Raw genomic sequence first — 72,089 nt, 5'->3', positions numbered from 1 at the left:
CATAGAGCGAAATCCACATATATCCACATCCTAAAGACTAACAGTAATACTGTTGTTTTTACATGTGGATGAATAAAATAGAGGAAGTAGACCACAACACAACACAACACAACAAAACAGAGTTATTTATAGAGTGAAATAAACCTTTACTTATTATGAGTGGAATGACTTTGACAAATGCTGCCATTGTCAGAGTGAGGTATACAGTGTGTGTGTGTGTGTGTATGGATATGTGTGTGCTTGTTTTACTATATTTGTGAGGTCCAGCACCTGGGTACTTACTTGTGGGGACCAACAACTTTGTGGAGACCACGATGATGGACCCCACAAGTTTGAAGGACTGTTTGAAAGTTAAGTTTTGGTTTCAGAGTTAGGGCTTGAATTAGATCAAGGCACTTAGTTGCAGAGATGGGAACAAGCAACTCTTTTTCCAGATCCTCCTGAAGGATCTCAAGGTGTTCCCAGGCCAGAAGCTATATACTAATACTCAGAAATGGGAAGTAAAAAAACAATAAAAGTAAAAAAGTACAAACACTTTGTTACTGTACTTGCCTACCTTTGAACACAAATGTCTGTACTTCCTCCTCCTTACATTTTCAAAACAGACTTGTTACTTTAGTTTAATGCATTTGAGGAGATTATTTTGTTTTGCCAATGCAAAAACAAACAACAAGATGAAAACAATGTAACAAGATGTAATGAAGTGAAAATTACCTAAAAAGATGGATCAGACAACAATGATGTAAAATACATAAGGTGAAAATGATGTAACAAGAAAAAATAACTTAACAGTACATAACAAGAAAAAGATTACATAAAAGACAACAAAAATAATATAATACAATGAAAAGCAAAGTAACAATGCATAAAGACAAAAATAGTGTAGCAGTTGCAACAAGATGAAAACGTATATACGATGTATAACACAACGAAAACAATGCAAAAGATATAACAAGACAAAACAGATAGAACTGAAAGATGTAACAAGGTGAAAATGCTGTAAAAAGATGTAAACAATATGAGAAAAGGTGAGGTTCATTTAGATTTGCACAGAAACAGTCAGAGGAAACTTTATACCTTTATACATCGAGTACATTTCAGAGTCTGTACATTTTCACTTTTACTTTTTAACGAAGTTGAATCAATACCTCTACTTTTACACAGGTATCTGTACTTCAACTTGAGTACATAATGTGTGTACTTTTGCCACCTCTGCTTAATTGTGATGGGTAGGGTTAGGGTAAAGGGCTAGGGAATGCATCAGGGTCCCCATGAATGAAGTAAAACAACAGTGTGTGTATGTGTGTGTGTTGCAAGTAATTTGCAAATTGCTTCCAATCGGGCAGATTGCAGGAAGCAGGTAGCCATCTGGAGGGGACCAGTTAACACAGAAACCCCCATCACTGTCACTGTGAGGAGACCTTTTGTCCACGAACGTATCACAACACACCAAACCCTCACTCAACGCTCCATCACCAAGGCAACCATCCTCCTGAAGAGCAAATGTAGGAGCTCATTACGCACCAGCCAATATCTTAACCTTGTGCGTGCAGATGTACGCATAAAAATAACAGCCTGTGTTAAAAAAAAAAAAAAACAGAGGCGCAGAGGCCCCAGACATCCAATCATCTACATGTTAGGGTCTCCCTGGTGTAAAGGTGTGGGTCTGGATGATGTGCAGGTGCAAGTGTTGAAGGCCAGTAAGCCAACGATGGTGCTTCCTCCTAAGAATAGCAGAGCGTAATGTAGGCAGCAGCAGAAGACCGTTTTAAAAAGAGTCCATATGCCTTTGAGGCTTGTCAGAAGAAGAAGGAAAGAAAGTGAGTAATGTGGAGGCACATAAAGTTGGTGATGCTGCTGTAGTATTTTTTTCTGTGTGTAAAGATGCATTTGAAATATACACAGGATTGGGAAGGTTATTTTAAAAAATGTATTCTGATACTAATTACCTGGTGTAATTTTTGTAAGAAACATGCCTAATTCAAACCCATTACAAGAAAGTTTACAAATACCTAAATGACAATATTTTAAATTTGGAGTAAATCAGATTTTTAATACTTTTTATATGCTTACTTTTATGTAAGTAACACCCTAAATCACACAGTTACAAGACTATAGTGGATTTTGGGTTTTTAAATAAATAATCTGAAAACGTCTTCCAGCACAGGTCAGTTTTGTTAATTATTTTCGTGACCTCCTGACCTTTCCTCTGACTCCACCATCAGACCAACATTTCCATCTGTTCACTTGAAAATATCAGAATCTGACATGCAGATTGCCATGAAATTTACTGTGCACATTAATGTTCCACAAATGAACCCCGTGGCCTTTCCCACAGCGCCAAACTCTGTATCTCTGCTGGTGAGTGTCTGTGAATGATAAAATCCTCAGTATGCTGTTTCTTTCCAGCGCTTTCTCTCGCTGTCTGCATGCTGTGTTGACAGCTGCACTTGTCTGCCCATGCAGCCGGACCAGTGGCTGAGTGAAGAATCAGCTACCAGTCCTCTGCACTGAATGCAAAATATGTATGCGTGTGTGTGTGTGTGTATGTGTGTCTGTTGTTCTTGTTCTGGAGGGTACAATGTGCATTTCACACAGGCAGTTGAATAAGAAGTCATATGAAGTCTGAGCTGAATTCGTCTGAGTCTCATTGTTTGTGGGATCATACATATGTTTTGTCACGCAGTTATAAAGTCCTGTCTATATGCATCTTTTAAGATGTGCAGTACATTTCTATGTGTGCATATCAGTGGATTTGTGTTTCAGAAAATCTCAGCTCCATCTCCTTTCATCTATAAGTCTGATCAAATAATCAATCTGAAGGGATGCAAATTATTTTGATTTATATCTTTGCATATTACTCAATATTTAATGCATTCCTCAACCAAGTTGTTTTAACACTAAAAGCATGTAATGTTAGTTTGCTTTTGTTTTAAAATCATGTTCATCACTACCACAAAAATGCACCACCATTCCCATTTTCTTTTGCTTGTCCGGGGTCAGGTTGCAGTGGCAGCAAAGTAAGCAGGGTATTTCAGACGTCCCTCTCACTTTCCAGATCCTCCTGGAGGATCTCGAGGCATTTCCAGGCCAGAAGATATATATAATACTCAGAGATGGGAAGTAAAAAATAAAAGTTAAAAGTAAAAATACTTAGTTACTATACTAATTAGATTTTTCAGATTTTCAGAATTTTCAACTTTTTACTTTTACTCTCTATATTTGAACACAAATATCCATACTTTATACTCCTTACAACTTTAAGACAGGCTTGTTACTTTGGTTTTAATGCAAGATGAAAACATTAAAAAAGACGTAACAAGATGAAAATGACATAAGACAAAAACTGCAAAAGACGTAACAACACTAAAATGTACATCATAGTGAACTAATGCTTAAATTGCTATAAAAGATGTAACAAGATATTAACTGCAAAAATGATACAACAAAATGTGAATGATTACACAATGTAACAAGACAAAAATTACATAAAAGACATGCCATGATGTAAATGACAGGACAAAAAAATACATAAGATGAAAATGATGTAAAAGGTGTAACAAGACAAAACAATATAAAAGATATAACAGGAAGTAACAAGCCAAATACTGTGGAGAAAAGATGAGGTTCAGTTTTTGAACAAGAATAGTTGGTAGATATGTTCTTCAGAGGGTGACTTTTTACTTGAATACTTTGAATGTATTTCAGAGCCTGTACTTTTTCACTTTTACTTGTGTAGAAGTGAAGAAGATGTTGAATCAGTACTTGTACTTTCACCAGAGTTGTTTTTTACAGAAGTATCTGCACTTGAGTGTAAAATGTGCGTGCTACATAAATAAAATTTCTCAAAAGCTTTAAATGCAGCTGAGTACAGAGGTTTTCAAAGTGAGACGTTGCAGGGAGGGCTCAGTGAATCGAAGTGGCAAAATATTATGTTATTACATTAGTTATCAGAATGAGATAATAAAGAATAGCCTAAATGTGTGTGACTGGTTATAGCAGGGATTTTTAAAGTCTGTGACTTTGGGCTGCTCAACCTTAATTTATTTGCTAAGCTTTGGCTTCGGCAATTCCTGAATATCTTGATCCCATATTGAGCCAAGACAGCCTAATATTTCTGTTTGACATAACTTCAGATTACACCAAACACTCAGAAAAAGGCCTGTCCAAAGCCATTTATTAGCTCTGAGAAAAACAGTACAATTTCCAAATACTGTATCTCTGAACTATCTCTTTATCCACATCACACACACTTAGACTTTTGCTTGTGATCTCCTTCTAATAACTTATGTAATCATTTTTTCATTTCCATTCACTGAGCCTCTGCAGAAACTGTTGGGAGCTCCTCTGTGGAGACAGGCCTCCCACTTTGAAAACCTCTGGGTTAAAGAGTTCAAAGATGCAGTAGTTTGGGGGAATTTTTACTGATTTTCCCAGAGTCAGACCTTTAGCGTGTATTTGGTGAAGTCTGAAGTTATTTCAAACGGCAATATTAGGCTATTTCAGTTCAACTGTTGAGTTTGTAAATAAAATATTCATGATCTCACAGGCATCCAGGAAAACTCCTCATAGTAACTTATTGATTTTTACTCATGCAGCACATAATTTTGTAGTTGCAGTTGTAGGCAAGCCAATTGTTATTTCAACACAGTGGTTGGTCATTATAAGTGAAAATTGATTCTAACTTTAGATTTGTGGTTGAATAGAGGTAGAACAAAATAAAATAAATAATTAATTTAATATTACTGAAACACTATTATAGGCCCACAATTTATTGGAGCTACACAATGTGGCTTTGCTATTCTAAATCAGACATGAGACTACTTTGCCTGAATATTTGGATTTTGTCTCATGAGTAATCCAGATCATGTAGCTATATTAAATATTCTTAAAACATTGCAAAGTAACAAATATTCCATTTAAATTTGTCTGCAGAAAAAGTAGCTATGTGATAGAGGACATGAAATTGGGCTGCTGACAGTTACACTGCGGTGAAGCTCGAGGCCCATTTGTCCCCACTTCATGTGCAAAAATAGATACGCCCGTTTCAAATGATGTAACCGTCACTGACAACATACTTCCATGCATCCTTTACATTAGCATGGATGATGAGCTGAACATCCACTAGAGGGCGCCACTCAGATTCAAAAGTTCAGAAGAAGAGGAAGAAGAAGCGTCAAATATTTCTGACACTAAAAATAGAGAGACTGGAGGAGTTTGCAATCATGTACGTTTTGACAAAGAGGCAAAAGTGGAGGCAGTGCTGTAGAATATATTGTGAATATAATGAATGTATTGTGTGTTGAACGAGAATTATTTTCACTAACCAATTTCCAGTACTTTTGGACTTCTGAATCTTTCAATCAATCAGCTGTCTGATTATCTACCTAGTGTTTTTTCTCTATTTCTTCTTCTTTGCTCCTCTCTTTCCACCTCCCCCACGTACAAACCCGCACATGCCAATATCAAACCAACAAAGTGACAAAAAAAAAAGTTGCTGAAGGGATTGTTCACCCACAAATGAAAATTCAGTCATTATCTGATGCCGATTGAAGGTTGGGTTTAGTTTTTCAGTCCACAGAACACTGCAGGAAAACAGCGTTGCAGAATCTCTAAAGCAATTGAAGTGAATGGTGACCAGTTTTCAAACAAACAAACAAACAAAACAGAAAAGAAAAGAAAAAAAATCTTTAAATGCCTCCATATTGCTTGTCTAATGTAATCCAAATCTCCTTCTTGTTCCTTTTCTGCCCCTTTTGTCCTTTGCTTCCTCTTGTCATGTCTCACTTGAACTACTGACTACACTCATACACTGCCCCCACAACTTCTGGTGGTACTGCCCTGTTTTATCTGTTTCTGTAAGCTTTCAGAAAATGTGCAAAAGTATGGATTTAATGAACACAGAGCACAGACAGAAGGCTCCATCTGTATCCTTATGCATATGCAGTTTAGCATAAATGAGCATTCCCCTTGGATTGCATCGACTCTGCCACCAAGCAGTTTTACCCAAATAAACACTGTATATTGTAATAATATTGTATTGGTGTGTTTTTGGGACATTAACCCTTATGTAGTATGTTCATATATTGCCAATAAAGGACAGGATAAAACAGAAAGAAAGGGAGCTACAGCAGGCAGCCAAGGGCAGCAACTCTCCTCTACTGTGCAATATGTATGTAACTTTGTTTTTTATAAATAATAATGAGGGGATTCCCTTTTTTTGCATAAGTGTTTGCCCGCCAAAATGCCACTCTAAATGCTTGCACCATCTTCACCACACCACTGATTCCTTCATCAAGGAGCTGGTCAAAAAGCTTGTCATTCCGTAGAAGAGGAGGCGCCCAGAAGACACGCTGCGGCTTCACAAGCACATCAAAGAGCCAGTGATAAGGAGTGGGCTGAAGTTTCAAAGCCCAGCCATGACCCAACCCCAGGAGAATGTCTCAGTGGGACAAGTTAAAAGGAAAAGGTGTCAGATGTGGCCACCTGTGAATGATCAAAAAGTCAGCAGTCGGTTCCCACAGTGCCAAAGACCAAGACAAACTGTCGCAATTTGTTCTGAGTGTATATGCACTGACAGAAAGCACAAAGGAGCGAAAGTGGATGTTGACACTTGAGTTTAGAGAGTTATTATCAGTATACTTCATACTTCATGCAGCGGACCCATGAGAAGGGATCATAGCAGTAAACACTCTGGTAACTGTTCTGATTATCCGTGATGAGAAAACAACAAGGGAATACAAGTGGATGTTGACACTGTCAAAGGTGTTTTTTTTAATTTTTTTTTTATCAAATTCAGTTAATATCTCCTCATGGTCTGTTACTGTAGCTCCCTGTTCTGTGTGTGCACAGAAAAAAACCTGATGTTTCCACACTGCCCTGGCTCTGTAAATGGGAATGTAAATGTAGTGGCCAATCAGCAACAGGTGACTTTTGTGCTTGTGCAATATTCATTTTGTGTTACTTGCATGAATGTTTTTATTCACCCCAAACAGGCAGCCACAGTCTGATTAGCGACATGCTAACAGATAACAAGCATTGGCTGGCAGGCACCAGCTGTGTGTGCATGTTTATTTGTGTGTCAGACTGACAACATTCACCAGAGAAGTTGGTTCTTTCTGTTTTGTTCCTCCTGTCTCTCTTCTTCCCCCCCGCCTTTTCTCTGTACATTCACGAAAGTACATAACTCCTCCAGGCAACGGTCAACACGGACAGAGAGACGAATTAGCATATTGGAAGCAGCTACAGTCGAGTGCAGTCGGTCCCTCAGTGAGTCACTGCTGCAGACAGTACGAGAAGCAGGAGTGAAGATAAATCCACTTTTTAATCCCAAAAGTTTAGAAAGCAAACCATGAGCTCTCCTGTTGCCTGTGAACAGGTTTGCGACTGCTTTGTGGGTCGGTGCTGCAGACAGGTTGAGAAGCAGAAGTGACGATAAATCTTGTTTTTTAATCTCAAAAGTTTGAAACATAAACTCTGAGATCTCCACTTGCCAGTCGGCGTCAGGTCTGTCCCGGGCTCTGAACACATGCTGGATTCCACCATGTTGCTCACTTGTTAATGTTGTTTCCTTGGCAACATGCATGCATGAATTTGTGAGGTGTTGCTTCTGTGGGAGCACTGATGGAACAGGTGTGTTCTTCGGCTGTTGTGTCCAAATAACAAGTGTCTTTCTCCAAAATGAGTCACCCCACCCTTAAGTTTCAAGTTTGTTTGTTTAATCAGTTAAGTTCACAGCAGTCGTAATTACAGGATACTGTATATCCAGATCAAAAACACTGTAATCTATTATGTGATGTGATATAGTGATGGTTATATTATTTATTATATGAAAAAATGATTATTTTAAAAAATTAATACATTTCAAGTATTATTTTTTATATAGTTAGAACTGCTGTAATAAATTTGACATGATTATGTTTTGTCTTCTTCGGAATAATATACTGTTGAATGTCATCCTGACACGCACATAGCCAGAAAAAGAAATTAATATAAAGACTTGTATTAATTAAAAAACCTTAAAAAATCCTGGACGGTGGCACAGTGTATTTAAAAATTATTCAACTATGTATCAAATAATAAGGGACACACGATAATATTGGCATATTACCGCTATCCGTCAGTAAAACTATTAAAATTAAATATTGTGTCAACAAGAAGTTAACAGTTTTGCCAATATAAAAAGCAGATAAGGTGGTGCTTTAATGGTGTGTGTGGTGTGTTTTTAAGTGTATGAAATGGATAGCATCAGCAGTAGTTTTCTTATCTTACCCAGTGAAAGTCTACATGTTGAAAAGCCCTGTAGTTTTTGTCTGCATCTGCCAGTGGACATGCTAGAGGAGTGATGAAAAAAGGATTATATAATCTGGAGCCTGTGATCTCAGCAGAAAAAAAAAAACTTTAGCTTCACTGACTCTGGAAAACCTTCATCAGATTCCAAATGTCATGTTGTAATTTTAATCATTAGTATTGGTGTTTGGTATTATCTTGAGTAATGCAGGCGTGCTCAGTGATCGTTACAGACAAAGACAGCGATCTAACATCTTATTTAAATGAGATCCAGGTGTCTCATAATGGTTTAAATGCCCTTTCAGAGGTCTTTCACTCCCTGAGAGGAATACAAGTCTGGAAAATACAAAACGCATGACGATGTTTTGGGGGAGAAAAAAAGTCATACATAGTCAGAGCACATGCAGAGGGAATATCTGTCTCACATTCATCAAGTGGACACAAACATGACTCAAAATGAATGCTAATGTGTCCAAATGTCTGCTGGATGTGTAAAGAGGCAACTGCTTTGTTGTGTTTACAGCTTGTTGCTTGTTGGGATTTAATTTGTGGCGTCGTGCGCTGCCTTCCAAACATGGTGAAAAACTTTGTAACAAGACCAAGAATGACGTAACAGGACAAAAAAGATGTAACAAGATGAAAAATATGAAGCAAGACAATATGATGAAAAAGTAAAAAGATGAAAAATTGTGTGAAAGACATAACAAGACGAAACAGACAGAGAGGGATCATGATCGTGCAGAAAAGGCGAGGCTCAGTTAGCTTTGCAACAGCCAGTAGGACGACTTTTTACTTTTATACTTTGAGTAAACTTTAGTGCCTGCACCTTTTCATTTTCACTTGAGTAAAGAAGTTGAATCAGTACTTCTACTTAAACCAGAGTCTATTTTCACTCAAGTATCTACACTTCTACTTGAGTAAAGAGTGTGGACTTGAAGTGAATGAATCTGGAACTCATTGAAAATCAAACTTTATATCAGATATCACAGTGATAAAAGGTCATACTTATGAGATAAAAACTCATAATTTTTATCTCATGACTTTATCTCATAATTTTGACTTTTTTGTATTTCAGAATCATGACTTTCTATCTCATAATTCAACTTATCTCATAATAATGACCTACCATGGGGATATTTTTTTCTTTCACTGGCAGAAATGGGCCTCCATACATGTTAGCTAGGCATCTCATAGATAACTATTTTTTAGGACAAGTTAGAATGATAATAATACCATCAAATGACACGTCTGTGGTACTACAGTACATGTGTTCAAATAAACTGACAACCAAATGTATATTGTGTGAAATGTCTGATACTATGAGCTCTGAGCTCACATAAATATTTATTTGCCTTCTTACTCAACATCCACCACATTCCTCTTCTCCTTTTTTCTGGTTATACACACATGTGATCAAATATCGATCACTGTTCTGTGGAGAACTTGAAAATACGTGAAATCTGTGTGTTCAGTGTTCTTTTGTTATGAAATATTTCTACCTCTAGCACTTTTCTGGGCTCAAAGGGAAGCTGTGTGGAACATGCAACACGGCTTCCTCTGTGCTTTAAAAGACACATTGAAGTAATGCTGTGGAAGAGATGTAAAAACACAGAAACACAGATGCTGCTCCAAAACTCGTACATAGTCCACACAGGAAAAATGTTTTACTGTGAACAGCGTCTTCAAGTGTGTTGAAGACGGGGTTTGGGGAGAATTTATGGGGGCTTGGATATCTGAATTGTTGCTGACTGATCAAATAGATTCATATATTCACTCACATCCTTCCCACGACACACTGATCCCTCCTGTCCAGGAATTTTCTTCCTTTCTTTCTTTAACTGTAACTGTGTTTGTTACCCATTACTGACAGTGGATAGATGGTTGATCTAGCATCTTATTACCACTCAACAGTGATGGAAGCAACTAAGTACAAACACTTTGTCACTGTACTAGATTAGAGTTATGAAGTACTTTACTTAAGTATTTCTTTTTCTGACAACTTTTTACTTTTACTCCCTACATTTGAACACAAATATCTGTACTTTATACTCCTTATATTTTTTTAAAAACAGGCTTGTTACTTTAGTTTTAAAACACATTTGAGGGCAATTATTGATAATGTGAAAAGAAGACATAATGAAACAACCTACCAAGACATAACGCAATGACAATGACATAACAACAAATAATAAGACAAAGATTAATGTCACACAATGAAAACAAGTACAACGGCGACAAGTAACAAGACTAAAAAATTGGCAATAGAAATGTCACGATGTAACAAAACCAAAAATGACGTAACAAGACAAAAAAGAGCTGAAACACAGAGAGGGAGAAAAGGTGAGGCTCAGTTCGCTTTGAAGAGAAACAGTCAGTAGAAATGAGTTCTTCTGTACTTCTATTTGAGTACAGAATGTGTGTTCTTTATTCTGAATATGGAGAATTTCACGTTTGATCAGAGTCCTGGCCTGAAGACATCTACATGCTAATCAGGGGTCACGGCCTTAGCACCACTTACTGGTAACAGGAAGTGACATCGAACTTTTTTCCTCTGGTGTCTAAAACATGTAAAAATTCAGATCTTCATCGACCGGTTACTGTATTTGTGATCTGTAATATCTTTATAATATATAGAAAATAACAGGACATTACTTATATCTGTATAAATACATTTGCAAGTTTTTGTATTATTTAATGTTTGCACTAAATGTTAAACCGAATGAGCTTTTAGCATCACACAGAATAGTTAATACCACACATAGTGATGTGTGACTGTTTGTATCTTACAGTATTGTTCAGTGTGTGTGGTCCTCATATGATAACGAGTACTGAGTCTGTGGTGCAGGAGGAGGATGTGACCCTCTGTGACCACGTGTCTGTTTTCATTTCTACGTTTTATAAAGTGGTGTACTCCCCGGTGACATTCCCTCCCCATGCCTCTCTACATGTCTGACCCTCTCACTGTCCTGTTCCTGTGCAAGTTAGTGTGTGTTTGTTGGAGAGAGAGTGTGTTTGTGTGCAACGCGGGACAAAGATGAGGGGAGGTACAAAAGAGCACCTAGGAGATCAAAGTAATTCATTTTGCAGAAACAGAGGACAAAGAGAGGGTGAAAGTGTGTGTGTGTGTAACTGGAATCTTGGCCCAACAAAAGTTTCTGGGGATTTCAGGGTGATGCATCAAAGGGACTGGGAAACATCAGAACCGCACGCAAACACACACACACACACGCACGTTTTTTGGCATTAACTAGGCTTGACTAAGCTCTGAAAACAATGTGTCATGGGAGCTGAGCTGGAGCATGCTTTTGCAGCATTCAGAAGTTGCATCAGTTCATCTGTGTGTGTGTGTGTGTGTGTGTGTGTGTGTGTGTGTGTGTGTGTGTGTCCAAGGGATATGAAGTCAAAAACCAACTAAGTTCACCCTTGTGTGTATGTGATTTATAGTATAAAGGCTTTCATATGTAACTCTGTAAATGAAAAAGAGGTGTGAGGATGTTACATTAATGGCAATCTGAAAAACTTTAATTTAAAGGACTAGTCTGTAGGATTAACTGGCTTCTAGCAATGAGCTTGCAGCTTGCATGTACAACCTATGGTGACTGTGAAACACACACAAAATGTGAAACGGCCTCTCTAAAGCCAGTGTTTGGTTTGTCCATTCTGGGCTACTGTAGAAGAGCAGTGCAAAACAAAAAATGTAAATGAAATAAATAAATGTCTGTTAAGTCACTATCTATAACCAAATGAGGTAACACAATGGTGACTGAGTCTAGGCCCACTGTTGCAAGTATTGCAATATTATACAACTAATAATCTTAGTTATATATAAATGAACAGTATGCATCTTGTAGTGTGATTCAGAGCTAATATTAGCAAGCTACGCTAACTATCTTTGGCTTTTAGATGGGAATACAAACATGGGTCCTCCTTAATGTATTCAATCACTGAAAGAAGAGCAAAGAACATCACTGAGGGCTTTTCTTGATGGAAAAGATGTTTTCGCTCTTCTCCCAATCAGCTGCAGCAAGAGTTTGTTCTGATTGGTTGAGACTGAAACAATTTCTAAAGACGACTTAACAGATGTTTCTGTGTAACAAACCATCTGGCATGTCAGGTTGGTCCTACCCTCTCTTTTGATCAGCACATTAAAGATGTCACTAAGATCATCTTTTTCCATCTACAGAATATATTTAGGTCTTTCCTTGATTCCTGCCTTTGTCTCATCCAGACTTGATTATTGTAATATACTGTTGTCTGGTCTGCCTCATGTTAGCACTAAAAGTCTGGTTCAAACAGCCAGAATCATCATTAGCAGGTTACACTACTGGCTCCCCATTCATGTCAGATCAGATTTTAAGGTGCCTCTGATGAAAAGTGTCTCTGCTCTCAGAGTACTGCACTCCTATGTATTCCCAGAGTCAAAACAAAGTCTGATGGCAAGGCTTTTCCCTTCCTCTGGAATAACTTCCCTGCTGACAGCAGCCAGTCAGACCCAGTTGAGGCCTTAAAACCCAAGCTTAACACTCATTTGTTGGTCCCAACTTTCAATTAGTGCCTTATTTCAGGCCTCGCGTCTGTTAACATTAGACTGTGGGGCAACAGGTACGAGTGAAACAAGTGAAAAACAGTTACTAAAGAGGCTTAGAATCAATTCAAGGAATAAATCTTCAGATTGAACGTAAGCTAGAGGCCAGACACTCGATACTGAAGTGGTGGCTGAGACAACTATGCAGCGAAGAGTGAAAAAAGGTGGCAAATGTTTTGTGTCGATGTTTGAAAGCTTAGTTCACAGTTGAGTTTTAAAATGTGAACAGTGTGTTGGAAGGACATTTGGGGATTTTGGGAATCCATGATGTTTTTTTTTTTCACACTTCCTCCGTCTCTGTTCAGGACATAAAATTATGAACAGTGACACCTCATAAAAACCTTTGACATTTTGTGACAAGTTTGAGACCTGACAGTCCAAATCCACTTTGGTGTTGCAGCACTGACAACATGGTGTGTCTCTCTCTGTGTGTGTGTGTGTGTGTGTGTGTGTGTGTGTGTGTGTGTGTGTGTGTGTGTGTGTGTGTGTGTGTGATTGGTCTGTGTGTTTGTTTATAGTCGACCTCAGAACATCACAGGCGACACCGCTGTCACTTGTCACTTGAAAGTCTCACATTACTTAACTTCTGCATGCTCGTTTGTGTGCGTGTCTGTGTGTGCGCTGTGGGCCAGCTTTACTCTCATGCTCCAGTACATTTTGGTTACATCATCACACATCAAAATGAAAGCATCTCAAAGAGGAGGAGGGAGAAAGAGTGAAGGAGCACACTTTTGATCAAGGGCGGCCTCAACTGTATGTCCTGGAGTTGAACTGTGTCTGTAGTCTGTAGTCTACATGTCTGGAGGCTTATCCACATGGACAAAAAACAAAAAACAGAAAGTTTTGTCCATGAAAGCTTTTTTACAATTCATTACTTTCACCCTCTTACTCACAGAGTTTGGCTATAAGCTATGATGTGTAGATTGGATATCAGATACTGAATCTCATTCAGTTTGTCACCTAAACTCTGTGTGGAAAGTTTGAAATGTGAACTTTGAGTTCTGTTCCAGAAGTTATTAAGCCTTCAAAATCCCACTGACGTTTGTAGTAACACAGGAGAAGTGGCAAAACGACGTGTTTCTTTACACAAAGTACTGATTCAACTTCTTTACTCAAGTGAAAGTGAAAAAGTACAGGCGCTGAAATGTACTCAAGGTATAAAAGTATAAAGTTACCCTATGAAGGACATTTCTACCAACTGTTTCTGTGAAAAACTAACCGAACCTGTCTACATGGTCGAGTCTCCCTCTCTGTCTGTTTCATCTTCATCTTGTCTTTTGGTCTTGTTACGTCTTTTTTGTTTTATGACATATTTTATGTCATTTTTCATCTGGTGACATTTTTTTTTGTCCTTTTAGGGTTCTTATGTGATTTATCATCTTGTTACATCTGTTTTACCTTGTTAGTGCTTGTCATTTTTTGTCTTGTCACATCATTTTTGGTCTTTTAATGTCTTTTTTTGCTTCTTCTCAAATTCTTATTTATATTACACCTAAGTGGTACATAGAAATATGTTTCTAAATACATCCAAGGTGAGAAATAGGTAATACAGTAACGGCGTCTTAATCAGCATTTGGTCAGCACTACCTAGTTTGACAGTTTGATCAGAGTTTTTGGAGCCTGAGTCGTTGTACTGAACGGATCTGCTGATTGGACACAACTGGATAGACCTACAACCAATAGGAGCAGTGAAATGTGACGTTTCTTCCTCCTCTGTCAGTGTGACTAGCCCGACTGCGTCCAGGGCTGGTGGAATTCTGTCTGAACTTGAAAAGTTGAAAAATGACATTGGAATAGAATTAAAGAAACAAAACTCTGAATTAACCATGCATTGGAATTTTTTATGTATGCTGATAAATAATTCATTCACTTTGTTAAAATTGCAGTTCCACCTTCTAATCACAAAGACTGAAAGCACTGCAGAATTAAAGGGGGCCTATAATGCTTTTCCCTTATTCATGTCATATATATGTATATATATAATATTACAGTGTTGTATGTTCATGTTAACCATGGTCAAATTTTCAAATGAGGTAAACCTATATAAAAATAATCTTTTTGCAACATCAACACGTTCCAGATTTCTACTTTGGCCATCTGCTCCAGGCAGAGCACGCAGCTTCCACCCACTCAGAATGTAATGCATAATTATTAGCTATGTGTCCTTATATTTTTCTGTTACAGTAATGAAGATGAGCCAAAACATAAGAGACAGCTTTTAATATAAAGCAGTCCAATTCAACACCTCCATAACTATCAAACTTGTGGATGATGTGTTCTCCTTATGTAGCCTATTGCTGAATGTCTATGGTTCATCTTCATATGGAAAGTCTAACATACCTACCATACATAGTATTACTTCAAAGAGTATTCGTATGTGTGGATGTGGGTACTTCAACACTGATACTGCAGCTGTCTCCCTCTAATGTGAAACTCTTGTTGACCCGTGTACAGGCTGTTTTCAGCGCAGCGTTTGGCCCAGCACTTGAATGCAGCACTTATGATTTCTGAAGTGGGTTCAAAGGCATAAAAATAAACAGAAGATCTGACTTTAACTCTGTATCTCTTTGCAACAAATCTCTTCTATCTTACCAGGTCTCATTCTGAGTATTTTTTTGCACTCCATCTTCCATGATTGTTTTGTGGTCAAAGAGATATTGAAAAGCCCCGGAGCTGATCTTCCCCCTATTGATTCTTTTTGTAATGTTGGCAATCTTGGAATTGACGCTTATTCTAAAGCCCACTGTATGGGCTAAAAGATGTCACTCAAACAGTAATAACAATGGGCCTTGACCTGATTTGAAGGATAAGAGAGTTCAATAAAAATATGAGGTCCTGCAACAGTGCACTTACACTGCTGCTGCCCTTTGCTGATGTTGTCTCAGCAGTGGAGTGGCAGCGATGCTGCAGGCTTGAAAGCTTGCAGAGTGTGGAGAAATGTCAGGGTTTTTTCTCTGTTCTGTACTGCAGAATTCCCTCTCATCTCTCTCAAGCCTTGACAACACTGATGTAGTGAGGAATTAAATCTTTGGTAAACCATCAGTATATGCAAAAATCCACTGTATACTATCATAAAGGAGCATTTTGTGGTTCTGTGTGGATTTGTATAGGTGAAAGAAAGCATTAATGTAAGTGTGAGTAAAGACGCTTGCAACCTGTAGTGTCCATGTACCCATCAGACCATGGAATTGACCGTGTACCAGCTTCCATGTATCCACATGTGTGTGTGTGTGTTTGGTAAGTAGCAGTAAAGTTGATATGTAAGCACAGCTAAGTAGGAGTCTGACCTAGATAGAGCTGAGCTGGACAGGATCACTCATGTGTGTCTGTGTATGTATATATATATATATATTTAATATATGTGTGTGCATGTGTGGTATGTGGTAATTGGTGAAGTAGCTGAAGTGTGGTGAGCAGTGCTGACCTAATACCTGACCTCTGTAAAACTGAGAAGTGTGAGAAAACCACACACACACACACACACACACACACACACACACACACACACACACACACACACACACACACACACACCTTAATAATAATACATTCAGCTAATATTTGTCTTTTACTGTTTCATATAGAATGATTACTGATAGATGTGACCAGAGGTAGCAAAAGTACCTAAGTGACAACCACTTTCAGCATTGCCATGTTTGTTGTCATAAACTTTTGACTCTTTTTGTTCTTCTTTGGGGTAACTTTTCACTTTGAGTGGAGGATGTATTACTCAACATCCGTATCAACATAAAGGATCCATGGAAGCATGCAGGCAGTGACAGTCACATTGTTGTAAATAGACATATTTATTTTTGTACATAAATGAGATGGGGGCATAAATGAGAATTTACTGGATTGTCTCTAGTGCCACCATGAGGTTTGTGATGAAATGTCTTGACAGCTTTTGGATGGATTGCCATTAAATTTGGTACAGACATTCATGTTCCTAACACGATAAACTTTTCATGTAGTGCCACGATAAAGGTAACCAAGTTTCCAGGGACCTATGTTCCCATGGTCATGGGTTCCCTGGTTCCTTTGTTACTGGCACCCTATGTTCCTTTTGTCCCCCAAGTCTATATAGCAAATAAGGAGTTAGGTTTAGAGCTTAGCATAGAGCATGGGTTAGGACCCTGGGAATTTGGGAACTTGATTTTTTTTATTATTCAAATTTGGCTGGGTGGTTAATAGCACATGTTTCTGGGGTGACAAACTCAGAACACACATTTATTGTTGCTTTACACAACCTTTAAACCTTGTTTTACTGTGCCAACACAAACTTTTTATTAGCTTATTGATGACATTAAGAAAACCACATAATAACACCAGCCTAACCTTTTAAAATGAAAGTTTGCTGCTGAAACACTATTTACCACTTGCGGGATTGGTCAAGGGTGCTGTGTGCAGTTTTACAAAGAAAGTAATAATACAGCTGAGGTACTGAAGATTCAGACAGATGATATAACAGATGGTGAAGTCTTATAGAACTGCTTATAGCATCTTCATAGTGTGATCTTATCACACTTTGTGGTATCATTATATTTTTATAGGACCTTAGCATTCTATGGTAGACATGTTTGATTTCCTTAAAGGATATTATAGAGCTATTACAGATATTATTTGTTTTTCGTGGCATGGTTTCATAAGGCTTTCTTGTGTCCCTGATTTGCCTCTCACTCTGTCTTGCACCATTTTTTCATCATTATATTTGTGTCCACCTCTTCCCACGCCCTCCTTTGTTTTCCTCTGTGACTGCAGCATTCCTTCTCTGTGTCTCTTCCTCCATCTCCCTCTCGGTCCCCCTGACAGTTTGTTTAAAGCGCACTTCAAACCAGACCCAGACTTTTGACCATGGCAGTTTGCACTTGCATGTGTGTGAGCAGAGGGAACGGCTCCTTTCATCTTTAAATAGGCAGGCCAATTTTCGGGTCCCTTCTGTCTTAGTTTCTAGTTGGATTCATGTCCAACTTTTTCTATGAGCATCTCTCACATCTCTGACTAATGTTCCTCTTTCTTCTCCCTATTTTCTTTTCTGTCTTTGCTGTGTTCTTGTCTTTGGGTTAGGGATTTTTGTGTCTTCTACACCCAAACCACCTTTCTCCTTTCCCTTGCCCCTTTATGTTTCTCATCCATCTCTCTTTAAATACTTTCCGCTTTCTGTTCACCTCTATTCATTTCAATTAGACTTTGATACAAACATCCCTCGATCAGTTTTTATTTCTGTCATGTCCCCCTTCAGTTTAACACCAGACAGCAGCTGCTTTCATATTAACAGGGATACTTGGTTGATTGACACACACACATCCACACACACATTTCCAGTGTTTCCTACCTGCAAGCCATCCAGCTGACCACTGCAGTGAATACTGATCAGCTGTTTCACTGGTTCATTTGATTGTCACGCAGCAAATCACAGACTTCTGATCAAGTAAGCTTAAAATAAAAGTAACTATAAATAATTTTGGAGAGCATTTTTTGAATTTGTGTCAGGTTGAATGTGAACAGCACTGACAAGATGGTGATGTGGTCGACATCTTCACATAAAAAGTTCAACATCTGAGAAACATTGTCCATCAACTGGGACTGAGTTTGAGCACCAGTCATCAAAGATGTAAAAACACAGAGTCCTTCTCCCCTCGTCGTACCAGACTCTTGTTTGTTGTTTCCTGTCAGTTTGTGGTGCAGTCCGCCCTGGCCGCAACAGCCTGATCCAGGATGCTGTTGAGCAGATCTCTGTGTGGGAAACAGTCTCTGAGGTCTCATTGTTTGGCCAGCTCAAGCCCCTTTGGTCTGTTTGAATTTCTCTGGTTGGGAGCAGCCTTAAGTCCCAGCTGTAACGTGACTATCTTCAGCTCACCTTGCTTCCTCCTGGGGAGGTCACCTACTGCAGTGGATCCAGCTGATCTGACCGCATGTAGGAAAGATGCTGACTGCATTTAATGATTGTATCAATAAAGTAATACACGCAAAAAATGAAATTTGAAACAAGAAAAGTACCAAAGTTTAACAGAACTACCAGCCACTGTACCTACATGTCCAGCGTTTGCCATAGCAATGTTGTGTTGACAATATTGAAAAGAAAAGAAAAATAGCTGCACACATCACTTCCCTCAACCTTCACAGTGAACACACTTGACTGCTCAGTGGAGTCACTTTGATGGGGGGCAGACACTCAAAAATTCCTATTTCTTTAATTTTTTTCAAAGTAATGATGTCAACTGTTGATCGGTGAAGACATAGCATGACTGTTTATCTGACTGCCCGCAGAATTTGGGCTCCTAATAGCTCAACAATGATGTGATTTTCCTCAGAATTTGTGTTGAACGACAATCAAATTAGAGCGGTTATTTTCACCCAAAAAGGGGCAGAAGCATGAGCAAGCAGGAGCAAAGTACCCAGATGGCTTCCTCTGTTCTATTGCTGTGGGTCAATATGTCTAACACCCAAATGGATCTAACTATAATTGCTATCAGATGTGCTCAAGTGCAGTGTCATAATAATAACAGGTGAAAAATGTGTTTTTTCAGGCTAGACAGAGTGTGAACTCTTTTTGACTGTGATAGCTCATTAATTGTTAGAGCTGCTAGCAGCTGCATGCTTTGTCTCTGTTTGGGCCCTTTTAGGTTGACTGTATTCTGGATTGGGTCTAATAACAGTGTTTAAACTGTATCTGACTGCCCTCGGGTCCCTTTTGGATCAGGTCTCTGATTTTGAATCTTAAATAATCCATGTTGGGTTTGGGTACCAGGTGGTATATTTCAGATCAGGGCCAACATTATGGTCCAACATTATGGACTTGAAGACCTCTGCTTTGGTGGTTGATTGTAATGCTGTCAAATCAGACTGAAGTTTGGCAGCTAAATAGCTTTCTGCTCAAAAGGGGTAACATATGTCTGGTTGAAAAGAGGTCAAAGATATTAAAGAAGTGATTGAAGAGTGATTCTTTCTCTTCTAAAATATAGCATGGTCCCATTTGAATATACAATATACACATGATGGAATCTTTCAACTGATTTATTTTGCTCAGGTGTGTCATATTATATTGCACCAAACCTTTTAATGAATATCTAACAGAGGAGGGAAAAGAGCCCCAGTAGTCAGTGTTTACAGCAGCAGTGCCAGATGCACCAGCTGAGCCAGACCCGTCCACACAGCCAGTCAGTTTGACAGGCAGTCCCCCGAGCAGGCCAGCAAAGACAGACAGGGCAGCAGATGCAGACAGACAGGCGTGAGCCCACACACAGCGGGCAACCGTGACTGTACGACAGGCAGCACTGAGATAATAGTCCTTTCAGCGCTAGTCTCCTTTTACTGAAGGAAGACTTTCCAGAGGCAACGAAGATGAGAACTCATCACTCATTGCAAACTTGCTCAGGTGCTCGGGTCTGGGCTTCAGAAGCAGAAGATGACAGGATTAACGAGGAGATGGGAAAGAGTTGCTTCCGGCATGCATTGTGAAATGACAGAGCACTTTCATACTCACAGGAGACAGGCCAGGGGTGGTTTGTATACAATGAAGGGACGGGGATGCTCCATCTGCCTTGTTGAAAACAGCTCGTCAACTAGATTAAGTAGGCTGAGAACAAACACTTTGACTAATTTAATAATCTTTGTAATTACATCAGATGCACATTGATTAAATCATCATTTTAAAAGAAACACTGTTGAGACCGGTTGTGCAGTCTGTCAGAGAAGTGAGAGACACTAGACTAGAATCCTCGGCACTAGTACAGTGAAAGTGAGCAGTGACAAAAACAACAGAAGATTAATCATTTTTGTCTGAGAGGAAATTTACTGTTGAAAGAAGTATGAAGAAAGCCAAATAATATTACAGCATATTAGTCTGTTCTGTTGTTGACAACATGGAAACCTCCATCCAGATAAGGGCTGAGCCAATGGACGACGCCGTTGTCCATTGCGAAGGCTGGCAGTCATCAACCACTGAGCCTGGCTGTCTCCCTGAAATCATCAGAAAAAGTATGTAAGCTAACTGAAAAAGGGAAACACGATTACATATGACCTATGTCATGCAACAAAACAGCTGCACCTATTGTTTACTGACCACAAACCAGCTGTGTCTTGCCAATGTCCTGTTTCCTGGCATCGACCTGCATCAACTCTCCAGGAAAACATTAATTTCATTCACATTCGCTCCGTGGTACATCCAGGCTATTGTGCCTCAACTACTTCTTCTGCCAGTACTGTGCCTCCGGTACGTACTACAGGCATTAAATGATGCAATGCAGCATGACATTGCCAATATGAAGGAGGTTGAACCCTTAAACAGGGCTTACATTTACAATGTTCATATAGTCAGGTATGATTGGGAGAACCAAATCAAGAAAAAGGATAATGATTGCTGAAGTCTGAGCTGACCTTGTTGGAAGTGTCTTGTCATAGTCTGTACTGAACATGCCATAGCTGCCTGAGTTCTGACAGAGCTATTGATGAGAAGAGGCTTCTCTAAAGGTTTTTTCTGTCCGCTGTAGGGTCCTGTCCTTGGTTTGGCAGAGGTGCTAAAGCAAGAATAGAAGTCCTTTGCCCGGACTGACTTGCGTGACAAACTCAGTGAAGGCTGTGAGCCAGAGTGCGACTGAGACACTGACAAGTCCAGCTCATTCATCACTGCCTCAGATCCCAATCCGCTCTCCTGACTTCCCAGTGAGTGGCAAGGCTGCAATGGAAACCAGTGGTCTCACAAGACCTCTGACTGAACATTCGCATCACATCACCTGTCTTCTTCAGTGAGTAGCCATGTCAAGTTCATGAATGATTAGATTTTTTTTGACAGCTCTTTCGTATGAATGAAGGGAACCGAGTCATACTTGGTTTTTTTGATTGTTGTCCCCAGATTTGACTAACCTGACTAAGTCTTCCTTGAAAATTTCTTGAAAAGGGCAAGCACTTTTGAAGATGAAGTATGGAAGCAAAGCCAGTTGGCAAATCAAATTTGCCAAAGAGTCAAAACATATTTTCTACTGAGAAAGCCTTCAGTTTAGTGTTGCATGACTTTCATTCAAGACTTGCAAACTTTATTTGCACATTTCATACATGTGTGAATAATTTGCAGGTTTAACAAATAATTTTGCTTGCTGATCCATACATTTAAAATGAAATTTTACTGATAGGATGGAAGTCTGAATCTGATCCAAATCTTACCTTATCATTATCCTAGTGATTATTTTGCAGATACACCTAGTATCCCAACCACCCCTTAAAAAAGAGAAAAAAAAGAATAGCTCTTGGAAAGGAACAGAGCCACAAAGTCTGGATTTTTTCAAAGAGTTGTAATTCCCATCACTATCAAGAGAGCACATGACAAGCTGACAATGGAGGAGAAACCTATTTTCTTTGCTCAGTGGATCAGTGAAGTGAGCTTGTAAGGTTGGTGGTGTTAGAGCCCCTCAATCTCCTGCATCATCAAATTTGCTCCAGTGTCCCACCCTGGGTGACGTGTTGGCAGATCACTTCATCCCTGCATCTGCTCTTTTGCTGGGAGAGGAAACTTTCCTGTTGAGGTGCAATATATAAATCAGATCTCCATACTTATGCTTAACAGAAACGTTATGATCCCACTATCCACAAAACTTGACAAAACCCTTTCTGGGTTTGAAAAAATCATGGCTATGAATAGAAAACTGCTCTACAAGTCACTGTGCTGTCTTTCCACTCTCAGATGTGGTTCAACATTACCAACTGCCCCATGAGGACTGGAGTGAACACCCTCAACTCCTCTGCTCTTCTTTAGTCCAGCCAAAGTTAGTCAGATAGTGAGGCCATGAACTTGTCTGTAATCTATTATAGATCAGTACGAAGTGTTAATGTTAAGACACTGAAAACTTTAAATGAAGAAAGAACGAATGCACCGTTGCAGGTCTACTTTTGCCAAGCAATAATCATTTACATAACTGTATTTCTCAAGCAATACTTTTTTTAAAATGTAAATAGTACATCAAATAATTTGGATTCAGTAATTCAAACATACAAGGACATTTATCAGTATGCATATGTAGCTCCTCAGTAATCACAGAATAAAACCCATCCATTACTTAAATTCAAAATATGATGAGGTGAACTCTCTCTGTAATAACAAAAATGTTATTTGAGTTGTAGAAAATAAGTCCAAACTTCATGTGAAGCACATGTGATATAATTTCTAATTATGTTTTTGAGCTTGCATGCTGTAAAGAGTATGCAACTCAGATAGTTTTGGTTTCATTCTAAGATTTCTTATATATTAACAAATCTCACATTCTGTTTTAGCACAGAAAATACCTTGTTGGTAAGGAATTTCAGATGCAGCCAGTGGCTGAGTGTTAGTCAAAACAAGTAAAAATGGTACGTTGACATTTAGTTTAGTTTAGCTTTTTTAAAGTATATTTATATCACTACGTAGTCCTCCGTCTTGTTTTTCTGCCCCTAGAGGTAAAAAATGGGATAATGCAGTTTTATGTAACTTTAAATTATTGCAATAAAGGGACATTATATTATTGAACACATAGTCCAGGAAGTCAGGGTTTTATCTTTATTTTACTAAAATTAATTTAGTTAATAAATAACTGTCTATGTATGTTGATATACATATTATGTATATGATATATTCCTGCCTTTTCTTTTCACAGTGTGATTTCACACCATCTCAATTCTCTTAGCTAAAGTTTCTTCCTCATCAGAAGTGCACACAGATACACACACACACACACACACACACACACACACACACGCTTTCAATTGTGTGTGTGTTTGTGAGTATGTGCAGCTGTATAGCAGTCCAGAACTATGCACTTACATAATCAGTTCAAAGCCTTCTACTTTCTCTCCATATATTTGTGCCAAGCAAGGCATTTCAGGCGGAAATGGGCTTCTTGCATTGCCAAGTCTGCCTGCAGGAGCGAAATGTGGGAGAGAGAAGTTACTTGGCTTGGAAATGATGCTAAAATGAAGGAGTATTGATGTGTGGAGCTGCCAGGTACTGCTGGAGGTGGGAGGAAAGGGCACACCAGATTCTCTGATTTACCAGCTGTTTTAGGATTTTTATTTACTCAACCTATTTGAAGGGGGTGCTTGCAAGGTGGGGGAAGCGGATACAGTGTTTAAGGTCATAATTTTCATTGCATAGAGATGTGCACTGCCAATGCAGTTGGCAGTGTGATGTTCATATATTGTGGGACAGTTCAAATTAAAACATGCCTGGGAGCATATTTTAATTCATAATCTCATATATGTATTGTGTCAACATTTCATTTCATGACCGCGGTCCTTCCCTAATTGTGACCTCAAAATCAGTGCTCAGACAGGCAGGCACATCTTTAGGTCACAGACAAAAATAGTTTGCTACTTGTTGCTATTTGACAATAATATGTCTGAACCTTGACCTGATGACGTATTGCTCAATGGCAAATGTTATCCACCACAGGAGAACACATGTAAGAATAATTCCCGTTCACTGCAACAGAGCGGACCCTAAAGCTATTTAAAGATAGCACTCTAACTAGAACTTTCTGAACTTTTAAGTTTAAAAAGTCAATTGCATCACTTTGCTGCCACAAACTTTAAAATCTGCATTACCTAAGGGAGGAGGAGAGCTTCAAAAGGATAAATCAGAATCACAGCTCTGATTAACGGTGAGGTCGTATTGGCTAACTTGTTCATTCTAGCAGTCATTTTAAGTGGAAAAGGTTACGAACTTTGATTATGGGCATCCAGTACCTGCTCTGTCTTTAAACACGCAATAAGTGATTTCTTGCAGGGTGGTGGAGACAAATTGTGGATACAACACTGGCATATTGTTGCCTTGTTGCAGGGCCCTTTCACACCTGCTGTTCAGACATTTCTTTTTGATCTGAAGTAAAAATTGCAGATGCGAAACTTCCCTTGGACCAAACAGCCAAACCTTGGTCAGGACATTCTGTCAGAATGAAAAAAAAAAGAGAAAAATTAAGTAACAAAACAAAATGGGCTGTGGAAGCACACTACACCGAATCGCTATATACCGAATTTGAGAGCAGCCATAAGCTATTATAATGATGTGCAGTGCATAGTTTGCTTCACATCAAGAGGGATTGGAGAGGAAGCGGGGAGTGACATTAGAAAAAAAACAGGAGAAAAAGCTTGAATTTGTTAACTGATTTAGTCTATAACGGAGACATTATTTTCTCTGAAGGATTATATCTGGTGGCAGTCAGAGATGCAGAGTAAAAGTGAAGCCTGTACAACTAAGGAACTAGTCTAAATGCAGAATGTGTCACAATTCTGTAGCCATTACAAAATTAAAACTTACTTCATAATGAGTTAAAGCAAAAAAGTTGTCTGTTTTGTCTTAGTTTAGTCCAGGAGTAGCTTGACTACCATGTAATGATTCCTTAATACCTTCTATGTGTCTCGGTCAAGACACAAGAAAGTGAAATATAGAAACTTCTTGAAGTAGGAAGGCGCGGCTGGGGATGCTTGGGGAGCCTCAGGCAAGAGTTTTATGGCAGCTTTTCATCTGCAAATGACTTCCAATGTTTTTCCTCCATGACAACAGCTTTCAAGGACCCGCCAAGAAGGGCCTTCAAAAAATGCTCTTTTGTCCCGGAGGATTTCTTGTGATGCTGCATTGTTTGAAGTGGGTACAAACAAACTAAAGTGGGACTCTTGACTGGCAACCTGTTTATTCATCCAGTCCTTCTGCATGATAATTCCACCAACGTACAATGTGTAACGATAAAAGACGCGTGTCGCTGTACTTCATAACTGTTGCATAAGGCACTGTGTGTGCAGAGAGCCTATAAAGTTTGAAGGTCCAAGTCAATCAGAGACCTTCTTTCAAACAGGAGAACTTTGAAGATTTTATGTTCTGGAAGACTCTCAGGGCCCTGTCTTTTGCCCAGCACAAGGTGGTGCACGTTGCAACGCAACCAATTATTAATTTCAATTGACATTTCAGGTGAGCACAGTCTAATTATGGTATTTGGACCACAGTTTTTCATCAGTTAAGTTTTGTCCAAGCAACTTAAAAAACAGCTGTAAAACATTTTTCATGGTTTACCTCAGGGTGTGTCAGTACCAGGGATGATTCTAGGAGTTGATCAGGTCTGGGGCTAAGCTCAGACCATCTAGCGCTAAGATCATTATGTAAATAGCATCATTAAAAGAAGTCAACAGTGACTTTTAGTTTCATCACATGAACCTTGATCTCCTGAGTGATCCATCCACCCCTCCTCCTCCACACACGGAGGCTCTTTACATTACGTCGCCTGACTTGCACTGTACATCAAAACATAACCCTTGACAGGCGCCTTCAAAATGATGCGAGAGTGTCATAGTTTGAATCAGCGGGGCGCTGACCATGCTGCCATATTGATGTGCTGGGAGTGACAACGGGCTGGCATACTTGCCAACCTTCCTGATTTTCTCAGGAGACTCCTGATTATCATTGCCCTTTCCTGCTGAACAACACAGCTACACAAAACCAGACTAAGGAGAATTCCTGTTCCTTAAGGAAAGGGGCATGCATTTTGTAAAATATGCCATGTCAATTTTCTTTTAGGGGCAAAGCAAACAATAAATGAATGAAATAAAACCAACGAGTATTAGTTCCTGTGAATTAAAAATATTTAATTTAAGTTTTTAGTTTCAAAATCCTTCCTATTTTTGAGGTCTCAAGTTGGCAAGTATGGAATAATTTTGTATCACATTAACCAATGCATTTTAACGCAACATTACTTATGCTAATCAGTTTGTGGGGGGAAAAATAAACGCAGCCTTGTGGGAAAAGTTCTTAAATGTAAAAACTGTTGGGTGAAAGAATAGTATTTGAAGACACAGTACAACTCCATCTTCAGGGTCTGCTTTTCAAGAATGTATTGCATGCATACATGAATAAATAATAACTGCTTCAATAGTGTTCTACTTTTGCAATGTATGTGCATTTATTAACACACATTACTGTACATACACACGCATGCACACTGATACTGTAATTATGTTATAACAATTGCGCATTTAAAAGCTGCTGCCTGCTTTGATGATATGCAGAAGATACGGCTGTGTGAGAAATCGTGGAAAACAGGTACAGTGTTCCAAAATCCTTTGAACATCTGCTGAAGCTGTTCCTCGCATTTTAAGTCAGATGTCAAATGTGTGTGGATGCGTATGTGTGTGTGAGAGAGAGAGGAAGTGGAAGAAACAAACGAAAATTACAGAAAATCCACTGCCTCATTTGCATACTGCATTTATATGCATGTTTATGCACAAAGGCCGGCCTCGCGGTGACTTTATCTTTCTATTTGTCTGTGTGATTTCTAAATTTGAAATTGAAATGTGTGCAATGATCGAACTTGTGAATACGTGTTCTCGTTTGCATGTTGCATGTGACCCCTGATTGCTCAGCAGGAGAAAGACATTTATATGGAAATGAATCGTATACAGTAATCAGCCTGGCATTTATGTAATTGTGACTTGGCTGGCAAAACATTTTTTACTTTCACTTGATGTCACAGCTGTCATCCATTCATGCATTTATTTTCCAACACCAATTTTGTGCCCATTTCGTATATAGAAAGCTCCATTTGTTTGGATTGAATTCCCTATGCACAGACCTTTCTAATTAAATCCACACCCTGCAGTGAATCTATAGTTTCCTCTAAGCAAAGTATTGTGATTGTTTTTCTCCATCCAGATGACAGTGAAAGAAGACAAACTTTAAACCTCAGGGTAATAAAAATGAGAACGTTTAAATTAGGGTGACCACATGTCCTGGTTTACAGTCCTGCTTTTAAATGGAGCATCCCAGTGTCCCGAGGAAACTGAAATATGTCAATATGTCCCGGTTTCAACTGTCTGTCTGTGCAAAATACAGACTCTTCAAAAGTCATAATATTTGTCATTTTCTCCATTCAGCCCAGCCCACACTTGACACACAGGCGCAGAAATCACCATAAAATAGTGTTTTTGTAAAGCTGTTTCCCTCTGCTTCGTAACCCTCTGGATAGAAAAACAAAATGACTCAAGTGAGAACCACAGTTCCCTGTTTCTTCCTCTTTTTGTATTCATTTCCCTCCATCTCAGTCTATCACACACTAAGAAACACAGAAAGTTTTGTTTTGTGTTTCTATTACATCTTCTTTTGCTTCTTTATTTCCAATTATTTTAAACTTTTTTCTTAAAGTTTGTGTAAAGAAACAATAAAGTACATAAAAGTAGTAACATCACACTGTACAAGTCTTCATGTTAGAATAAAATGAAAGTATTAAAAGTAAAAGTGCCCATTGCAGCTGGTAACAGTGGGACTAATTTTAACTATTTCATGTCCTGCTGGATGGTTTAATGCATACAAATAAATTATTATATATGAGTTGATTGTATTTTGTATTAACAATCTGACTCTGCAAAGTAACTAAAACTATCAAAATAAATGCAACGCAGTGAAAAGCACAATACACATATAAAAATGTAATGAAATAGATGTGTAAAGTAACAGAAAATGGAAAGAAACTTGTCAGTCAGCTGTCAATCTGGCAGTAAATGTACAGTTTAGGTTACAGTGTAAGAAGAAGAAGAAGTAGAGTCTAGTAAAGGCTAGTGTGAAAGTAGTGCTAACACTTGCATTTTACCTTTACCTGCACGTGGGCTCTTATGCACTCAGATCATTTTCAGAAGCTTTGTAATTAAGCCCTGAACTGCAGCATCTTTTTGGAGACGCAGTAAAATAAATCTGTGATGATAAATCCAGCGCCAAGTGTCTTCTGTGGTCATTTATTCATTTTTCCATCTTAACAGTTGCTAGCGTTGCGTTGTTAGCCGTCCACTGGCAATCCCAGGAATTTCCCTTTATTAAGTCTGTCGTTCAATCAGAGACTGTGTTCCTGACTTGTGATGACGGTAATGAGCTCTAACCATGACTATAAAACATTTGATTCAGAGCAAAAAAAGAGTGAAGGTGGCCTGATAGCTCAGTTGGTAGAGTGTTCAACTACTCATATCATAAACCACTGCAAATATTATAGCTTCTTAAATTGAGCTTTTATCATTATTATAGCATTACTGTTACTAACAGTATTGTAGTACTTCTCCATGGCTTCTACAGTGGGGTATACCATCATTTCACAGTCTCACAGCTCACGGTCAGTCTACCTTGGGTGGTTCAGAATGAATAATGACTAATAATCTATTCGTGCTAAATCCTGGACAGTCACTGTTGAAATCTATTGCTACCTCTTTCCCTTCTACTTCTCTTTCTTCGGTCTCCAGTGAAATGGCTTCAGGATTCAATGTTTTATTGCCATTTCAACATAGGAATCAAGTTTGGTGAGCTCAAAGAAGACAGATACAGCTGCCCACCTCACATACAGTGACCACCTTAGGACATAAAATGCACACAGCTTAATTTCCTTCCCACACCTTCTCCGCCCGTTGTTCCTTTGCTCCGACAAGCTAAATAAACAAACTAATGCATACAATTTGCATTTTGTTTACTGCTTTGGCAATATTGTAATGCCGGCAGTAAAGTCAGTGAATAGAATTTAAAGACAGAGATTAAATGAACAAGCCAATTCCAGAGAGAAAGACAAGGCTCGCCTGTTGATGCTGAAGCAACGTTTTTTCTTTGTTGTAGAGAAAGAGATGAAGAGAGAGAGAGAGAGAGAGAGAGAGAGAGAGAGAGAGAGAACAAAGAAAAGAAAGGAAAATTGACTGGAAAAACTGCCGTCATTATGTACCTGTGCATCATGGGCCTCGCTTTTGTTTATTGTACTTAACATCACAGTGTGGTGAGAGGTGCTCTCATCTTAATTCACAGTGGAGAGATAAAAAAAAGGAAGGAAGTAAAGATGAGCGGAAAAGATAAACAGGAAAGAAGGTGGGGAGATTAAAAAACAGTATGAGAGATCATTACCATGAAAAGGAAAAAAAAAGATGTATGACAAGAGGCGTTTATACAAATGATCCTTTCAGACTAAATCACAGCTTTGAGCAGAAAAATAAGACTATTTTATTTTACAGAGCTTGAAAATCAAGATACATAAAAGAGCATTCAAGGAATAACACAAACTTCATAAATGAAGTTTTTTTCACAAAAATCCTGTGCTTCAAACTAGAATTGCTTTTATTGTTGATTAATCTTTTAAAGATCGTGTGAAGCAACAATAAATTTGTGTTCTGAGTTTGTCACACCACAGAAACATGTTATTAACCACCCAGCAAAATATGAACAAAGAGTTGCTTCAATGGCTGCTTCTCACTGTCTTCACACCCAAAACCATGTCTGTAGTTGTCAGTAGTCCCTCCTAGGAAGCTGATTGGCTACACTGGTGCGGACACAAACAGATAAGTTGAAGCCTGGCAAGATGGATTCTCATGTGATTTTGCCTATTTCAAATTTTAATTATCATGAAACTGGTTTGAAAAACGTGTGGCAAAATTATCAGGAGTCTCTCAGACTCAGGCACAGTAGAAACGTGGGTTTGTTTTCTGTCAGTCAAAACTCTGACATCGCCGAGGAAATTCTGTCATTTCATGTGACAGGACATACCTACAATGAGACAACCTTGACATTCCATTACGAAGACTCAGAACCGCCCCTTTTCTTTCACAGGTCATCAAATGACGACGCTTTGTCAGGCCCCTCAGCGTCTCACACAGATGCACAAGGTACCAGTTAGCATCAGTATGAGACACACTGGGCAAGTCAGTTTAATATAAACCCATCTGCATCAGGTGATGTATGAGAGCGACAAAGTGCGTATGGAAGAGACATCCTGTTCTCATTTTAGAGTCACAAAAAACTGCCATTTTGTCATTGCCCTCTTCAACTCATACAGACACACAAGGTAGGTAGGTTAGTGCCTGTGTGCGCCATATCAAGCTTTCAAGTAACTTCAATGTAAATCCATCCATCAAGAGCAAGAAAGTTAGTGTCTGGAGGAGTTATTAAAAGGTTAGTGAACATTATTAAACGTTTTAAGGTACATAACTTAGTGTCAACTGTCACGTGACTTGTGTCATGAGACTTTCACCTTGCAACTTGTGTCTCTGTCGTCACGCAACACAAACTTAACGTAAAATGACATGCTTATTTTAAATAAAACACAATGTTTTCCTAAACCTCAACAAGTAGTTTTGCTGTTTAAACTTACCCAAACTGTGACTGTTTCACGTGTTAATGTTAAGAGACTTTTATTTTGAAATTTTATGTAGTCATTTTTGTCCCTAACCGTAACCAAACCGATGCCTAAACCTAACAAAAGTGTGACATGCTGTTTTTAGAGTCACTGGCAATCTGTCTACTCGGTCTTTTAGGAAGGAGGATGTGATTAATGTGTCTTTTTGGGGATTTGCTAAAATGACTGTAGCTGCCGTTGTTCTTGGGATGATAACCTCTATTATCTGCCCATTTTCTAATGAATTCCTTGCTCTAATACAGTGTTAAAATGGTTCAACAATATCCTGTATACTTCAATGAAAATATTTGTGAGATTTGACTATGCGTACAGTATTTTTCACTCAGATAAAACAAGCCAAAACAACACTGGTGGCAGTGTCTTGATGTGTTGAGAAAGCATAAGTTGAATATGTCAGACGCAGTGCAGTGAAGGTGCTGCATGCAAATACGACAGAATAATGCATCAGCAGCAGAATCTGTTATTTAAAATGTGTGAACCTCCACCAGCAAACGCCAAGTGTCATCCCAGCCTTATCAATAATGCAGAGCCCTGCTGTTTATGGAGGCATGGTTCTTTTTGGACAGACCATGCTCAGTGGGCCTGTTGAAAGCCACGCCGTGTCAGTCTGAATTGTTTACCCATGAGTAAGTACTTGAAGAGCTCCCACCATTCTGACAGTAAACACAACTTGTCACACATTCAAGTGCTTTAGTGTGGAAATCATAACAAAAAGGACAAACTGTGACCAAACCGTGTTGTTTTATTTTTCTGAGCTGTTTTGTTCTGCAGTGAAAGAATGATGAGCAGAAAATATGCGCTGCGAGGAATCATGTCGTACCACAAATGACAATGTGTGGCAACTCCTCTACTGGTCTCTGGCAGAAATCTGTCCGCTCCATCACCCTCGCAGTGTGTAAATGGCTTGACATCCATCTTTTACCCATAAAATTTGTGCATTCAGTACTTATATTATACCTCAGGGGTCCTAATTAGACTCAGCTGGTGTAAAGCTTTTTAGTAAATCAGACTTTAAACCTGCAATAACTGATGTTTTGGCTCTTTCGGGGCAATGGAAACAAGCTGTGAACAAAATATTGACATATCTTCACCTTTCAAGTTGGTACGGTGAACATATTAGCAAACAGCTGCTTATTTACACATCCAGCAGCTACAGAGCAACATTATCATTCTGGTGTTTCTGACCACCTGATGACTGTAATTAATTCACCTTCAGCTCTGTTTTTGGTTTCTACCAACTTCTGAGGGATTTTTGAGATTTTTGATGAAAACAGCTGCACAAAAACAGCATTTTGAGAGTGGCAGAAGTGACCCAATACAGTAAAGTTGCTAAACTAAACAATGAGCTGAAACTCACTATAGATGTCCATAAAGCTCAAAGCTGTAGATTAAAGTGACAACTGACCCTTCCTAAGTCCCGCCCCTTTTCACTTTGTGCTCCAACAACAGATAAGCAAGCTTGGTATTTTGATTAACTTCATCCTTTCCTATTTTCTGTTCTTAGATATGATATGTTTGGCTCATCTATGTTGAAAAGAAAACCAATGCAGGGGACCTGGAAAAGTATTTCAAGTTAGCTAATGTCAGCAAAATGCCAGCTAACTAGCTAGCTAATCTGTATCAATCACAGCTAACTAGTTAGCTAGTGTTTTGCTAAAATTTATGTCACGTTTTGTCACGTAACTCACACAAATCTCATGAAATTATGTGTATCTGTAACTTAAATTTTGAAGTAAGTCAACATCAAATGTTGGTTTCACACAGACACAAACAGTGTGAAAGACTTGCATTTGTTTGACCCATCCATCCACCCTCCATATGCTGCTCCATAGCATCTAAAGAGCCATATATATTCTTAGGAACTGGTGGTGACTAAAAACACAGCTGAAGGTATACTGAATATTGGGCTTGTATCCTTCATACGGGCACAAACATAACTTCAGATCACTTCTAATGCTGCCGTGTCTACTGGATGTGAAAATATGTATTTCTCTTAGTTAGTTTTTCTGCACATTTGCATTCTTTTTAAAAATGAAAATAATCACCAAATCTGCATTTCCCCTCAGCTGGTTGTTTTGTTTTTGCGGCCCATTACATTACTGTCTTGGTTCGGTTTTCCTTTCAGTTGATAAACTTATTGGCACATTTAGCTACTAGCTGCTGAACAAAATGGAGCATTAAGCATTTATAGGGACATATGTTTTTCTCAGGGGTTGGTGGAGATCAAGAGGATAGAAGAGGATAATGGACTTACAATCATCAGATGGGCACAAACATGACTTCAAATCAGTGCTAATGTTGCTCTGTGTCTTCTGAATGTCTCAGTAGGCAGCTGTTTACTAGCATGCTTCCCATATCAACTTAATATGTAACAGTATGTAAATGTTCGTAGCTTCATGTCTCCAAGTTGTAAAAAGAAAATGCAGCATTTAACTTATTACGTTAAATGATTACTAATAAAAATGAGTGACAGCTTTCACCACACTCAGCAGGATTCTACTCTTACACCTCCTGACGTCACATCACAAACACTTTCTAACTATTTCTTTTTGTTTTATTTCATTTTTTTTAAAGTAGTAGAAGAAGTAGTTGTAGCAGTAGATAGAGAGCCTAAAAAATGTTTGATTGTTGAGTCTCATTTCCAGGACGTGAGTTAGGTTTCGCTCTCTCTCCTGAGCCCCTCCGTGCATGCGTGCATGCAACAGTTTACAGGCAAATTGTGAGCAAGCACGGACCGACAGACATCAGCTGTGTGTAATAAAGCACCAACCCTCTCATCCAGAGCTCCCTGGCCCTGGGCAGCAAAAGCTCCACGCTAGATGTGATTGAACACAACCAAAAGTAAAGTCAAGAGTAACAGGGTGAGCTGACAAACTCCTGTGCTGAGCATGTTGCTCATTAGCTGATAATTCACAGTCTCACCTAAGGAACATGCAAGTGCAGCTGCACTAGTAGTAAAACCAATAGGAACGCCCAGTCGCTAGACAGCCTGTGATTGGTTTGAATCTGCTGTCATGGCCAGATTCCCTATAGGCTGAAAACAGAGTCAAAGGGAGGTGCAGAAGTATAGTTCTGTCTCAGACCACTTGATTTACAATATGCTCAAAGGTTATTAGGAAAATATTTCCCAGTGACAAAACAAAACAGAACAATGTTGCCTACCCTAGCTTTAAACAAACATACTGTATAGAAGAGATAGGCATGAAAAAAGGGGTGAAGGGCTAACGTCAACAAGGAAATAAAAGTCACTGTGAAAATGTGAGGAAATCTAACAGCTACCCTTGCTTAGTAATTTCAGTTGAATGATCTGTTGTCACCAGGCCGAGTGACACAAGCACACACACACACACACACACACACACACACACACACACACACACACACACACACACACACACACACACACTCTGCTGTGCTCTTGGATTCTCTACAATTTTCCAGTGTCACTTGAATTACTATGTAAGCAAATGGACTCTTCAACAGACTGACTCAGGTCTAATAATAGTTATCACGACCCAGTCACAAACACGTTTGTATATCTGTGCCTGTGTGTGTTCTGCTGCTGACGTGTGTATTTCCTCTTGTTTGTGACATTTGAAAGGGTCAGCATGTGTTTTTCTCTGTGAATGTATACGCATCCATGCTTCGCTGTGTTGACGTCGGTGTGTGTGTCCTGTCAGTCACGATCATGCTTGTGCAGCATGATGCTGGAAAAAACTCCCACCTATTACACCTGAAGGCAGCAGCAGAGCGATGCTTTAGAGTGTGTACATAGATATGTCTCATATTTTTCCTTATCAACAGTGTGGAGATTTATTCAGCTGCTGTTTCACTTATTGAGTTTTTTTTAAATATTAAATTATACTAAAATCCAATCCAAATATTGAAGAATTGTTAGGTTAATGACTGCTTGCCTATAACTGGGTCCAGACTCAGTATTCAGGATCTAATATTGTGAAATAATGGTGGTACAGGGACATGATATGTTGATCTGAAATAATGAAGTCTGTATTGTAGGCACAGTGACACAAATACACAGCTGCTAACACTGGTTCTCCTCCATAGTGTCAGTGATATAAGATTCAGGTACAATCTGAAATCAGTTCAGTTAGTACAGTTAAAGTATGTGTAAGTGAAAAGGGGAAAACATGAAAACACTGAGAACTATTTAGTACTTGTATCTATTTAGTAATTGTGGAGTTAAGAGTCCAGAGTGTTAAACTGTTGTTCACGAGTTCTATGTTCAGGATGTTTTGGGCAAACTTGAAACATGACTCGGTGACGTGCCGGAGCCATGGTTCCCCAACACTAAATAAGCATGAACTGAATGAACTGACACATAAACAACACCGCCTCCCTCTCCCCTCACCCTCCCTAACAGGCAGTTACGAATGTACCTTCAGCGACTCTATCAGCCCAGAAGTTCACTTCAGTTCCAACATCTCAACACAGAAGAAAAAAAAAATACCATCCTGTCACTGTCCTCTGGCTCTGGTGGCTCAAACATGTCTGGACATGTCCTGGTAGACAAAGCGTCAATGCTTCAGGTGATTTTCAGGTCGTAGTGGTGTTTGACACTCAGAAAAACCACGCTGTTTGAGCCATGAGTGAAGCATGACAGTGTGATTTCATGAGAATGTAGCTCATATGCTACATCACAACCAAAACCAAACACTGAAAGAACCATTAACTGAAGGCATGGTGGCCAAGTGGGAAGGCGTTGGTCTTGTAAACCAAAGATCATGGGTTCGATCCCCATCCATGCCTTTAAGATGTCTTCTAAACACCTACAGAAGATGTTCTGAGCAGTTGTAATTACACCTGGTCAATGGTTGTGTGATTTACTGATTTACTTCTCACAGATGATGTTGAGGGTGGCAAATGACAGTGAAATCCATATTCAGTTCAACAGCTGGATGTTCCTGCAATCAGTTCTGATATGACTCTGCAAAAAATCCAACCTGTAATTTAGGACCTCATATTATATGAAAGTGGTCCAAATCAGATATGAAAAGATCAGATTCCATGTGACCTGTGCAAGAAAAAGTTGATCTGAGTAACATATGACCAAAAAAAAAAAAAAAAAATATTTGGGCCACTGCGTGGACACAGAGTGGCCTTCAATTGTGATCAGTCCAAGGCATCTCTATATGCCATACCTGTCAGATGACCCTCCACGTGAGGGTAACGTGAGCGAGTTTCTGGGTGGGACAGAAGCACGGCAGGAGCAAAACAAAACTGGCCAGTGGCTGATACAACATTTTGTTGAAGACTTTAAGATTTTAGGATTGTTGAATGACAACAAGTTATTCAAACAATGGTTTTAAAAGATGAATACAACAGATAGAACCACTTCTTCTTCTTCTTCCAGCAGATTAGATGCTTCACAGCCGGTGGAACCACTTTGTGCATGTGAAAAAAGTTCTATTCTGATTATATGCTTTGTGTACATCTTATTGGATCACTGTATGAAACTTAAATTCTAATCTCTAATCAGAATGATTACAATTGGATCCAGAATTGCCCCACAATAAATCAATGAACAAATCACTCAGAGCCAAAGCAGTCAAGCAAGGCGTGGTGGCCAAGTGGCAAGGCGTTGGTCTCGTAAACCAAAGATCGTGGGTTCAATTCCCATCCATGCCTTTATGGGTGTCTGGTAATCTCTCAGAAAAAAGAGGTTATGTGTCCAGAATAAGTTACCATGGTGATTTAGACTGAGCCTCCTCTGTGACAAGTCCACAAGTCTGGATTCCTGCCATCAGCATGCTTTCTCAAAACTTTGTAATAAAACATTTAACACATTTTTGTATGACCAGTCTAAGTAACACCTGTGCCGTAATCCTACTGATTTATCAGCGTCTCTATTATCCTACATCTGTCAGGTGGATGGATTATCTTGGCAAAGGGGAAGTGTTATGAGTTACGAACAAAATTTGAGAGAAATATACCTTTCATGTGCATAGTAGCAGCCTTAGTGCTTTTACTTCAATGCAATGCGTTGCATTTTTATTTTTATTAAGTGTAAATTGATGGATCTTTAATAAAACTCAAACACTGGTAGTGTGCAACAAGGGGCTTACCTAAGAGGCAAAGTCATTGCTGCAGTTCATTACAAATGGACCATGAAAGATTCTGCTGAGCACTGTAAAGGCACAGATGAGGATTGAACTCATGATGTTTATAAGACCAACACTTTACTACTTGGCCAACATGCCTGTAGGTGCTTGTGTTTTTCATAGTGTCACTAGGAGGCAATAGTCAGAAATTTTCAAATACTACACAGAAGGTCTTTAAAGTGATAAAGAACGTTGGTTTCTTTAGTTATTTTTAGTTATTTCTTAATTGGGATAACTCAACAACTTGATTCAGTTGGCCCATAAGGACATTGGAAATGTGAGGACCGACCATCTCAGTACTGTGAACTTCACTAGATACCCGAAAGTCAAGGTCATCTTAAAGGCATGAATGGGAATTGATTGATTTTAGTTAGTGAGCAGCCTTTAGCACTTGGCCACCACGCTCTCTAGTTCAGATCCAGTTTACAATTTTGGTTTGCATATTTCTTTAGTTTTGTTGTCATCATTGATGTATTTGACTAATAGCATGCTTTTATCCCAAACAACACAAAATGGTTTTATACTTTAAACTGAATATAAGAGCCCAAGTTTGTCTTCTTAACAACAGCCACTTAAAGGGAAGATTGATTATGTTGGGTCTGAGCAAGTAAATTAAACCTACAACAATGACAGTGTGTCCAGAGAGGCAAAGTCATTATCAAGGATCATTACCAAATGGGCTCTGAAAGTCTCTGCTGATCCCATTAAAGGCATGGATGGGGGTCAAATCAACAATATTTGGATTACAAGACCAACATCTTATTGCTTGGCCACCACACCTCTACACTGTTGCACCCGTGTGTGTTGCAGCAGCAAATACATTTTCTCAACTCCAATGCTTTAAGGGACGATAACCAGAGAACATAAATGCATAGGTCTTAGTAGATAAGTTACACCCAGAACAATGATAGTGTAGCTCATTTATACAGCAATTGATACAACAGTCAAGTCCAACTAAAGTCCAAGTCAAGTCTCTGGCTCTGGTGCTAGATATAAACAAGAAGGGGTTGAATAAAGTCTGAGCTCAGAGCACCACCGCATGTCTTTAGGACAGAAATATTACACCTTTGATTCTTTAAATAGTCTATTGAAGAGTAGGATAGAGAAGCTAAAAGTCTCTACTTTTCCAACAATAAGGCACTGCTACTTGTGAACCAAAGATCATAGGCTTGATTCCCATCCATGCCTGTGATAGGATCAGCATCATCCCTAATGAGCCATTGGGGAAATTTTGATGACTTTGCTCTTTGGTAACCCAATTCCCCTCTCCTCACACCGTCAATATTCTGGGAATAAACTTACCAACTCCGACTCAACATAAATCATGTTCCCTAAATCTGTTCTTTGTGTAATAAAACACTGCAATCAGGCCTGTTGGAGTACTGTACATATATATATACTACTGCACTACTACTGTATTTAAAAATTTCAGACCAATTTAACTCATGTTGTTTGGAAAAAAAATAACAAAAGTGGCAAGTTTATAAATGAGTTTGTCTGAACTGTCAAGTGTCACATAACAACAACATGAGCCTTGTGTCCACCAAGCACTCCAGTTCAGTTTAGATTGTTACACAAAATGGTTATTTTTATGTTTCCATTGGCAAAAAGATGTGAATGGTACCAATAAAACCCACACCATTCCATCGTGTTTTTCTGTTACCTTTCTGTTGAGGTTCCAAACAAAACAATCACTGCAGGTAAGAAGCACACACAGCAACCGGTCATCTCGTCATCAAGTGCAGACCTCGAGATGACCCTGGTAGCTGTAATACTCTCTTACCAGTCAGTGGTTTTCACTCCACCTTTAGCATAGGCTTAGCACACTTGGAGGCTCAACATTGTACAATGCAAAATGGAGTGGTTCTGTTAGTACCATCCACAACTTGAAACACAAAAATAACTATTCTAATGTAGCAACAACTCATAAGGAAAGGCATGGTGGCCAAGTGGTAAGGCGTTGGTCTTGTAAACCAAAGATCATGGGTTCGATCCCCATTCATGCCTTTAATTGGACCAACAGTGGGGAAAATTTGTAGCTCTCTGGAAGGATGAATTATCCCACAAACACACTGGGGTTCTCTGGGGTCAAAACAGCCATACCAATAAGTATAAATCAGGGGTAGTGTTGTCCAGACTGTAACTTTACAGTTGAGTTGAAATCCTTTTTAAAATGTTTCATTCATTATTGTTATAGTTATTATTCTTGCTGTAAAAAGTCCTCAGATTACCTACTATTTATGTTTCCTAAAACTGGTTATTGTACTTTAAAACAGAATGATTTGATAAGACATGAGTTAGTAATTTCAATTTAATATAATAAGTATGGTGCTAAGTTTGTGAATCAGTTGGTCTGAGTTAAGCCTTGTTTCCCTAAAGCAGTCCAGCTCAGTGTGTTACATATTAGAACAGTTATTTTTGCCTTTCCATTGGCAAACATTTTACATGGCATGACTTTGCTCTTTGGTAACCCAGTTCCCCTCTCCTCACTCTCTCAGAGTCCTTGGATTAACTTACCAACTCAGACTCAACAAAAAGGATGTTCCCTAAATCTGTTTATTGTATAATAATATTTTGGGTCTCGTAAACCAAAGATAATGGGTTCGATCCCCATCTGTGCCTTTAAGAGGAGCAGAATCTGTCGGGAACAATTTAGGAAAACTTGTAAGGACCAGTGACAACAATTTCGCTTGTTAGATAAGTAAACATCGGCTCTACTCCCACTGTCACAGCTGCTAACAATATGGGTTTGCCCATTACTAGATGAGTTCTGTGTGTGGGTTCACAACTAGTTTATGTATGGTTTGGTTCTGACGTGGTCTCTTTTCCGAGCTTGACACCTTGTTAGAGAGTGAATGAGAAACACTGAGTGAGAAAAAAGAAGGAGCAGTAACAGAACATCTGTGAGCCCAAAACAAAACAGAAAATGAAACGTGCCTTTACTTGGTTTGTGTTTCGTTGATGTTACCTACTAAATTAAAAAGAAAACAGCGTTTTCTCAGAGTAGGGAGAATTAAGGTGTTTTCGTGATTAAAACATGTTGAACTAGCATCGGTCTTATAAATCAACAATCATGGCATCAAATACCTTCAAAGCTGGTGTAGGCAGTTTTTTTTAGCACCATGGGGCAAAAGTTCTATAATAGGCTTTAATCATGATGTAATTCAAGTGATATGAGAGAAAAGCAGATGTTTGCTCCTCCTCTTGGCTCTGTTTTCAGGCGTTGGTCTCATAAACCAAAGATCATGGATTTGATCCCCGTCCATGACTTAATTGGGATCAACATGAGCTTTCATGACACATTTGGTGTCAGACGGAATGAGTGAGTGTCGAGGATTCTTCGAGAGTTCTCCTTGAGAAGAAGGATTTAATAGCCTCATGTTGCTTTGGACAAAAGCATCTGCCAAGTGAATAAATGTAAAATAAATGAAGACGCAAAACACACTGCACTTCCTTTTCGTTGTCAGTGGGCAAAAGTCATGATGTAATTCAAGTGGTCTGAGAGAAAATCAGACTTCTGCTCCTCCTCTTGCCTCTATTTCAGGTCGCAGGAAATCTAGATGATGGGAGACTTTGGTCGGTCACAAGGTGTGAGATAATTGATTCCAGGCTTTAGGCACCCAACTATGTAGGCATGGTGGCCAAGTGGTAAGGTACTGGTCTTGTAAACCAAAGATCAGGGGTTCAGTCACTCTCTATACCAGCAGCTTCCCCTCTCCTTACACTGTTAATGACATATAGGCAGTTTATTACCAGATGATGTCCTTGTGTGGGTTAACAACTGCTTTACACAGGTTTTGGGTCAGAAGTGATTAGGTTATCAATACTCAACACCTTTAATGTATTAACTGAAAAAACACAGTAACAAGTAGTATTGCAGTCAAACGACACCTACAATCAATCCCTTTGGTACATCAGATCTAGCAAAAAAATACTATTCACATGGTTTTGCTCACAGAAAATCACAGCAAGAGTTCTTCATATAGAAGAACCTTCAAAAAAAGTATTGAATAAAATTACTTAAAGGGTAGGGCAGTGTCAGTGGTATTGGTAGCGTATTTTTTTTTTCTAAATAACCAGCCCTAGAAATGAATACTTTCTCCTCCAAACACAAATAAGCATTGAGACCTTGTGAGCAAATGAATGAGAAATAATGGCACAAAGAGCCAGTCAGACCTCAAATAATGCAAAACAATGTCACCCGGTCGAAAGTTTAAACAAAGACATTTTTCCTGGATTATTAAAGAGTGATACACCATCACTCTTCCACTCTACATGTTTTCTTTGAAGTCGTTGCCTCATCATATTAAACAGAGCTCCGTGAAACAAGCAATCCGCCATGTTGAATGTTTTGAACGTGAAGTCATCATCAACATGCAGCTTGATCACTCAGATATGTACATGTCAGAGGCGAAACCTCAGAAAATCAATATTGGTGCAGGAAAAACATTCCATCATTAATGTGAAATCTGGCATTGACTGGATACAGGTTAGAAAAATATTATCAATGTGCACATTAATCACACACACACACACACACACACACACACACACACACACACACACACACACACAAAACAATTCTGGTGTGCAAATGCCAGTAACTGGAAAGTATTTCCATCTCCCATTAGGTGCATTCACTTTTCTTTGAAGAGGAAGAGGATTTTTTTTTTAAAAAAAGATAAACATTTGTTGATGGAAACATGACTAGAGGAAGGCCAGAATGGCATGAAGCATCTCTACATGGATTACCACAACACCCCTGGGTCCATCAGGGTTTCAGCAGAATCAGCAAAATGTTGTGTATTTGGCTGTATGCACGTTTGTGTGTGTGCTTGGATGGCTAAAGGGGATATGTGTCCAATAAGCCTCTTTTCCACCCTTCACATCTTTACAAATTCCTGTGCCATTTTCTACACACACGCATACACACACACACACACACACACACACACACACACACACACACACACACACACACACACACATGCACACACACATGCACACACATGCACACACACTCAGAGTGTGGCTGTGCCAGGGGAAATCTCTTTTTTCTCAGGTATTAGAGGAATCCAGTGTGTCTCAGCAGAAATGAGGTGATGCCCGGACATGTTCAGTTATTAGACAATTAACCCCTGCTGAGACCCTGACAATGAGGGAGGCAAGAGGTCACTGTGGCCCGATAACAGTTACGTAATCCACAGAGGTTAAGGGAGTGTGTGTGTGTGTGTGTGTGTGTGTGTGTGTGTGTGTGTGTCTTTAAGAGACAGAGACTGTAAGTGGTAGAAAACAAGTGCTGTGTTTAAGGTGTGTGTAGAGATGAGTGTGTGGTGTCTGCTGGGGTGTGTGTGTTAACAAGGGTCAGTGTAACATGAATTCAACGGGAGTGAGTGTGCCTCGTCTTATCTTTTATAATTAACCTCTGCTGAGACCCTGAAAATAATGCTGGGCGACCAAATGGCAAAGGCAAAAAAAAAAAAAAAAGAAAGAAAGAAATGTAACAGGGACGTGCTTGCAGGGCATTTGTTTGTGAGTGTGTGTGCAAAACACAAAAAAACACAGGATGCAGTTTAAAGTAGTATGCAAAATTACAGAATTCGTATGCTATTTATTTAATCATCTTTAGACATCTTTAAAGGAGGAAATTGTAGCCCTTGCACATGCAGAAATAAGTACAGCAGTCCAAATAGCGAATTGCAGCCATAGACTGTTGATTAAATAGGTTGTATTCCTGTTTAATGTATGAGTTATGGTTGAAGCGAGTTCTTGTCCATCGCCCCCTCCTCCCCAGACAACGCAGAGACAGGCAGGCTGCAGGAGCTCTGCAGGAGGGCAGGATGTGCACATCATCGTAAATTGACAGTAACACGCCGATGAGAAGCTCAGGCAGGATGTAGAAATGCTGTAATAATGCAAGATGCACAAAACATCAAACACTGACAATAGCTGGTGAGGATGAGTCCTACACTTTAAGTTGACCAGCTGTTTATAACTGTCAGTCTATTCCAACATTTAGCTCAGTTTAACAGTTATATACATTTACTCTGCTTACAAAATTATTAATGATTTTTATGGCTCATAAACAGACACTTGCTCATTCAGTGCAAATTCTGCATTACTTTGAACTCACTACCTAGCTTGCCAAATAGCAAGCCAGCTGGTGGGTTGAAATGGTTTCTCTTTGCTAACAGTGTAAAATAAAAGCTATTTTGTTCTATTAAAGGTCAGTTCCACTGAGAGGTGTTATCTATGTCTATGGTGACAGTGCTTTTACTTTGCTTTTTTTTTTTTTTAATTTAGCATCGTTTCCTGCTGTTTTTTTCTATCTGGCTGCACAGATTCAGATGCTGATTGTCTACTTCTTTGATATGGCTACTGGGCTACTGGAAGGTCAGGTTTAATTTCACGTCTTCAAGTTCTGTGAAGAAGACACTTCCATTTTCGTGACTGGAGGAAGTACTCGCAGCAACTATAGGAGCTGCTGTGTTACATTAGATGTGTGTGTACAGTATGACAAAGCCACAGAGGAGCTGACTTTATAACCTGCAGTCAGGAGTGTAAAACACTCATGAGGCATTTTAACCTGCTTATTTTAGATAATCTGACACACATGCACACACACACACACACACACACACACACACACACACACACACACACACACACCCAAAGGACTTCACTCAGTCTGACACATTAGCCTGTTCATTTTCACACTCTTATAAATAAGGTTTCCTAAAGGGTTCTTCATATAGGGCTGAGGTTCTAGTCAGAACCATTTTGCTCCTTTTTGAAGAAAGGGTTAGTCAGTGACTTTTCATCCTAAGAGTTCTTTTTTTTAAAGAAAGAATTTAAATCCTTGAGGAACTCTTTCTTCAAGGGTTCCTTTAACTATAATGTAAAAAGGTTCTTGGTAGAACTCCCTGGGTGGGTTCTACATAAAACCCTTGGAATATAATAGGTTCCCAGCATAACCCCCTGAGTGTACTTTCATTAAAAACCTTTGAATATAAAAGGGTTCTTGATGGACCCTCATGCATTGGGTCTAGATAAAACCCTAGGAATCTAAAAAGGTTCTTAGTAGAACCCTCTTGGTGGGTTTAGATAAAACCCTTGGAATCTAAAAAGATTCTTGGTAGAGTTCTTGTTAGCACAAGATAAGTTGAAACAGTTCTGGATAGAATGCCCAGACAGGGTCCTGGGCTGAACCATTATACCATTGATGGGTTCTCTGTAGAACCTCTTATACGGGGTTCTGGGTGAAACTTTTCACAGATTGTTCTAGGTATAACCCTTTATGCTTGGTTCTAGGTGGATCTCTCTGAAAGGGGATCCTATAAAAAGTTCTACCGGGAACCAAAAAAGGTTCTGCCATGGGGACAAGCCAAAGAACCCTTTATAGTTCTAATTACCACCTTATTATAAGAGCACAGCCGACTGACATTCAGTGACCTCCATTCACAATTTGCAACACAAGCACAATCAAACGCACACACACACACACACACACACACACACACACACACACACACACACACACACACACTGGAGCTGCCAAATAGTACAACACATTGCTGAGCTCTATACTTTGTACAGAGTGGTGTGAACAATTTTTAAACTGAGCATTTTTGAGTTTTTTTCTGTTTGGAGTAAAACATTTTTTTTTTCTGTTCAACAGATATCAGAAAGTGAAAATTTCACATTATATTTGTCATATACATCTTGTGGCATTCTAATCTTATTTAAGTCATATTAAATCCATTATATCCAAGCTTTAGATGGTAGAAACTCCAGATGCCCAGTATGAATCTACCAGTGAAATGTATTCATTTTCCCTCCAGTGTAGCAGAAGAGTGTAGACTCTTCATTTGAAATGACTCAAGGGATGGTTGCTGGTGGACAGTATGTGGAGAGCTGGGAATTCATAGCTGCATGTGTTATTATGGTCCACTGTGTTTAAGTCCTGGGATCAGGAATGTCTTGATTTAATTGGAGGAATATGGGTAAAACTTAACCACACTTACTCATTGGGTTAAGTAGAACTCAGTGTTAGGTGTAAACTGGAAAATCAGGAACTGAAAAGTTCAAAATAAGATATGCCAGTGTCTCCTAGACATTAATGAGCTGAAATTAAGACCAGCCTCAGATTTCTTAAATTCGGCTCCGGAAAAACAGCTTCTGTATTGTCTCAGCCAGAGACTAATTAGAGCCCAGTTGAAGGTCTTAAAATTTTCCTTTTTTGTCTCATTGCGCTGATCTTAAAAATGTCTTGAGATTGTCCTTGAGATAAAAGTGAGATCTAAAAGAAAATCTTAAATTTGTCTCAATGGTCAAATTAAAGTCTCGCTGCTTCATATGGTCATCAAAGGAGGTACCTCTGAAACACCTATGAGCTCAGCAACAGATCTCCTGCTTCAGGAGAAACAGATGACACTTTGAGAAGCTAAAAATAAGAATCTCATTAATTTCTCTTAAGACAAAGAAAAGACAATTGTGAGAAACACAGATTTCCTCTGGGAATGGTAAACAAATATAAGCTACAAAAGAAAACTACTAAAACTTAGATTATCCCCCAAAGAGAATCGTAGCAGGAGTGACAAAAATAAGTAGGGGTGGGGGTGGTGGGGTGCAGTTGTCTTGATTTTGTTTGAGGGAGTCCCACAGTGTCAGACTTTGAAAACCACCTAAACAAATTATAGCTGCATAAATGTAACCAAACCTTAAACACAGAGGTGGCAGATAAAAAGCACTTAAGTAGATCAGTAGGAACTAGAACTCTATTTCATGATAGCCTTTTTAAAATTCGGCCACTACTCTCCATTGCAGAAATTTAGCAACGTGTTTTCAAGTGAGGCCTTGATGGTTTCTGTCTTTCCTCAGCATAAATCATTAGAACCCTTTCTCAATGCTGTCAGGGACTGCAGGTTCCATAAGTCACCACAGTTTACAAGAAACAGCTGGACCAATACACGACTTTTAAATTAAGCCGCATATTTTCACAAAGCCTTGCAAAATGAAGTTGTTTGAGCCGAGGTAATGATATAAAATGCATATTAAATCCTGGAGGTGTAGCACAGTGTCACAGAAATGGCTTTAATTGTGGTTTATGTGTCCCGAGTCACACAGCTAAATTGCGGTGTGTGTGGGCCGAGGGAGCAGTGAAATTATAATGAGTGATATGAGCGGGGAATAGTATAAAAACCCCATCATGTAAGGCATCATTTTAATAAGACTGCCATTTGGTGCCATTTGGTTGGAGAATATCTTTAAACCGGCATTTTCCCTCACTCGTCTTCTTTTTCTCTTTTAATTTCCTCTCTCTTTTTCTCTTTAAAAGCTCCACTTGTCATTAACATCAGACTCATTTCTTTCCGACCTGATGTTGCTTAGATCACAGCCTGACAGAAAAGTGCTTTACAGGCATCTGAATGATGATTTCTCATTAAAGTGTTTGATGCGAACAAGGACTTTTGGTGAAAGACATTCATTCTCTACTGTTCCCTGCTTTCCTGCTCCATTTAGGCAGGTGCACCTCTTATTAAATTCTTGCTGTTTTTAAAGGTAAAGTAAGCGATTCTGGAGAAAGTTAATTACTGTTCCCGTGTCGACAAATACAGATCACTGGGTTGGTCTGCTAGTTACCTTGGCAATTACATATTGTTTTTGTCCCTGTGGGGGAGGTGAAAGCAGCAAGGTGGTCATATTATGGAGGTTTTCACACTTAGTCTGACTCATTTATGAAGGCCACTCTAATAATTATGTCTCCTATCTATACCAGATCTCTTTGTTCCGTGTTGTTCATCATGGTTTGTAATTATTTTGTATTGTCACAGTTCTATCCAGTGTCGAAAAAAATAACACAAGCATCAGCACACCAGAAATTGCAATGCATTTATGGTGGTTAAAATTATTTTATTACGTGATTTGCACTGGGAGAGCACCCTAGAGTGCAATTTATCTCCTTTTATCTACTGGGAAGGCACTCTAGGGGGCAATTTTCAGGTGCCATAGTGACAACCAAGAGGGCACTTTTGTAGCTTTTTTTTATTTTTGGTTCACAGGAACACAAGGGAGTGGGGTGGGGGGGTGTTGCATCTTATTACATTTGCACCATAGAAGGGCTCTCAGTAGAACCTCTCATAGGGGGTTCTGGGTGAAATTCTTCACAGATGGTTTTAGTTATAACCCTTTATGTTGAAATCTAGGTCGAACTCTCTGAAAGGGAACCTTCAGAAAAGGTTCTACCAGGACCTAAAAAGGGTTCTCCTATGGGTACGAGCCAAAAAACCCTTTATGGTTCCACTTAGCACCTTCATTTGAAAAAAAAAAATTTTTTCCATCAGCCCTTTACCACATCACTTTCTTTACATATGGCAATTTTTATGCCTCTGCAGATTTTCTTGGTTGTTTTGTTTTGAATTATTTTGAATTTCCATCCTTTCTAGTTAGGTGCTTTATGCCAAAACAAATATATTGAAGGGGCGGGATGGTCGGTAAGGGTGATACAGAAAGAAAAATAAACTTTCTTTTCCACTATCACTTGTTTCCTGTTCTTGTTCCTTTCCTTCTACCTGACTTCACACAAAGATAGAAAGAGCTGAAAACAGAAATATCACAGGACCTGCATGGTAACACACTACAACAATATGCACCATGTGGAGCAATAGTGAAAGTGCCTTTCTACAGGGTCAGTAAAAGAGAAAATGATACAGGGGACAAAACAAGAAAAAACAACTTCCCCAACACTCCTCATCTGCACACGATGCAGTTTTCAAAGCTGAGCACACAGTTAACAATGATCCCTCATGAATATAACAACAGCCACCATGGCAAATGCTGCTTCAATGCTGCCCCACGGATTAGTTTTTGTACCCGGGAAAGCAAAACAAGACAATTAGAAATTTCTCTTTCATTTTCCACAAAGATTTACCTGATGTGTCTTAAATGAATGAGGAAATATTAAAAGAGATAAATTCTGTTCTTTGAAGTGTGATCATTATAAAAACAGCAGAAAATTAGGTGTTAGCAAATTGCATCTACTTATCTTACAGAAACAGAACATCAGAACAGAAAGTCTTTTCTTTGTAGCTGCCACAGAGGTACAAGTTATCACTTTGCCAGAGAGAGAAGAGATGTAGTGTTGATGTAAAAATGAATTATTAACACAAACAAACATAAAGGGTGTGAGAGGAATACAGGATGAGCCCAAGGATGTAAATCATCTGATATTGAATGTTGGGGAACCGAACTTCATAACCAACTGACTTAATGAAAACTTGGTATCCAAATCTGAATCACAGCAGGTAGAGAGCAGCTTCGTCTGCACAATAAGTCAGCGTAGATTAATGACCTCATTTACAAATTTGCATCAGTGTTTTAACATAACAAAAATATGCACATATGGAAAATAATGATATCCATAAATCTAGACTAGATTTGTCATAACCTGAACTGTTTGTAGGTTAGCTTAGGTGAATGCTAACAGTAGATCTTTGAAATACTCTCTTTTGAAAAAGAGTAAACACAAAAATATGGCATCACAAACTACCCATATACATATACATGAATAAACAACTCAAATTTAGTATACAGACTCTTAGAAACAATGGTTCCAAAAGGGACAAGACACAGGTGTCTTTCTAGGAATGTAGCAGAGATGTATGAGGAGATGGACTACATTATGTGTTACTTTTTACAAGACTCAGGTATCACAGGTAGTATGTCATTAATGAGAATTGTGTAGATCCAAAGAGTTTGTTTGGGGGGGATTGTTGTCAAGTGACTGGAAGAATTTCCCATAGACTGGAGTGAGACCAGAGACCATTTCAGAAAGCTGCAGTCAATGTCGCAGTCTTCTTCGCAATAAAACATCTTTGCTGAGATATCAGTCTTTTGGCCAATGACTATCAAGATAACCGAATCGTCTTCTTTTCCCCCTTAAACACAGGATGTGTTCAGTGGACAGTAGTTTTGAGCAGAGCCATAGAAAAGAGGTAAGTCTCGTTTGCTGCTGACTATGTGACACACTGTTTAACTAACTTATCTTTAGCTAACTAGTTGCTAAAGTAACATTAACCTGCCAAGTCAAGTTGAAGGGTGTCTATCAAATCTTTCCCATCCTCTTTATAATGGAAAGTGTACCAACTTGTTAGCATGTCAGTTAACGTTAACTTCAGTGAATTGTGCATTAACTGAGTTAAGGCTAACTCCCACTGCACGACCACGCAATGAAACAAGATCCACCACTGTTCCTGTTTCATGAGTGACTGTATTAACTGGTGGCTCAGCAAAATAAGTAGAAGCACCTACTGCTTTTTACTTTACTTTTACTTTAGTGCCTTGCGTAGTACTTTTTACATAAGTACTAGGGAAAAAGTAAAAGTAGTAATGCACCAGAATGATTTGTTTACATGTTAAAATCAAAGTGTTCAAAATGTGTCGTTTGGAGAGGGATTCTCCCAGACCACCCTATAGGGGACTGGTTTACCAACACATCACTTTTGTCACCTCTTATGAGACATGATTATGATTATTACAGGTCTCAGTACTTTTGGTATCAGTTCACCCACTCTTTCTATAAAATTTAGTATTAAAACTCAAAATTCTCTGAGAGTAACTCAACAGAAACAACTGAACATTTATGAGCTTCACAAAGGAGGTACAGCATTTACCGCTATTGTGTTGGATTGCATTAGACTGTATTGTCTTGAGCCTCTATTTACATATTCATAGCTATGTGCATGCACATATGGCAGACAGCTCAGGGATTTCAAACATAATCATGCGCACACTTTCCTTTTGATCAAGCCTTTTGTGTCAGTTGCCCACCATTTTTCTCACAGATCTGCACACAGAAGTTTTGAATACCAAAGGATGTTAAGTTCAAAGTGTCTCAACAGACTGACTGAATAAGTACATGAAATATGATTAAAAATAACATATAAACTCAGGGACACATCCCTAGTGTTGGAGTTAACATCTTTTTATGAAGAACAAACAACAACAAAAGAGGCACGGTTGACAGTCGATAATTTGCAGCCCCAGAGTGCCGTTTTGCCTCAACAACGTTGATGCGTATGTGTAAAACCTATCAACTCCACTTAGAATCCACTTAAAATTTAAAGAGCTACTCTGGCTTCATCATGAACCCATTTAAATTTCCTCTGTATTTCATCAAACTTTAGAAAAAACTCACTGACATAATTGTGATGTGTGATTGTGTGGTTTAAATGCTCACTTATTTCAACTCATCACCCATAAAGATATTACTCAGCCCATTCAGAGGGAGTTAACCTGTCAGGAAATTGTTACACAGACCACACGCACAGAGCTGTGGTAATTGCATCAGTTATTTTCCTCAATTTCACGTTCAAATCTCAAAGCTCCCCTGATTTAAAACCCAATTTCAGAAAGATCAACATAGACACTTCTTTGAATTGTTCTCACTGAACGGGCCCATCTTTAAACACGTACGGTAACAGCTTTCTAGTTTCTGTTGGATAATGTTTTGCTTCAAACAGGAGAGCGACTGCTAAAATGACAGATTTGTCACAAAAAGAAAGGAAGAAAGAAAGCCAGGTCTATCAGAAAATAGAGTTTTCGCTGTGACTCCATGTTACCACTCTGTCACTCTGAAAGGTTCAATGCTGCAGGTTACAAACGATAGATGGGGCAACTTTGGGTCAGGAGGGCTATTATAAATTTGCGCTGGTGATCTACTGGTGTGGATGCAAGGGCCCACTAAAATATTTGGTTTTGGTGGAAATAGAAACGGTTGATGATTTGGGGGAATGTACAGAGCACCCTAAGGGTCACTGTTATATTTTTTGAGGACTACTTTTGCGTTCCCTCAGAAAATGTTTTACATTCCCTCACAATAAAACTTGTGTTCCCTCACAATACTTTCCTTCCAGCATTCATTCTGTGTTGTCTGTTTCCACTCAGCTGCTCACAGCACAACGCCCCAGTATGGATCGTGGATCGAACTTTACTTCTTGACCACTTGATCTAATTAAGTTTACTTTCATTATAACCATGCCTATTCATTGAGCAGTAGTACAATATCAGCACACTGAATGTCAACCAGCTGACCCATACTGGGGTGTCGTGTTTGGAGCAGCTGAATGGAAGCAGACGACTCATTGAAATTGAAAAAGAAAAGTATTGTGAGGTAACGCAAAAGTAATGAAAATTTTATCATTATTTATTTTATTATATTGCAAGAGAATGCTAAATGTTTTTGCGAGGGAGTGCAAAACATATCGCAAAGTAATGCAGAATGTCCTCTTGCTGTGACCCTTTGTGGGCTCCATGCCATTCCCCTTGTTAGCAAAATGACCAAATGCATTTCCATCCACCCACTCCATCCCTTAATAGCAGAGAGAGTTCAGGGACAGAGATGGTCCAGTGATTGGTGGCTTTCTTGCTGGGTTTGGCTCCCAGCACTCTAAGGCTGAGTCATGGCGAACAGACCTACCAGGAGTTACCAGTTAGTTAAGTTACTTTAGCAATAAATAAAGCTATTTTTCCATCAGGAAATGACCTTGGTATTGTATTCCCTGTCGCTGTGTGGACTGGCAGTGTTCACTGGGAGGCTGCCTGGTTCTGTTGCTGGCTAACCGCAGCTGACAATTACAGCAAGCAACTTTAGCAACAAGTCTGTTTGAGTCCATCATCCACCTAAGTCTATCTGTCCATCAGGAAAGCTCTGTAAGTAAATAATTGAGAGTTGAACCTGAGCAGTTGGGGAAGCAAAACATATTTTCTGCATTAAATATCCTGTTTCATCCAAATCAGTGAATAAAGCTGTAAAGTTGTGCTTTTGTACAGTGAAGCTAGACCCCCAGAAACACTGCAGTCCACTCTGGTGGAAGAATGTATTACATCTGTCCAGTATTAATCTGCCAAAGGCTAGGCCACCCCATCCTTCCTGGAAGGACTGAAGATTAAATTAGATTTATTAATAATGCTTACATAAGAGAAGATAATATGCTGTAAGATAATACTAACTTACTGGACCCTGGTGGACATTAATCTGCCAAAGGTTAAGCTGCCCCATCCTTTATGAGAGGTTTTTAAATGAAGGTACCTATGCTTTTGCTGACTCTTTATTTCCTTAACATTCATGTTGAGAGTAGCTGAGGACTATGGTGCATAAAAAAAAACACCAGAATGCAGGAAATGAAGTGCCTGACATGCAGTATTTCATGACGGAGACATGGGCGTGGGGTGTCCTTTATTTTCCATGATGAAGGTGACAGTGTAGATTTGAATTTTACAGTTAAGTTTATATCACACAATATTACAAATGAACATATATACAGATTAATGACATCCTTGATGATATTCAGTCCAACAGCGAGTGTGATATTGGTTTTATACAACCGACTGCCTGTCTATGTCGTGTCTGGAGAGGAGGGGCGGGGGGAATAACTCCCTTTACCCATAGATCGTATATTAAACAGGATTATAACCCATTTAATATACAGTTTATGGCTTCAACTCGCTATGTCGACTGCTGTACTCATTTTTGCACACACACTTGCTACATACTGCTCCTTTAATACACTGAATGACTTTTATTAAATTAAAGTCTTCACTGCAGACATTATATGAGTCTGGACAGACATGGATGTGAAACGCAAGTTGACTGATTGAGGGAGGCAAACAACTGTGAGGCGGTAATGCTATTTTCATACTTTTTTTTTTTGAAGTTTTGAATTGTGATAGACAACGCTGTTGGTTTTCAATATTGCCACTGTTGGGCAGAAACCTTGTATGTCCAAAGCTGTTACTTTTAGGAAAGTTGAAAATAACTGTTTTTAAACTAATTGAATGCTGTTTAGCTTAATTTCATAGCTGTTTCTGATACTTTTTTTGGTACATATTTGTAAAACCAATGGACACAAAGGGTGGAGATGGATGGAGATCCAAGGTTTGCCCCCGACAGGTCATGCTGTTGCATTTATACAGTCAAATCAGGCAGGTCTCTTGATATGTTCAAACAATTATTATTAACAAGTATTTCTTGTTGAGAATAACCAATTTACTGCACAGCTTTTTACAATGTAATATTTTACTGTGCATCATAAATGTTGAATGTTCATTTGTCCTCACATGGTTTGCCTGTGACTCATTTCATCTGTGTTGTAAAATGAACACAAATTATGAGTATAATTTGTTTTAGTGACGTGCGAGTTTGATGAATCAGACATGAGGTGTTTTCAGATCGTTTACACAGCAGAGATGTTGTTCTTCTTATCCTCAACAGCCTGCTGACTGAGGCCTGATTGTTCTTATTGACATCTCGCTGTGTTGTTAGGAACTGTCCATGGTGCTGAAATGACAATCATCTTATTCTCCAGCATGTTCACACAATGTCTAAAATACATTTGCTTACCGCCTGTCCTCCCCATTTGAGAGAGACGTCCTGCACAGAAATAATGAGACACTTTGATGAACACAAAGGGCTGCTGCACGGCACAGAGTGCAAACAGCAGACGGGCGGCTGAGCATAATGACAGAGTTTGCATGTGGCTCGATGTTTACATGTAAATATGTGTGCTGCCGCCATTGTATGCTGATACACTGTGAAATTGTTTGTGTCTCTGTGTATGTAAAACATGTACTTCTGTGTGCGCTGTGTCCTAATTTGTGCCACTGTAGTACACATGTGTATACAACATAGTGCATGTATAATGTATGTCTTCAAATATTCATGTTTTACAATATTAATGCGTTCTGATGTGGACTGTGGTCATTATAATTACATTAAATATGAATTTGATCACATCAAACAGAAACAACGTGAACAATTTCTTATATCAAACTGTTTAGCTGTCTGCAGCTGTGAGCACCCACAATACAACACTCCTCCACTGGACATAAAGGACTAAACCTATAATTTAACTGTACTAAGATCAGGGGTGAAACAAAGATTAAGCGGCCCAGAAGTCAGAGTGGTCGAGCTGAGTGTGTCTGTTGGATGAGTGGTGAGCACACACATAAATGTAACATCCCCCGTTGGTTCGCAGCTGTTTGTAGCGTCTCATCACACCTTTCTCTCCTCTCAGTCCCATAAAAATGTTGTATAAGGGGTAAAATAAAAAATAATAAATTCACAGGTGTTGACATTTTGAGTCATTTTTTTGAGAAGACAAAATTTTCAGCTTCTTGAATATTTGAATATATTTTGGTTTCTTTACTCTCTGACAGTAAATTGAGTGAGTTGTGGACAAAATAAAATATTTGAGGACATCATCTCAGACTTTGGGAGACACTGATCGACATTTTTCACCTTTTTATTCGCCAAATAACTAATTGATTAATCAAGAAAATAATCAACGTTGATAATAAAAATAATCGCGGCAACATTTTTCACCATTTTCTGACCACATAATTAATTAATTGAGAAATTAATCAACAGATTAGATTTAGATTTAGATTTTTTTTTTTCCATATTCAAGCCAAAACTCTTTGAAACAGCATGGTGTGAGCGTTGAGTGTCTTCATTTTGTTCAAAAGGCAAAAGATATTTGACTCTCTCCAATTTATTTTATTTCTCTATTTAAAAGTGAACTTTTCAGTCAGCGAAGGATTTATTGTGAAAGTAATGTAATTATAATTTCAAGCAGCTTCAACAACTTTAACCTGAAATCCAAGCAATTTACAAACCTTGAAAACACGACATTGAGATGTGAGTCTCAACAGCCTACAGTAATAAGGTGATATGTCAGAGCTGTGAGTCTGTCCACTTGTTTTGGAGTCCCTCTGCTCTCTGGTGGCCACAAATCGATGCAGGTTAAAGTAAAGTTTGACCATAAGACAGCTTTACTACACGTCGGTGATGAACAGACAAGATTTGCAGAAAATGATTTTCTGTTAACACTTCATATAACGGATGGTGAAGCATTAGACTCATCCAAACTTAAATTGCCTCTCATTGCTGTGGTGCTTTGTCACGGGCTTCAAGACTCTCTGGACGGCTTAGCCATAAATTAGATCTTCTTAACACAACAGTCCTCAAGATGCCATCTCAGGCATTAGTCACACACTTGTTGCACACTCACAGGCCTCTAGACAGAGAAATATGAGTGTGTGTGTGTGTGGAGAGATAAACAGAAAGGGGACATGCTGTGAAAACAAAATGACTTCTAGACGGTCAGTGTTTCCACCCTGGGCTGAAACCTGCCCAGTCTGGCCTCTTTTTACACTCAGTGACCAGTAACCACATGACATTCAGTCCATTACAATCAGGCTAAAATACGCTTGTCTTATTAAGAAAGTCTGTTCACATAACTGCAGACTTTTTACTGTTAACAAAATATTTTTGGATATTGTGTTTTTGGTACCATCTGTTTGTCAGCAGGATTACCAAAAAAACATCTTCATGACTTTTCCTAAAATGGGAAATGTAAAAAAGAAAATGGCTTTAATTCTCTCTCTTTTTACTCTCTCTGAGTACCACCTTACTGTTTTGTGCTGTTTGGTGTTGGCAGATGCTGTGGACACTTTTCTCAAAGGTGGGCAGTAATTACAGTATGTACAAATATTTCATTAGTGTACTTAAGTATGTAAGTATTTACTTTTCTAACAAAATAATTTTTACTTTTAATCCCTACATTTAAACACAAATATCTGTACTTTCTACTCCTTAAATTTTCAAAGCAGGCTCGTTACTTTAGTTTTAATGGATTTGAGGGAAATTATCTTTATTTTGTATCATTACATGCCATCTTCCCAACATAAATACTGATTTTGTCCAAAATTAATGGATCAAAAACACATAAAATAAGATTTTTTTTTTTTGCATATGATGAAAAGGTGATAACAAGACAAAAAAAGACATAAAGGATTTAACAAGATAAAAAAAAAACAATAGGATGAAAAATACAAAACAAAAAGAAAAGCGCTGTAACAAGACCAAAAAAAAAAAAAAAAAAAATGTAACAATATAAAAATTAGGTAACGAGATGAAAATAGCAAGCTGAAACAAACAAAATAGACATAAGATGGAAAACAAGAGGACAAGAAGAAAAATGACATCAGAGACGAAAAACAGAGAGGGAGACTAAAGCGTGGAGAAAAGGTAAGGTTCAGTTAGTTTGCAGAGAAACAGTCTATAGAACAGTTTAAATTTAAAGCCTGGCTATATTTTACATGTTACTCCTTTAAAGTGGAATAGTTACATCATTTTGCTTTATGCCTAAATTAAATTGTGGTGTCGGTGTGGTCGGTGGGAAATAACTTCTACACAGAGTCTCATATTTCCCAAATGGCAGTGGGTCAAAACCTTTAATATTGTATAAATGTGGACAGAGTGGAGGCCAAGTTCATTACCACTGTGGCTCAAAAGTAAGCTCTCTGGGTGAGCTGTACTTATTCCTGTGTACTTTTTAAGTTTAGTAATTTTCTTTCATAATATTGGCTTTTGTTAGTCTTCGAGCAGGACAGTAAAGGCATCATTTTATGCGACTCTTTGGAATGAAGTTGCAGAGACACAACAGTCAACAGGAGGGGAATGAAAGTTCAGGACTCTGGAGACTGGGATTTGAGTTCCATTTGAGTGTTTGTGATTAACAAATATACACAACATAAATCCTAACGAAGCTGTCTGTCACGGGTTCAGTCCAAACCAAGGGCGAGCTTTGTGTTTCTTTCTCCCCAGACCACAACAAAAGTCACAACCACGAGTGCTCACAGCGCTCAACGTTTTAGGACATTATAAAGATTAACATCCACTCTGTGCACTGTATGATGCTGAAGTATTCCTAAAAATTTCATGACAGTAGTTTAAAAATGGTCGTGCCAAAATCATTATTTTTGTTTAAGGGGGATATAAAATCTCCGCCCATAAAATTGGTATTCATTATTCAGCTCTCCTGCAGAGTGAGAGACGTTATCATTTTCGTGTTGATAAGCTTTCACTGTTCCTTCATGCATTTTAAGTTTGTAATAACGATCATAATTACTTTGACGCATATAAACACAAATGCGCAATAACTGTCAGAAAAGGCAAAAGACATTAGAGATGGACTTTAATTCAAACCCATTTAGACATCTTTCTTCTTCTTAAACGGTGAAGGAAACCAAATGGAAAATATGATTTTGTCATTAAGACATCCATCATGTTCCTCCAGTCAGGAGATAACTAATGCTACATTTGATATGAAAAGTAATCTGAGGAAAGAGGGCCTTAAATTTGACAATGGTTGGCATTGAAATTCAGACAAGCAGCGCATTTAAATTAGATTCAAGATTAGAATGTGTCCCAAGGAGAAGCCTATTCTACCGCCAGCTCAGACTGAGAGCAGAGACCTCTGCTCTGCTCAAGTGGTGAATTTAGTATTTTTTTTTTCACAGTCTGCGCCCATGTGATAATTTTGTTGTTTGTCACAACACTGTCTGGGCTGTAACGAGCACCGGACTGAAGTGAAGAGTGGTTTTGGTGTCAGAAATTATTTTTGCATCAAATTGAAACCACAGCAGGCTGCACACATCATTCACTACAAACGCCGCTCATACCCAAGTTATGGTTGATTTTTCACATTGTCCATCCAGACCTAGAGAATAACAGATTACATGTAACAGGATTACATAATCTGGATACAAGGTAACTATATTCCATTAGAGATGTAGTCAGATTACAGATATATCAAGTCAAAGTGGGAATTACAACTTTAAAATAAAGAATGATATACTTCCATGCACAGTGTGCACACAGCTGCCAATTCATTATCATGGCCTCTGGTGAAAAAATGCATCACAAAGTGGAAATTTAGCAGTTTTTTGTCTTTAAATCAATCAACAAAGCAAGGAACAGCTGGACAAACAAATGAACCTGACAACCAACATGACGCACTTAGAGCTGCAACAATTAATCTGTTGTTAATCCACTATTAAAATAATCTGCATCTATTTTGATAATTGATTAATCATCTTTAGCAATTTTTTAAAATAAAAAACGTCTCAAGCTGATTTCAGCTTCTTAGATGTGAATATGTTCTGGTTTCTTCACTCCTCTCTGACAGCAAACTGAATATTTTTGGGTTGTGGACAAAACAAGACAGTTGAGGACATCATCTTGGACATCGATAAACATTTTTCCCCACTTTCTGACATTTCATGGACCAAACAACTAATCAATTAATTAAGAACATAATCAACAGACTAATCAATGATGAAAATAATCTTTAGTTGCAGGACTGAAAACACAGATATTAGACTAAGCGATTTCACCATATTTATACTAAAGTAATCTAAAAGTAACGGAAATCAGAATAGAAAAAAGGTAACTGTTACAGAAAAAAAGGGTGTAATCAGATTACTTGATTTAACTGTATTTATACACGCACAGTTGATGCAAAGTGCTTTACACAGTGTACCCAGAGCAAATATGGAACAGTTAAGAGTTAAGACAATAATAATAATAATAGTAATAATGCCACCCAAATTATTGTATTAATTTATTTTATATTTATATTACATTTCAGCTGTAAACGTAACTTTGTCTCGATGTTTAGTATCAACCAATTTGCAACATTAAGTATGTTTTCAAAGAAATGTAATGCCACCCAAATAATATTTTCTGTTCATGGAAAGAAGAAAGTTTGACTCTATTAGTTAAGTCTTAGCAGAGCGGATATGGTTTGTAAAAAAAAAAAAAGAAGAAGAAGAAAAAGGGCTCTAAACATGTAACTCTGTCTGATGTTTGGTATCAACTAATTTGCAACATTAAATATGTTCTGAAAAAAAAGTAATGCCACCCAAATTACATTTTCTGTAAACATAATGAGGAAATGTTGTTCATTAACAGTGTTGACACTGAATGTACCAATTAAATGTTCACAGAAAACAGATTTAATTTGTTTTCTACCAAAATATCTGATCTGTGTCAACACTTTTCTGGTTATTTTTAGGCATGGGCAGGACTAGTGTTGCATCGTATACTGAAATTTGGGTATTTCTTTTAAATTGAAAATGATTAGGTATTAGAATTTGCCAATGTTCTGTAGTTGTTGTGGGTCAGTGTTAATGTGTTCACACAGGAAGTGAAGTAAATTCTCACCCCAGCGCGGGGTGTGTGTGTGTGTGTTAGTGTTCAGTTCATCCTCTGACTGAGCTGCACACTGCGGACACTCAGCTTCTTTCTGTTATTTCCCTCCAGTTTCTCTTCTTTTTTTCCCCTCTCCTTTCTGCACGTCTGTGCGTTCATGGAGTAAAGTACGTCAGATCAGAGCAGAATCCGATGCGACTCGCGGTCTTTATTCCTTGACAAGCTCTGGCTCCACCCCCGGCTCTCTCCCCCAGAGCACCCCGGAGCTCAGCAGCTGTATGTGGCATTTTAGTGTTGTCTCAAAGAAAATCATAACTATTTAAGCCAGTTTAAGTCAATAAAAACTGCTGAGATGTTAATCTTTCTTAGTCATACAAGGTACAAAGATTTATTTATCATCATACAACACAGGGTTGTCGTGAGAATATGATGTTGTTTTGCTACTCACAAAAAAAGCAATATTAAATTCAGACACAGTAGGTTGTTTACTCTCAGTCTACACTCAGTCTCACACCGTGAGAGTAGAAGCTGCTCTGTATTGTGGTGGAAAACAGCCGATACTTCAGTATCTCTTGCCAGATGGCAGCAGGGTGAACAGGCAGTGGCTGGGGTGGGTGTTTTTGTGTTTGCGCAGGAACCTTCTCTCCCCGATATCGTTGATGCTGAGTAGCTGGGCACCAATGTTGCTTTGGGTGGTTTTTATCACCCACTGCAGAATCCACGGCAATGCCTATTTGTGGTGTAATTGAAATGGATAACTTATATAGGGCATGGTGGCCAAGTGGTAAGGCGTTGGTCTCGTAAACCAAAGATCATGGGTTCAATCCCCATCCATGCCTCTCACTTAGTTGGCTTTGAAGTCAAGCTACACCAGTAGGAGTCCTGTTTTCAATACAAAATCTAATGGCAATCTTTTCTGCCACTGTAATGAACCGAGGTTTTGGGTGATATCTTGGAACCTTCATGAGTGATTCCTGCGGTGATGCTCAAAATGGATGGATGGAATTTTGTCATAATTAGCATAACAATTCTTGAATTATGGCTAAAAATGTATTTTGTGAAGTCACACAGACCTTGACCTTTGGCCACCAAAATCTTATCAGTTCATCCTCAGTCCAGCTGTATAGTTGTGCCACAAAAGCAAGTCCATTATTTCACATAAAAATATAACTAGTTCTACCTGTGTGTCCAACAGAGACCCTAGAGAGGGTGATGTATCCAACACTTGTGCTGAGTGTTTTTGTGTTGAATAAATTCTAATTCTGCTTGGCTTTTTCATTTGACTTTATGTTACAATCTGGCAGCAACTTCCATATTCTAATAGCCCTGACTGTGCTGAAAAAAGGATATGCTTATATCTTACAGTGATTGTACGTGTTTTTTAAATAGTAAGAGAACCTAATTGAAAAACATTGTGCCACATCTGACTGTATATACATGTGATTTTCCATTTTTAAGTGTGCTTGTCCGAACTCATTAAAGTCTAAATACACCAAGATTGTCATATCACATTAGTTTTTTAAACAGGACACATTTTTAAGTACATATTTCTGACATTGATTCTCTAAGTTTTGGGGGGAAAGAGCTCAAGGGCACCTCAGGTAGCTCCCACACTTTCTACAACAGGAATTTCCCCTCTGTCTGTCACTGCATCCACACCCTTTTCTTTTTATCAGTATCCCTCATTCTGTCCACAAAATCCACATGAAATCAGTGGTTTAACCTTTTGGTCTCTCTGGAGAGTTGCAGTTAAAGGTCATTAGACTCTCCGGACTTCACATATCTGCACATTCCGCCCTTTGCTCCCCCACCCCGTTGCTAATCTTTATTTTTTACCATTTGCATCGACTCAGCACTCTTTCATCATTTTGGCAGCATCCTCCTGTACGCTTATTCAGAGCCTGCCAGTGAGTCGTCTGCTGGAGACAAATGACACAGTTTTGTGGAGAGCTGAATGAATCAGTGAGCCATCAGCCAGCCAGTCACAAACCTTAGTGAGTCACTTCTTGAGTCACAGCACTCGTCAGTGCATTCGCACACAAGCTGTATCAATTTGAGTAAAGAGCATCAAGTATTGGCCAGGTTGTGTTAACATGAGTCACACATGTCAATCTTTGTTAAGTTAAACCTCCTGTAGGCGTATGCAGTTCTGTATGTAAGCTTGTTAGCGTGGAATCAACATATATCAGGAGACATCTAGAAGCCTCTGTCTGATCTGTGGCGTTTATGCTTTCTAAACACAGGTGCTGCTCACTGTTTGTTGGAAAAATAATCTCCTATATTGAGCTGCTGTCTGCCTCCACAGTTCTTAGCAGCTTGACCTCCGCTGCTCCTTAATTGGCTGCTTCTTGACACTTTAAAGTCTGACTGAGCTCTGATAATGGGTCCAATCATTTCAATGATACAGTGCCTTTAAGTGAGGCAAAATGGTTTATTAGTTAATGGCTAAATTGTGTTAGCCAGTCAACATCATTGTGATACAGACTGAAAACAGCTATCAGCTACTTTACAGATTGTACAGATAAGATTTTTTCCTCTAATCACATTATACATAGTTTATAAATAGTTGCTGAAAAGATTGAGAACTATGTAGTACTGAATTGTTGAGTTAGACTGTTGAACTGACGTTCAAGATTTCTGTGTTCAAGATTTTTTGTGCAGACCTGAACCATTGTTTGGTGGTGGACTGAACCATGGTCCCCCGACACCGTATAAGCCCCATGAAGCGACACACGAACGACACCGATTCCCCCCTACCCTCAGGTCATAGTGGTGTTTGACACTGAGACAGTGAAAGAGAGCAGAAAAAAAACTGCTAAATTGTTCATGATTTTGAGACCTAAATCTATATATTGAAGTAGTATGACGGTGTGTATAGTGTGTATAGTGGTGTGTATAGCGAGACAAACCCCAAACACACATTCATTGTTGCTACCTTGAAAGTAGATTCCTTCTAGTGTTAAGGTTCCCAGTTTTTTATGTATCATTAATCTTAGTTCTGCACAGTCTCGCATAGCCACATATGATCATTCTCATATAGGGAAAAAATGCTTTTGTTTACATTCTTACTGTTAGCCACCCAGGTGCTAATTTGCCATGTTCATGCACATCCAATGCCTGTTTGTAATGTTTATGCCTCATAATATGTGTTATGGCGAAAGCAACTTAAAAGAAGGTATGGTGGCCAAGTGGTAAGGTGTTGTTCTTGGAAACCAGAGATCATGGGATCAAGCCTTTTGTTTGACTCACACAAAAACAGAGATACAGAGATTATCTGGGCTTTTTGCAAACCAAAAGGCATGTTAGCTAAATGGTAAGGTGTTGCCTTTGTAAACCAAAGATCATGAGTTTGAACCTCATCCAGTCCTCACCTGGAATTAGCATGACCCTAACAATGTCCCTTTGGATGACATTGGAAGGGTGTCAGCCCATTTCTCTGTGAACCACAGTTTTTAGTACAAATCATGGCAATCTCTCTACTTATACTGCAGACACTGGTTTCCCTAACTTCTTTCTTCAGGCTACAGCCAAGAACAAGAGCTAAACTCAGGAAGTAAAAAATGTCATCAAGGTGAATAGTTATGATGGTCCAAACCAATGACAGTAAATAAAGATGGAGAAGTTTCTCCAACTGTGCAAAAATGAAGCCCAAATATTCCAGATAGGAGCGCTGCCATCTTGTGCTGGTGATGTCATTTGGAGCCAGAGCCTGCACAACAGTGACCAGCGAGCATACAGCCAGATGACACCTGAACAAATATCAGCATGATAAGAACTACCTAAAATGACAGAAAGCATCTTTGAGGAAAATTTATTTGATGTGTACTTCGATGTTTTAGTTTGTATTTTTAGTTTAACTGTTAACATTGGGGTGCAGGATTTGTGATTTGCACTTCAGCCTTCCACCAGCGGGCTGTGATCCTATCCATTTCTTATATTTGTCATTGGTCCAAATGAAAAAAGTAAGAAAAACATCTTCATGTACGATGTAAAAGCGCTGAGGCCCCCCAAAAACAATTTCCCCTGATAATCCAGTGTTAAACTAAGGAGTCTCATAGTGGCTATGTGTGTCACATTTGGCGGTTTGAGGAAAATGCAGCATTAAGTGTAATTGTTGTTTCTTTTTATGCAGATACCAGGGGGACCAGCTGTCTCTGCAGTGCTAATGGGAATCCAAATGAAGGCAAGTGTAAGCGGGTTCCCTCTGTCTCCTGCCACTGAGCAGCTTCAGTGGAGCAGTAAAAAGATTAAGTGTCTTGATGTTAATTGTGGAGCAAGGGAAGAGCTTGATACTTGAATCTACTCAGCTCAGCTTTTTAGTGGAGTGTTTCAAAAGACTGACATTTCAGTCGCAAACACACTTGTCCAACATTATGTCTTCCTATTTCTTTTCTGTCCACTCAGTGAAAACAGTCATTCAGGCTCATGCTGCATTATTGTTGGAGAGGTGGTACATGAAAAGTTTCTACTTGAAAATGTTCTTAGTCATTTTCTGGTGGCTGCGACGAACAACGCCACTGTAAACACAGAGTCCCTCTCTATCTGCCTGAAACACGCAAGCAATAAGCACTCTGCTGGCCATTTCATGGGAACTTTATGGATATTTATTTATCGAAGACACTAAACATACCTGAAAAATATCCCATGGTATTTGTTCAATAAATTTACTTTTCACATGTTAATATTTTGTTTATTAACTGGAGGCAGCATGTGTAGCTTTGGCCACAATGTCCGAAAAAGCCACAAATAAAAGCCAACAAAAAATATCAGATGTAGTTTTTACACGCTCAGAAAAGCAGAGTTGTGTCTCTGAGAACTCAAAGGCTCAGAAATTCAGTCAGGATTATGGCAGGAAATTCGGAAAATCACTCAGCGGACTTTTGTCATTGTAAGTTTTAATGAAGATCTCATGTAGAGGTTTAATTTAGAATTTCAGTAACCTGAAGATATTGAATTTCAAACATGTTCTCATTCCACTTCATCAAATATCTACATTACCACTGTCACCATGTTTGACAACCTGGGAATAAGAACAGACTGGAATTTCAGCATGTTCCTCCTCAGTGCTGTTGCCTCAGCATTATCAGAATATTAAAACCCAAGTTCTTGACAGAATGCAAGCTTTCAGATACAAATATTTACACTTTGGCGCTTCATTTCCCAGTAGATTTACCTTATAAAGACCAGTTGCCAACTTAGTCCTCCTTCTTGTATCTCCCAGGGTGCACACGCATGAGTAATTGGTTGAAAATGCAGCTTGTGAACACAAGTACAGATGCTTCAAAGGGACAGCAGAGTGGTGCTGTGGAAGTGTGCTGGTCCCACAACCCAGACATCAATGGCTCAAAACCGTCCTCTGCTAATAGCAAATGTTTTCCCTCTATAGGCGAAGGGGAAATATGCACCGGTGATTGTATCGTGTAATTTGAAGGTATAGGGACCAAATCCCTCCGCTTATATAAACACAACACAGAGGGTGTTTACCATGAACCGCTGATAGATAAGACGGAGTCGAGAGAAACAACTGCTGTTTATTCTATATTCCCTACAGAGACTGAGTTAATGGGAGTGTTTTCACTGTGTACGTGTTTGTGTTCTGAAGTATTTGTGTATGTCTGTGTATTGTGAATATGTGCTTCTGTCCTGGTTCACTTTAACAAGTTCCAGTCAGGGTTGGAGGATTACTTTACAAATGTAATCTGATACAGGCACTAATTACCTGCTACAAAATGTAGTCAACGATGTAATCCAAGTATCACAACATTAAAGAAATATTAACTAAATTACTTTGCCTTACTTTTGGATTACCTCAATATAAAATGTGATGATATTGTTTAGCTTCATAGGGCTGAAAGTAATGATTGTTTTCATCATTCATTAATTGGTTGATTATTTTCTCAACTGATTAGATGTTTCGTCCATGAAATGTCAGAAAATGGTGAAAAATGTTGATGAAAGTCCAAGAGAGGATTAAAGAAACCAGAAAATATACAAATTTAATAAGCTGAAATCAGAGAATTTGGAAAAATGACTCAAAGAATTAATCAATTAATTAATCCTCTCACAATCTTGTCAATTGAAAAATAGGTCCTATTTTTCAAGTCTGATTGATTATTTTCATCATTGATTAATTTGTTGACCATTTTTTCACATTAATCGATTAGTTGAAAAGTAAATGTTAAAAAAAAATGTTTCCTAAAACCGAAGCTGATGATTTCAAATGTCTTGTTTTGTTCAGTTTACTGTCAGAGCAGAGTAAAAAAAAAAAAAAAAAAAACTAAACAAAACAGAAAATATTCACATTTGAGAAGCTGAAATCAGAGAATTTTGACATGTTTTCTTAAAAAAATGAATGATCAACTGATTATTAAAGTAGATGTAGATTCATTTAATAGTTAGTTAATAACAGATGAATCGTTGCAGTTGTGTTTTATGTTAGTTGTTTGGTTTATTAGTTTGTCCAGCTGTTCCTTCTTTTGTTGTGTGCAATTTATTTATTTATTTATTGATTTAAAGACATGATATGGTGAAATTTCCACCCAGTGAAGCATTTTGTCACTAGAGGCCATGATAAAATTGATCAATCCTGTTCCGTGTAATCTGTTCCTCCTTAAACCTGCTTCCAGTTTGTGTTTGTATTTGTGCACGGCAGAGAAAGACAAGGAGGTAGTGGCCTCGCAAGTGGAATCCTGGTTTAATTAGTAACAAGCAGCTTCATATGATGAATGCGTTCTGAGCACCTTATTAGGTTTCTTGCTTTTAGTGGTTTTGGCCTGATCCAACACCCCACAAATGAATTTTGGCCGACACCCACTGATAACACTTTAAACCCAAGCAGATGCCTACTTAGTCATGCCAGCCTTGCCAATTGGCAAGTGTCTGGCCAAAGTGGCAAAACAAAGCAGGGGAACTGTCATGTATATGAAGCACCTCCGTTTAAAAGTGTAGCCTTCACCCTTTATTGTAAGTCAGCATACTGTAGAGTGGACTTTTTCTTTCATCGCAGCGCTTCACTAGACCTCCTTAATGTCACGTTATAAGAATAAGGAGAAGACAGCACTGACTCAGAATCTGTTTTGCAAAGGCGTCATTGACCCTGGGACTTCCCTAACGTCTCTTGACATTGGTTGATGTCAAGAGTCCATCACGACGGTGTCAAGAGGCCTTCGTGAATGAAATGACCTGAATTTTTTTGCCACTTCCAACAATGCAGAATGACAGGTCAAGATGTACTTGCGTTCAAAGATTAAAAATAAATCTGTTATATATTTACTTTAATAAATCATAAAGTGACCACAATATGTCACCAGATGTCAAGGAAACATGTTAACATGAAATATTCAGTACTCTGACAACAAATGTCCAGCTGTAGTGTCCCCCTTTGAAATTTCTATTCTGGGCAAAAACAAGTTTTTGTTTGTCTGTTTCACTTTCATTAGAGTTCGAATGAGTACTGAAAGTTTGCCAAATGTGTAACTGTCTCTGACTCATAAGAAACCATCAATAAACTTGTATTAGATGTAGATGTTTGTAACGGGTAATTGATTGATATGTTAATGGATTCTGGCAGGCATTGAGACAGGCAGCCACGTAACTCAAAGTCCTGAGTGTGTATTTTCAGAGCAGTGGGATTTTGTTTTTTCGGGATAATGGATCTAACCATACACTGACAGACAACTGACAGTTATAAACAGCAGATCACCTTATAGTGGGTGACTCGTCAAGGGTTGTTATTGTCAATTAAATATGATTTTAACCTATTTAATATACAGTCTATGGCTCCAACTTGCTATTTGAACGGTTGCTCATTTTTGCATGTTAAATTGCTATACATTGCTCCTTTAAATTTAAATTTTAATCAACATCCTTGTTTGAGTTTAGTTTTTGATTTCTGCTCATTTTTGTTTTATTTCAGGTAATGAAGATGTGTTTTTTTAACCAATAGTTTACTATTGGCTGAAGTGGATTGGTAAAGCAGAGGACTTTCAGACAAGAGACTGACTTTTGGTTTCCAAAAGGACCCAAGTCACTGTGTTTTTCGAAACCTAACCACATTTTGGTGCCTAAACCTCATCATATTGTGGCTATTCTTTGAAATGTTCCTCAGTGTGCTTTATTTTGAAAGTCTATATGCTATATATTTTCTTGCTGATGTGTTTGGGGACTGAAAACGTGTACTTTTCACACCTTAGCAGCTAAAAAGCTTTCTGACCTCCAGGGGATCGATGTCTTCCCTTGCTGTTTTGATGCAGATGTCCAGTCTTTATTCACTTAAAAAGTACTTCAATATTAATGCTAATCACTCTTGTAAATGAGGATTGCCTCCTTTTATCCATAATCACGTATTCAAGACAAACATATAGGACACTTGTGCATCACATGCCCACTGAGAGCCCTATAGGTTAATTCCTACTTCCCTCCCTCTTCACATAAATCCTTTATATCCTCCCTTCTCTGCTTTTTCCATCTTCCTACCCATCACTGCAGTAAAACCAGGAGAATAGAGCTGTATTTAAAATATTCGCCCAGATTTATGAGGTCAAAGCCCATTTGCAGTCCCCTTCCATTCTTCTGCGCCTCACTGTTCAACTGTTCACCAACGGCTAATAAAACAGGCCGTATTATCCTGTATTACCTGTTGGGGTCAGATTAGAGTCATGAGTTCAAATTCAGCCTCGATCCATTTAAAGTTCTTCTATTACCTCACTTACTGGGAGGACAGGAGATCCTGGGTTCAAACCCCAGCAGTGCCTTGTTTAACTTTTTTTACTGCATTAGGCCAGTTCTCCAGGATTAAACCAGTTTATTGTCACACAGTTAACGCAGCCTCAAACAAAATGCACAGATTAAGAATGCAGCTAGCCATGTGTAAGATGTTCCTAAGTCTTGATGCCAACAGATGTCAAGAAACTGATGTGATGGATAGTAAATGGATGATCTGTGAAGATGTTAAAGAGTCACAATGGATTTTAAACACAGGAGAGACCCTACCATAAAATAAACATTTCTCTTGGATTGTACAGTCAGATGCCAGCTGATCTCGGAGTAGCTCCACTTTCTGAAAGACAACAAAAAAGTAAATATGCAGTGCTGTTTCATGTCTCTGTGGCGCAATAGGCCAGCGCGCTCGGTTGTTAACCGAGAGGTTGGTGGTTCAAGCCCACCCAGGGACGATTAATGGAGACTTCTGATGAAAACTTTCTATCGTCTTGTCTGTCCACCTTCCCATACAGTTTCACCAAACTGCCACAGCTCATCCTACTTTCCTTGAAGGTGCCTCAAAAACAAGTCTGCCTGTTTTTCTTACATTATTTTTGATTTTGCTTAAGACAGAATGTGCCGGTTTGATTTCTTTCAATGTACATATGGATATCTTTGGCAGTGGCCAAAACATCGGCGCCATGGCTTAGTTGGTCAAAGCGCCTGTCTAGTAAACAGGAGATCCTGGGTTCAAATCCCAGTGGTGCCTTCCTATCTTTTCTTATCGCTTTAAAACAGTTCTTCAGGAATAAAACCAGTAGTACACTGCTGCATCATGTACCATGGACTAGCAATATTGATTAGGTCAGATTTGATTCTTGTCAAAATCTGTGTTTCCCAAAAAAAAAAAAAAAAAAAAAAAATCAAAAATCTGAAATCAAATCAGAAATCTGCTGGTTTCTATTATAGGACATGGCTTTTCTGCATCATGAAATAATGTGACCAGATATAAGAAATAAAAACATTCCCAGTTCAACAGTCTATAATAAAAAAAGAGGAACACTTCCAGTTTCATGTATTTTGAACACTGTAACTGCCACACTGTAATAAACTATTATGCACGATGAGTGATAAAATAGGGTACAAACTACATAACTTCATGTAAACCATGAAAGAAAATCATAGTTTATAGTACCATGGAGAGTGAATCTATGGTAACACACAAAAATAGTCAAAGTACTATGGTTCAGTGCAGTGTATTATATATATGTACAAGACAGTTACACACTACAATAGACATTGTAACTGAGACAAAACAATTATACACACTAACTCAAATGTTTTCCATTATTCTCACCTTGAGGAACTCTTGCAGGCCAGCAAATTCAAGCATCCCTATTAATGACACTGGGCATTTTTCCTGCAGTATGGCTCTTCTGTACCTCTTCATGCTGAGTTTACCTTTTTACAGTAAACAGAGACAATGGAAATATTTCAGTTATGTGTGTGTTTTCCCAATGCTTGCAAGCAGTTCACAGCCATAGTCAAGAACGGTTGGGATACTGTAAGAAAGCCCCCTTTAGACATTGCTCCATTTTACTCCGGCTGTCTCAGAAGTCCTCTGATCAAATCTAGGATGAAGCTGTCATCACGTCTTGTAGTCAGTTTTTCCTCAACATTTCTCAGAATTGTAACTGACTCGACGGCAGAGTGACAGTCCTTCGTACATTTTTGCTTTAATTTACGGTCACACTACTTTGTTCTGCTCTGTGTGCGTGGAGGGAATAAGCAGAGGAGACACAGGTGAAATAAATATCTGGTAATTCATTTAATAATTGATTAATAATCAATAAGACAAACACAAGAGGATAGGCTTTAATCCATCTAGACTCTCATTTTTGGCTCTACAAGACAGACAGATGGTAAAGTAAATGCAAAAGTACACTTAATTCAGGACCATGCAATATTATAGCACTTGTGGCAAAATGTTGTGTAATATTAGAATTAATTGGGTTGACTTACAGCTCCCAAACCTCCACGCTCCCAAAGCCCAATAGTTCATTTACATAGCCTTAAAGCCTTTTTTTTTGTCTTAACAAAAGTACTTATTTTTGAACAATTACACAACAGTTTGTAATGCACTTGTTTTTACTTTCAGTAGAAGAAAAAGTACATTAATGTAATGTGGCACTGTGTGTAATAAATGGTGATAATTTACTTACTGAATATCAGTACTATCTTTCTTTGCTTGAGGCTGTATCCCCCCTTCTTCACATTCTCATTGAATACTGAGTCTGCAACAACAATGCATACTGTACTTGGAAGTTATGTAACAGATGTGTCTTTTATTACTGCAGTATTTAGTACAAATAAATAAAGAACCTAATCAATAATTTCTATTCTGCTTCAACATGCAAGATCATATCATCTGATCTCACAGATCAAAACTCTGGCCATGTCAGTATGGCCATGTGTGTAGAATCTGGCACACATGCAATAAGTTAGCAAAATGGTCCGGACAGATTAATCACCTGACTCAGTTCATTAACTTATTTAATTTCTTTGATCAAGATGACTGACTCTACATTATCACTTGTATAATAACATCTGCATGACATGTAAAGCATCCCAAGAACAGGAACAGAAACGCTTTCATTTTTATCAGTGCAGCTGTCTGACCAGAACCTTTTGTCTTGCGTCCCAGCTGAAGTGTTTACTTAGACTTCAAGCATACTTTTTTGATAGACTGATACCAAGTAAAAAAGTACGGAAAAACTGAAAGAAAACATGCTCTGATCGCCAATACCTGCCTGCTCTTGTTGTTACCTGTAGCTGGTGTTAGCTTGGAGCTAGCCACCTAATTAGCTGACTCAGCCCTGGAGTACCAACCATAGTATGACGCAGGCTAATGTTAAAACATAAAGCTAAACAGTTTATTTAAGTCTGATAATGTCAAGTTGGACATATTTGGATGTAGCTGGACAAGGACATACAGTACAAGTTATGCTGTCTTGGTTAATGTCAAGTGTTCATAACAAAGACATCCCAAACAATGTCATCTTTAAATTAAAAATTACATAACTGACCAAATTACACCTAACGACAAGTCATAAACATCAATAAAGACTCAAGGTCATGACATGATTATGACAGTGTAATGGCAGTCTTATGCGCACCCCTTCAAGTAAAGCTTTGCCAAACATTTCTTAGCAAAAGTTTGCATTTTTGCAAAGTGTTTATACGAATGATTATAATGACACCAGAGTTATGTATTTGGTCAAACATCCAGATGGATCTTAATGAGTAGGAATAGGAAGTCTGTTGGAGCCACACTGTGATTTATCCTCATGAGACGCTCTTTCATAAAAATGTTATGTACCACAGCTTTTAATTTGTCGTTTTTGTCTTTGGCCACCGTCCCCGCCTTCCCATGCTGTCCAACAAGCAAAACAAGCTAATTTAAATAGAAAGAGCCAGCACATGCAGCTCAGCAAGCAAGCTCACATTGCTGAGGTAAGCAGGATAAACCGCTGTCATTATTACTTGCTGCATTTCACTTATTCTTTGTGAAGGAGCAAATAGAGTAACAGTGCATAATAAGGCAGGTAGGGAGTTCAGAAGGACTCCTTCTGGCATCAGGTAGTTAGGTCTGTTTTTTTGGCTAATTGCCAAACGTCAAGCCAAGGTGCACAGTGTGAGCAAGAGCCAAGCTTCTGAGGGGACAGGTGAGTGGAGAAATCTCAGGAGGGAGCGCAGGAGTGGCTGCATCATAGGTTGTTTACTCCATTTCAGTCACTGATATGAAGCACACAGAAGTTAATTATAGCTATGTTTGTGCCAACACATGGGCTAATTTAGACCTCTTCAAGCACATAATAAAAAAAAGCTAAAAATAAGATGAAGAAAATGACAAAAATATCCATGGGTGACAGAGAGTTACATGAGCAAAGAGGGGAAGGAGAAATAATGTTATACAAAGTGGAAACACTCAACACACATTTGTTCATGCACTCTCTCTTACTGGTACCAGGGCACTCGTGTTTGTTTAAAGGTTGATACACTGTAACTTAATGCAAAGTCACAGAGTCAAGACGAAAGACTGTAATAGATTATTGCGTTTTGACCCCAACTCAAATTCAAATTCAAGATTTAAAAAAGTTTTATGAACTACTTCTTTTGTT

The 72,089-nt window shown here is 38.7% G+C and overlaps 6 non-coding genes across 6 annotated transcripts; all 6 read left to right on the top strand.

Annotated features, from left to right (window-relative positions):
• The first annotated feature begins 35,730 nt into the window (after positions 1-35,730).
• Positions 35,731-35,802, top strand: trnat-ugu (transfer RNA threonine (anticodon UGU)). Its single transcript has one exon. It is a non-coding gene; the product is annotated as a tRNA-Thr (tRNA).
• An 807-nt stretch (positions 35,803-36,609) lies between these two features.
• On the top strand, positions 36,610-36,681 carry trnat-cgu (transfer RNA threonine (anticodon CGU)). Its single transcript has one exon. It is a non-coding gene; the product is annotated as a tRNA-Thr (tRNA).
• Positions 36,682-39,089: 2,408 nt separating this feature from the next.
• Positions 39,090-39,161, top strand: trnat-ugu (transfer RNA threonine (anticodon UGU)). Its single transcript has one exon. It is a non-coding gene; the product is annotated as a tRNA-Thr (tRNA).
• Positions 39,162-59,975: 20,814 nt separating this feature from the next.
• On the top strand, positions 59,976-60,047 carry trnat-cgu (transfer RNA threonine (anticodon CGU)). Its single transcript has one exon. It is a non-coding gene; the product is annotated as a tRNA-Thr (tRNA).
• Positions 60,048-68,307: 8,260 nt separating this feature from the next.
• On the top strand, positions 68,308-68,381 carry trnan-guu (transfer RNA asparagine (anticodon GUU)). The gene has a single exon. It is a non-coding gene; the product is annotated as a tRNA-Asn (tRNA).
• A 222-nt stretch (positions 68,382-68,603) lies between these two features.
• trnat-agu (transfer RNA threonine (anticodon AGU)) lies at positions 68,604-68,677 on the top strand. The gene has a single exon. It is a non-coding gene; the product is annotated as a tRNA-Thr (tRNA).
• The last annotated feature ends 3,412 nt before the right edge of the window (positions 68,678-72,089 follow it).

This window comes from Lutjanus erythropterus, chromosome 5, assembly GCF_056507025.1.
Source record: "Lutjanus erythropterus isolate fLutEry1 chromosome 5, fLutEry1.hap2, whole genome shotgun sequence".
NCBI classification, from domain to species: domain Eukaryota; kingdom Metazoa; phylum Chordata; class Actinopteri; order Lutjaniformes; family Lutjanidae; genus Lutjanus; species Lutjanus erythropterus.
The sequence above is the reverse complement of the archived record's forward strand: the minus strand, read 5'-3'. Positions and strand labels throughout refer to the sequence as shown.